Below are 72,089 nucleotides of genomic sequence, written 5' to 3' on the forward strand. Positions count from 1 at the left end.
GACTATGTAGAACAAGACCTACTGTCTGTTAATAATGTCATATGGCTATGTAGAACAAGGCCTACTGTCTGTTAATAATGACATATGACTATGTAGAACAAGGTCTACTGTCTGTTAATAATGACATATGACTATGTAGAACAAGACCTACTGTTAATAATGACATATGGCTATGTAGAACAAGACCTACTGTTAATAATGACATATGGCTATGTAGAACAAGACCTACTGTCTGTTAATAATGACTATGTAGAACAAGACCTACTGTCTGTTAATAATGACTATGTAGAACAAGACCTACTGTTAATAATGACATATGACTATGTAGAACAAGACCTACTGTTAATAATGACATATGACTATGTAGAACAAGACCTACTGTTAATAATGACATATGGCTATGTAGAACAAGACCTACTGTCTGTTAATAATGACTATGTAGAACAAGACCTACTGTTAATAATGACATATGGCTATGTAGAACAAGACCTACTGTTAATAATGACATATGGCTATGTAGAACAAGACCTACTGTTAATAATGACATATGGCTATGTAGAACAAGACCTACTGTCTGTTAATAATGACTATGTAGAACAAGACCTACTGTCTGTTAATAATGTCATATGGCTATGTAGAACAAGGTCTACTGTTAATAATGACATATGGCTATGTAGAACAAGACCTACTGTTAATAATGACATATGGCTATGTAGAACAAGACCTACTGTCTGTTAATAATGACATATGACTATGTAGAACAAGGTCTACTGTTAATAATGACAGATGACTATGTAGAACAAGACCTACTGTCTGTTAATAATGACTATGTAGAACAAGGCCTACTGTCTGTTAATAATGACTATGTAGAACAAGGCCTACTGTTAATAATGACAGATGACTATGTAGAACAAGGCCTACTGTCTGTTAATAATGACTATGTAGAACAAGGCCTACTGTCTGTTAATAATGACTATGTAGAACAAGACCTACTGTCTGTTAATAATGTCATATGGCTATGTAGAACAAGACCTACTGTTAATAATGACAGATGACTATGTAGAACAAGACCTACTGTTAATAATGACATATGGCTATGTAGAACAAGGCCTACTGTCTGTTAATAATGACTATGTAGAACAAGACCTACTGTCTGTTAATAATGACTATGTAGAACAAGACCTACTGTCTGTTAATAATGACATATGGCTATGTAGAACAAGGCCTACTGTCTGTTAATAATGACATATGGCTATGTAGAACAAGGCCTACTGTCTGTTAATAATGACATATGGCTATGTAGAACAAGGTCTACTGTCTGTTAATAATGGCTATGTAGAACAAGACCTACTGTCTGTTAATAATGACTATGTAGAACAAGGCCTACTGTCTGTTAATAATGTCATATGGCTATGTAGAACAAGGCCTACTGTCTGTTAATAATGTCAGATGGCTATGTAGAACAAGGCCTACTGTCTGTTAATAATGACATATGGCTATGTAGAACAAGGCCTACTGTCTGTTAATAATGTCATATGGCTATGTAGAACAAGGCCTACTGTCTGTTAATAATGACATATGGCTATGTAGAACAAGGCCTACTGTCTGTTAATAATGACATATGGCTATGTAGAACAAGACCTACTGTCTGTTAATAATGACATATGGCTATGTAGAACAAGACCTACTGTCTGTTAATAATGACATATGGCTATGTAGAACAAGGCCTACTGTTAATAATGACATATGACTATGTAGAACAAGGTCTACTGTCTGTTAATAATGACATATGGCTATGTAGAACAAGACCTACTGTCTGTTAATAATGACTATGTAGAACAAGGTCTACTGTCTGTTAATAATGACATATGGCTATGTAGAACAAGGCCTACTGTCTGTTAATAATGTCAGATGGCTATGTAGAACAAGGTCTACTGTCTGTTAATAATGACATATGGCTATGTAGAACAAGACCTACTGTTAATAATGACAGATGACTATGTAGAACAAGACCTACTGTTAATAATGACATATGGCTATGTAGAACAAGGCCTACTGTCTGTTAATAATGACATATGGCTATGTAGAACAAGGCCTACTGTCTGTTAATAATGACATATGGCTATGTAGAACAAGGTCTACTGTCTGTTAATAATGGCTATGTAGAACAAGACCTACTGTCTGTTAATAATGACTATGTAGAACAAGGCCTACTGTCTGTTAATAATGTCATATGGCTATGTAGAACAAGGCCTACTGTCTGTTAATAATGTCAGATGGCTATGTAGAACAAGGTCTACTGTCTGTTAATAATGACATATGGCTATGTAGAACAAGACCTACTGTTAATAATGACAGATGACTATGTAGAACAAGACCTACTGTTAATAATGACATATGACTATGTAGAACAAGGTCTACTGTCTGTTAATAATGACATATGGCTATGTAGAACAAGACCTACTGTCTGTTAATAATGACTATGTAGAACAAGGTCTACTGTCTGTTAATAATGACATATGGCTATGTAGAACAAGGCCTACTGTCTGTTAATAATGTCAGATGGCTATGTAGAACAAGGTCTACTGTCTGTTAATAATGACATATGGCTATGTAGAATAAGACCTACTGTTAATAATGACAGATGACTATGTAGAACAAGACCTACTGTTAATAATGACATATGGCTATGTAGAACAAGGCCTACTGTCTGTTAATAATGACATATGGCTATGTAGAACAAGGCCTACTGTCTGTTAATAATGACATATGGCTATGTAGAACAAGGTCTACTGTCTGTTAATAATGGCTATGTAGAACAAGACCTACTGTCTGTTAATAATGACTATGTAGAACAAGGCCTACTGTCTGTTAATAATGTCATATGGCTATGTAGAACAAGGCCTACTGTCTGTTAATAATGTCAGATGGCTATGTAGAACAAGGCCTACTGTCTGTTAATAATGACATATGGCTATGTAGAACAAGGCCTACTGTCTGTTAATAATGTCATATGGCTATGTAGAACAAGGCCTACTGTCTGTTAATAATGACATATGGCTATGTAGAACAAGGCCTACTGTCTGTTAATAATGACATATGGCTATGTAGAACAAGGCCTACTGTTAATAATGACATATGACTATGTAGAACAAGACCTACTGTTAATAATGACATATGACTATGTAGAACAAGACCTACTGTCTGTTAATAATGTCATATGGCTATGTAGAACAAGGCCTACTGTCTGTTAATAATGACATATGACTATGTAGAACAAGGTCTACTGTCTGTTAATAATGACATATGGCTATGTAGAACAAGGCCTACTGTCTGTTAATAATGACTATGTAGAACAAGACCTACTGTCTGTTAATAATGTCATATGGCTATGTAGAACAAGGTCTACTGTTAATAATGACATATGGCTATGTAGAACAAGACCTACTGTCTGTTAATAATGTCATATGGCTATGTAGAACAAGGTCTACTGTTAATAATGACATATGGCTATGTAGAACAAGACCTACTGTTAATAATGACATATGGCTATGTAGAACAAGACCTACTGTCTGTTAATAATGACATATGACTATGCAGAACAAGGTCTACTGTTAATAATGACAGATGACTATGTAGAACAAGACCTACTGTCTGTTAATAATGACTATGTAGAACAAGGCCTACTGTCTGTTAATAATGACTATGTAGAACAAGGCCTACTGTTAATAATGACAGATGACTATGTAGAACAAGACCTACTGTCTGTTAATAATGACTATGTAGAACAAGGCCTACTGTCTGTTAATAATGACTATGTAGAACAAGACCTACTGTCTGTTAATAATGTCATATGGCTATGTAGAACAAGACCTACTGTTAATAATGACAGATGACTATGTAGAACAAGACCTACTGTTAATAATGACATATGGCTATGTAGAACAAGACCTACTGTCTGTTAATAATGACTATGTAGAACAAGACCTACTGTCTGTTAATAATGACATATGGCTATGTAGAACAAGGCCTACTGTCTGTTAATAATGACATATGGCTATGTAGAACAAGGTCTACTGTCTGTTAATAATGGCTATGTAGAACAAGACCTACTGTCTGTTAATAATGATGTGTATATGACTATGTAGAACAAGGCCTACTGTCTGTTAATAATGTCATATGGCTATGTAGAACAAGGCCTACTGTCTGTTAATAATGTCAGATGGCTATGTAGAACAAGGCCTACTGTCTGTTAATAATGACATATGGCTATGTAGAACAAGGCCTACTGTCTGTTAATAATGTCATATGGCTATGTAGAACAAGGCCTACTGTCTGTTAATAATGACATATGGCTATGTAGAACAAGGCCTACTGTCTGTTAATAATGACATATGGCTATGTAGAACAAGACCTACTGTCTGTTAATAATGACATATGGCTATGTAGAACAAGACCTACTGTCTGTTAATAATGACATATGGCTATGTAGAACAAGGCCTACTGTTAATAATGACATATGACTATGTAGAACAAGGCCTACTGTCTGTTAATAATGACTATGTAGAACAAGGTCTACTGTCTGTTAATAATGACATATGGCTATGTAGAACAAGACCTACTGTCTGTTAATAATGACTATGTAGAACAAGGTCTACTGTCTGTTAATGACATATGGCTATGTAGAACAAGGCCTACTGTCTGTTAATAATGTCAGATGGCTATGTAGAACAAGGCCTACTGTCTGTTAATAATGACATATGGCTATGTAGAACAAGGCCTACTGTCTGTTAATAATGTCATATGGCTATGTAGAACAAGGCCTACTGTCTGTTAATAATGACATATGGCTATGTAGAACAAGGCCTACTGTCTGTTAATAATGACATATGGCTATGTAGAACAAGACCTACTGTCTGTTAATAATGACATATGGCTGTGTAGAACAAGGCCTACTGTTAATAATGACATATGACTATGTAGAACAAGGCCTACTGTCTGTTAATAATGACTATGTAGAACAAGGTCTACTGTCTGTTAATAATGACATATGGCTATGTAGAACAAGACCTACTGTCTGTTAATAATGACTATGTAGAACAAGGTCTACTGTCTGTTAATAATGACATATGGTTATGTAGAACAAGACCTACTGTCTGTTAATAATGACTATGTAGAACAAGGTCTACTGTCTGTTAATAATGACTATGTAGAACAAGGCCTACTGTCTGTTAATAATGACATATGGCTATGTAGAACAAGACCTACTGTCTGTTAATAATGACATATGGCTATGTAGAACAAGGCCTACTGTTAATAATGTCATATGGCTATGTAGAACAAGACCTACTGTCTGTTAATAATGACATATGGCTATGTAGAACAAGGCCTACTGTTAATAATGTCATATGGCTATGTAGAACAAGACCTACTGTCTGTTAATAATGACATATGGCTATGTAGAACAAGACCTACTGTCTGTTAATAATGACTATGTAGAACAAGACCTACTGTCTGTTAATAATGACATATGGCTATGTAGAACAAGGCCTACTGTCTGTTAATAATGACATATGGCTATGTAGAACAAGGTCTACTGTCTGTTAATAATGACATATGACTATGTAGAACAAGGTCTACTGTCTGTTAATAATGACTATGTAGAACAAGGCCTACTGTCTGTTAATAATGACATATGGCTATGTAGAACAAGGCCTACTGTCTGTTAATAATGACTATGTAGAACAAGACCTACTGTCTGTTAATAATGACTATGTAGAACAAGGCCTACTGTCTGTTAATAATGACTATGTAGAACAAGGCCTACTGTCTGTTAATAATGACTATGTAGAACAAGGCCTACTGTCTGTTAATAATGACATATGGCTATGTAGAACAAGGCCTACTGTTAATAATGACATATGGCTATGTAGAACAAGGCCTACTGTCTGTTAATAATGTCATATGGCTATGTAGAACAAGGCCTACTGTTAATAATGACATATGGCTATGTAGAACAAGGCCTACTGTTAATAATGACATATGGCTATGTAGAACAAGGCCTACTGTTAATAATGACATATGGCTATGTAGAACAAGACCTACTGTTAATAATGACATATGGCTATGTAGAACAAGACCTACTGTTAATAATGACATATGGCTATGTAGAACAAGGCCTACTGTTAATAATGACATATGGCTATGTAGAACAAGGCCTTAGTTTTATTTTTCTCCCAACACCACATTTATTTGATTGATTGAACATTCAGGCTGTCTTCTAGTAGGCCGTTCTGTCCTCAACCTGTCTTCTAGTAGGCCGTTCTGTCCTCAACCTGTCTTCTAGTAGGCCGTTCTGTACTCAACCTGTCTTCTAGTAGGCCGTTCTGTACTCAACCTGTCTTCTAGTTGGCCGTTCTGTACTCAACCTGTCTTCTAGTAGGCCGTTCTGTACTCAACCTGTCTTCTAGTAGGCCGTTCTGTACTCAACCTGTCTTCTAGTAGGCCGTTCTGTCCTCAACCTGTCTGTGTGTTCTCCCTACAGATCTATGAGGCCTTCAGCCAGGAGAGCTCTCCCATGGAACAGGAAGTGATGCACATATACTCCTCCTCCCCCCCTCCGCTGGACGACGAATCAGGGGGAGAGGAGGACGATGACGAGTTTGGGGATTTCTCTGGGGGTGTGGAAATGTCATCCAACCAGCCAGCCTGCCTCTCCACAACAGACCCCGCCTCCCGACCCTATCAACGGTGCACTTTAGTGTTAGTAACTCCTCCTCTTTCTCCGGAACTACCCATAGCAACGGAATCTCGAAACAGTTCCGAGCAGCTGACGACCTGAAGAAGCCATGGGCGCCGGTGGTGGACCAATCACAGTCCGCTAATACTGGGACCTCAGAGGTCGGCAGGGTTCGGCCGGGGTTGGAGGTCAAAGGGCAGCCCTGTCATTGCGACCTCCCTGACCTCCCTCTCACCAATGGGTTTGTCAAGCGGAATCACCAGGGGACCATGTCTGCAGGTAACAACTTTAGTCCTGAGGGCTGTCATGGAGTTGTTTGTGAGGTTGTTTTTGTTTTATTGTGTTTTTAATCCTCAATAATTTTGAATATGTACTGTTGTACTCAAATGGCTGAGGCATCTCTATATGTATTTGAAATACGTTCCAGTAAAATGTATGAATTAATTCACCACAGGTCTTGTACCAGCTGGCCTGGGCTCCCCAGCCAGGAGCAGGGGTTTGCAGACTTCTCTGCGTTCGCCGAGCCAGAGATGGAGCTGGAACCCTGGTGCTGCGGCTTCACTCACACTCACAGTACGGAGCACAGGAAGGACGGCAGGATGGAGGAGACAAACCTAACCAACGGTTTCTGCAATGCACACTCGGTCCAGAAGGACATGGAGCAGCGGGCCAGAATAGAGCCTGGCGGGCCTGACTCTCAATGTTTAGCACAGCAAGAGGACAGGGACTGCACTGGAGTCCAGCAACACTGTGAGCTAAGGGGCCACCCTCAGGACTCTGGCCTCTTAGCCCCCATAGAGGTGCTCTGTGCTAGGGGTGAGGGGCTGGGGGAGCCTGGAGAGAGGGCACCCAGCATCAACAGGGATAGCATGCTTACACAGGACCCAGAACTGGGAGGGAGGAGGGTGGAGGAGGAGGAAGATAAGGAGAGCGAAACAGAGGACAGTGTCTCTCCTCTCCCCACCACAGTCAGTGGGTCAGTGAGTGAGGAGTTTGCCTCCTCTGGTGAGGCTGTGTCGTCAGACGCTTTGGAGGAGTTTGGGAACTTTGGCGAGACGGTCTTCACTCCCTCGTCAATAGGGGAGGAGGAGAAGGAGAAAGAGGAGGCGCAGCGGAGTGACCTCAGGGAGGAGACCGAGACAAAGATGGTGGAGGAGGAAGATGAAGAAGAGGACTTTGGAATCTTCAGGGATGCTGGATCCTTCCCTAGCCAGGAGGACTTTGCTGACTTCAACCAATCGGAGTCCAGGACACCGGAGGGCTTTGGTGACTTTGAACAGGACTATTCTGAGGACCCAGGTCCGACCCAGGCATGTGGGGAGGAGGTTGGACATGGAGACCTTCCCCTCAGCGACAGCTTTGCAGACTTCCACTCTGCTCCCCTGGAGGGGCAGGGTGAGAGGGAGGAGGGCTGGGGGGCGTATGGGGACCAGAGAGGTCTGTCGGAGGGGGAGACCTGGGCAGAGTTTGGAGAGGAGGATAGAGCCAGGCGGACAGAAGAGGCAGAGGAGAAGAAGTGGGGAGAGAGATGTCAGGGAGGTGCTGCTGTACGAAGGGACAGTCTGCAGGTGAGTGGTCTGAGTTATTAGAGTGGATTTATATTGTGTAACGCCGGAGAGGCAGTCCCAGCTCCAACACCCCACATTTTCCCAACACGGCCGACACACAATTTATACCGGTGAGATGAATGGTCAGCCGCCGCATGCTCTAATGTAAAGTGATAGAGAGTTGGGACTCCAAACAGGATTCTCCAGGAGTCTGGATAACGAGGCATCCAACAGTACTTAGTTGTCCCACGTCTGGTAGAAATCCACTCTGACATTTGTAGTATGTTTGTCATAACCTTTGACTCAAGAATAAGAATAATTCTGCCCAGATGGTTTTTATTATTGTATCAATAGATTGTCACTGCAGTTCGCCTAAAGGTAGTTCCTAGAGGTAGCTCCTAGAGGTAGCTCCTAGAGGTAGTTCCTAGAGGTAGTTCCTAGAGGTAGCTCCTAGAGGTAGCCCCTAGAGGTAGCCCCTAGAGGTAGCCCCTAGAGGTAGCCCCTAGAGGTAGCCCCTAGAGGTAGCCCCTAGAGGTAGCTCACACCTAAATGAGTTTGGCAGGAAATGTCTTATTCCAGCAGACTTCAGTTTGCTTCAAAATCAGGTAGATGGACATAGTTAGTTTAAAAATCTTTCCAATTAATTGTGTTTGATTACAATGTAGTAGACTGCACTGTACTAGATCTCAAACAAGCCATGTCTCTCCCATTCAGGACTCCCTGTCTATCCGGCTACAGAGAGTCCTACAGACCAGCTTCCCTGCAGTGGCAGTCCCAGAACTGGATCAGGAGAGGGAGGAGACTGCCGTGGAGGGGGAGGAGACTGCCGTGGAGGAGGAGGAGACTGCCGTGGAGGAGGAGGAGACTGCCGTGGAGGAGGAGGAGACGGGGGTGGAGGAGGAGGTGGAGGACAGTGGGGATGAGGTGTTGAATGTGCTCAGCCTCAGGGCTCTGCTAGAGACTCTAGACACACAGCCTGAGAAAGAGGAGACGAAGGGGCTCAACCACACTACACACTGGTGAGAGAACCTCTAGTGATGATGATGATGATTATAACAATGATGGTTCAGTGGAATAACAGCAGATAGCATTGGAGGCTGGCCAAAGCACTACTCTGCTGTATGTGACCGCCTCCTTGTTTGCTTTACCCAGGGTTCCTAGGGGCGCGTGGCGGCAGCCTCAGGACCTCCACGATGCCGTGGGCCTGGGATTCCAGTGGGGCGGTTCCCATAGCAACAGGGCCCTGCTCCGCTGTCTGGGGATGGACACCAGAAACATGGTAACTGTCTCTTTTTCAGTTTAAAGCCACACTCTGTAGTTATGTGAATGGTTCCATCAATGATGTAGTAAGTAATGTGTCTGTCTGTCTGTCTGTCTGTCTGTCTGTCTGTCTGTCTGTCTGTCTGTCTGTCTGTCTGTCTGTCTGTCTGTCTGTCTGTCTGTCTGTCTGTCTGTCTGTCTGTCTGTCTGTCTGTCTGTCTGTCTGTCTGTCTGTCTGTCTGTCTGTCTGTCTGTCTGTCTGTCTGTCTGTCTGTCTGTCCGTAAGCCCCTCCCTCTCTCCTCCCTCCCCATAATTCCATATTGTACATCATCTACTGTAAATATGTCTGTATATCCCCTTTACTATGTAGAAGTGTTCTGTTTTTGCTGTATCTATAGTGTACTTACTGTATGTGGATTATGTGTCAATTCTTCATCTATAATATAATGTTATTCTGTCTGTATATTCTGTTTATTGGTGTAAAAGCAGCACCGTTTCACCAGCTTGAATTCCTGCTACATGTAAAGTTACTTGGTGATTTCTGATTCTGTCTCTCCTCCACAGTTGTTCACTGGTCAGAGAAAGCAGCCTGTCATAGTTCCTGTGTTTGCAGCCAGCCTGGTGAGTGGACTGATGCAGATACTGTACTGTGTCCCAAATGGCTCCCTGTTCCCTATACAGTGCACTACTTTAGACCAGGGCCCATATGGACACAGTCCATGGTAGACCTAGTTCCATTTCTGTCCCTAGATCCTCCCCCTAAGCATGTGTACCAGTCAGTTTGTTCCATTATGCCACTCCTTGTCATGCCAAACATGACCAGGAGTTGACATGATAGCACCAACAGATCTGGGACCAGGCTACCTTCCCTTAGACTTGTATGCTGATAGCCCCTTAATGTTCACAGATCTAAAACTACTGGGTAGGTGTAAAGCAATGAGATGATGACTTGGCAGTCGGCCATTTTGCTTTCTCCCGTTATCCCCCCCTCTCTCCTCTCTCTCTTTCTCCCGTTATCTCTCCTCTCTCTCTTTCTCCCATTATCTCCTCTCTCCTCTCTCTCTTTCCCCCGTTATCTCTCCTCTCTCTCTTTCACCCTCTCCCCTCTTTCTCTCTCAGGGAATGTTAGAGCCCACCAAAGAGCCACTGAGACCAGCTTCAACTGCGGAGAAGACTGCTGCCACAGCACAAGCACTTCCTGGGTCACAGGAAACCACCACCACCTCGTCAATACAGGTACAGAAACAGGTGTAGGGAGAAGTTGTCCTAGATGCTGATATGTGGTCAGTTTAGCATTTTCCCTCCAAATGGTTACAGTTAGAATTGCGGGAGGTGAAGCAGATCCTAGATCTGTACTTAGGGGAAACTTCACTCCAGAGCAACAGGCACACCACGGCTGTGTGTGAACATGTTACCAGCTGTTAAACACTCCTCCGTCTTTGTTTCCTCAATCCTGAACCCCTTTCTCAAAGCTCATTGAGGACAGTCTGTGGCAAGGATGTGACAGTTGGTAACGTTTCCAGACAGCCTGTGGCTAGGATGTGACAGTTGGTAACGTTTCCAGACAGCCTGTGGCTAGGATGTGACAGTTGGTAATGTTTACAGACACTCTGACTAGGATGTGACAGTTGGTAATGTTTCCAGACAGCCTGTGGCTAGGATGTGACAGTTGGTAATGTTTACAGACACTCTGACTAGGATGTGACAGTTGGTAATGTTTACAGACAGTCTGACTAGGATGTAACAGTTGGTCATGTTTCCAGACAGTCTGTGGCTAGGATGTGACAGTTGGTAACGTTTCCAGACAGTCTGTGGCTAGGATGTGACAGTTGGTAATGTTTCCAGACAGTCTGTTGCTAGGATGTGACAGTTGGTAATGTCTCCAGACAGTCTGTGGCTAGGATGTGACAGTTGGTAACGTTTCCAAACAGCCTGTGGCTAGGATGTGACAGTGGGTAACGTTTCCAGACAGTCTGTGGCAAGGATGTGACAGTTGGTAATGTTTCTAGACAGTCTGTGGCTAGGATGTGACAGTTGGTAATGTTTCCAGACAGTCTGGCTAGGATGTGACAGTTGGTAACGTTTCCAGACAGCCTGTGGCTAGGATGTGACAGTTGGTAATGTTTCCAGACAGCCTGTGGCTAGGATGTGACAGTTGGTAATGTTTCCAGACAGTCTGTGGCTAGGATGTGACAGTTGGTAATGTTTCCAGACAGTCTGTGGCTAGGATGTGACAGTTGGTAACGTTTCCAGACAGTCTGACTAGGATGTGACAGTTGGTAACGTTTCCAGACAGCCTGTGGCTAGGATGTGACAGTTGGTAATGTTTCCAGACAGCCTGTGGCTAGGATGTGACAGTTGGTAATGTTTCCAGACAGTCTGTGGCTAGGATGTGACAGTTGGTAATGTTTCCAGACAGTCTGTGGCTAGGATGTGACAGTTGGTAACGTTTCCAGACAGTCTGTGGCTAGGATGTGACAGTTGGTAACGTTTCCAGACAGTCTGACTAGGATGTGACAGTTGGTAACGTTTCCAGACAGCCTGTGGCTAGGATGTGACAGTTGGTAACATTTCCAGACAGTCTGACTAGGATGTGACAGTTGGTAACGTTTCCAGACAGTCTGTGGCTAGGATGTGACAGTTGGTAATGTTTCCAGACAGTCTGTTGCTAGGATGTGACAGTTGGTAACGTCTCCAGACAGTCTGTGGCTAGACTGTGACAGTTGGTAACGTTTCCAGACAGTCTGTGGCGAGGATGTCACAGTTGGTAATGTTTCCAGACACTCTGACTAGGATGTGACAGTTGGTATTGTTTCCAGACAGTCTGTGGCTAGGATGTGACAGTTGGCAATGTTTCCAGACAGTCTGTGGCTAGGATGTGACAGTTGGTCATGTTTCCAGACAGTCTGTGGCTAGGATGTGACAGTTGGTCATGTTTCCAGACAGTCTGTGGCTAGGATGTGACAGTTGGTGACGTTTACAGACAGTGACTAGGATGTGACAGTTGGTCATGTTTACAGACAGTCTGTGGCAAGGATGTGACAGTTGGTCATGTTTCCAAACAGTCTGTGGCTAGGATGTGACAGTTGGTCATGTTTCCAGACAGTCTGTGGCTAGGATGTGACAGTTGGTAACGTTTCCAGACACTCTGACTAGGATGTGACAGTTGGTAATGTTTCCAGACTGTCTGTGGCTAGGATGTGACAGTTGGTAACGTTTCCAGACACTCTGACTAGGATGTGACAGTTGGTAATGTTTCCAGACACTCTGACTAGGATGTGACAGTTGGTAATGTTTCCAGACACTCTGACTAGGATGTGACAGTTGGTCATGTTTCCAGACAGTCTGTGGCAAGGATGTGACAGTTGGTCATGTTTCCAAACAGTCTGTGGCTAGGATGTGACAGTTGGTCATGTTTCCAGACAGTCTGTGGCTAGGATGTGACAGTTGGTAACGTTTCCAGACACTCTGACTAGGATGTGACAGTTGGTAATGTTTCCAGACTGTCTGTGGCTAGGATGTGACAGTTGGTAACGTTTCCAGACACTCTGACTAGGATGTGACAGTTGGTAATGTTTCCAGACTGTCTGTGGCTAGGATGTGACAGTTGGTAACGTTTCCAGACACTCTGACTAGGATGTGACAGTTGGTAATGTTTCCAGACACTCTGACTAGGATGTGACAGTTGGTAATGTTTCCAAACAGTCTGTGGCTAGGATGTGACAGTTGGTAATGTTTCCAGACAGTCTGTGGCTAGGATGTGACAGTTGGTAACGTTTCCAGACACTCTGACTAGGATGTGACAGTTGGTAATGTTTCCAGACAGCCTGTGGCTAGGATGTGACAGTTGGTAATGTTTCCAGACTGTCTGTGGCTAGGATGTGACAGTTGGTAACGTTTCCAGACACTCTGACTAGGATGTGACAGTTGGTAATGTTTCCAGACACTCTGACTAGGATGTGACAGTTGGTAATGTTTCCAAACAGTCTGTGGCTAGGATGTGACAGTTGGTAATGTTTCCAGACATCCTGTGTCTGACACAGTAGTATACCCAACACAAACAGGGCAACATTGGGCACTGTATTTTACACTCCCTTGATAATGAAGTTAACCCAAAACTCTGACCTATGATCAGATATCCTTACTGCGGATCCTAACCTTAGCATTAGGAGGATAATGACAATATCTGACCCTAGACTAACTAGCTCCCAATTCCTCTGTGCTGTCCTCTATCCATCACGAAGACCTGGCCATATTCACAAAGTGTCTTGGAGTAGGAGTGCTGATCTAGGATCAGTCTTTTAACTCATAATCAATAAGATAACAAGAACCAGGGGGACCTGATTCTAGATCAGCACTCATTTGTCTGATGTGTTTTTGTGAGTATGGGCCTTCAAGAGAATGTGTTGAATAGAGGGCACATTGCTGAGCCTCACTACAGTTTGTTCCTTCCGCCAGCAGGGGGCCCCCCAGCCTTGGTCCCAGTTTGACTGGAGCAGCAGTGGCCTTGGCATCAACCGCCAGGATGGTACGTCCTCCCACTGAGCCCCCTACCGACAGGGCCAGAGATGAGGCTGCTGAACACACTCTCCCCTCCGACTCTGCTGCTACCTGACTCCTGTTATTCTCTTTGGTTCCAATGTCCACACCAGCATACTAGACTACCATTTATAATGAAGCAATGTGTTGGACATGCATTCTAACTAAGTGGTATGCAAGTGTGGACTTTGGAACATAGGGACTATCACTCCCCCCCCCCCCCCCCTCTCCATCTCTCCTCTGCTCCTCTCTTCACATTGATGTCTCCCTCTAGATGGTACTACTCATTTTCATGACCTACTGTCCCTTTAATTGTATCTTGTACTGTGGAATCCCAAGACTCTCTCTCTCTATACGTCTAACTTAACCGGCTACCTCGTCTGCCCTGTATAGAGTGATGGTGATGAGGTTTCTCACATGTTGTTACCCTTCATCATTGATCCAAACACTGTTTCTTATTGCACTTGGCGAGAGATCTTTCAGTATTAGTGGAGGGAATGGGGCAAAGACAAGTCAAGCCATATAGATGAATGTGTGGCCATAGCCTAAAGGGAATCCCCCCCAGTAGCTGCATTTTGGTTGTAGTAGAAATAAGCTCATGTGAAAAAGCCTGAAATCCAGACCTGTTCTGTACTGACATTCCACTCCTTGTACTTTGTCATATGCCAAAAATTATGTTTGGCATGACATGAAGTGGCATGTTAGCACAAACAGACTGGTATCCAGACTAGAGAAAGCCAGGATCCTCTTAATAGTACCCAGGATAGAGAAAGCCAAGATCCTCTTACGAGTACCCAGACTAGAGAAAGCCAGGATCCTCTTACTAGTACCCAGGATAGAGGAAGCCAGGATCCTCTTACTAGTATCCAGGCTAGAGAAAGCCAGGATCCTCTTACTGGTACCCAGGATAGAGGAAGCCAGGATCCTCTTACTAGTACCCAGGCTAGAGAAAGCCAGGATCCTCTTACTAGTACCCAGGCTAGAGAAAGCCAGGATCCTCTTACTAGTACCCAGGATAGAGGAAGCCAGGATCCTCTTACTAGTACCCAGGATAGAGAAAGCCAGGATCCTCTTACTAGTACCCAGGATAGAGAAAGCCAGGATAGAGAAAGCCAGGATCCTCTTACTTGTACCCAGGATAGAGAAAGCCAGGATAGAGGAAGCCAGGATCCTCTTACTAGTACCCAGGCTAGAGAAAGCCAGGATCCTCTTACTAGTACCCAGGCTAGAGAAAGCCAGGATCCTCTTACTAGTACCCAGGATAGAGGAAGCCAGGATCCTCTTACTAGTACCCAGGATAGAGAAAGCCAGGATCCTCTTACTAGTACCCAGGCTAGAGAAAGCCAGGATCCTCTTACTAGTACCCAGGATAGAGGAAGCCAGGATCCTCTTACTAGTACCCAGGATAGAGAAAGCCAGGATCCTCTTACTAGTACCCAGGATAGAGAAAGCCAGGATAGAGAAAGCCAGGATCCTCTTACTTGTACCCAGGATAGAGAAAGCCAGGATAGAGAAAGCCAGGATCCTCTTACTGGTAGCCAGGATAGATAAAGCCAGGATAGAGAAAGCCAGGATAGAGAAAGCCTCTTACTAGTACCCAGGTAAGTACCCAGGATAGAGAAAGCCAGGATCATCTTACTAGTACCCAGGCTAGAGAAAGCCAGGATCCTCTTACTAGTACCCAGGCTAGAGAAAGCCAGGATCCTCTTACTAGTACCCAGGATAGAGGAAGCCAGGATCCTCTTACTAGTACCCAGGATAGAGAAAGCCAGGATCCTCTTACTAGTACCCAGGATAGAGAAAGCCAGGATAGAGAAAGCCAGGATCCTCTTACTTGTACCCAGGATAGAGAAAGCCAGGATAGAGGAAGCCAGGATCCTCTTACTAGTACCCAGGCTAGAGAAAGCCAGGATCCTCTTACTAGTACCCAGGCTAGAGAAAGCCAGGATCCTCTTACTAGTACCCAGGATAGAGGAAGCCAGGATCCTCTTACTAGTACCCAGGATAGAGAAAGCCAGGATCCTCTTACTAGTACCCAGGATAGAGAAAGCCAGGATAGAGAAAGCCAGGATCCTCTTACTTGTACCCAGGATAGAGAAAGCCAGGATAGAGGAAGCCAGGATCCTCTTACTAGTACCCAGGCTAGAGAAAGCCAGGATCCTCTTACTAGTACCCAGGCTAGAGAAAGCCAGGATCCTCTTACTAGTACCCAGGATAGAGGAAGCCAGGATCCTCTTACTAGTACCCAGGATAGAGAAAGCCAGGATCCTCTTACTAGTACCCAGGATAGAGAAAGCCAGGATAGAGAAAGCCAGGATCCTCTTACTTGTACCCAGGATAGAGAAAGCCAGGATAGAGAAAGCCAGGATCCTCTTACTGGTAGCCAGGATAGATAAAGCCAGGATAGAGAAAGCCAGGATAGAGAAAGCCAGGATCCTCTTACTAGTACCCAGGTAGTAGCCAGGATAGAGAAAGCCAGGATCATCTTACTAGTACCCAGGATAGAGAAAGCCAGGATAGAGAAAGCCAGGATCCTCTTACTGGTACCCAGGATAGAGAAAGCCAGGATCCTCTTACTAGTACCCAGGATAGAGAAAGCCAGGATAGAGAAAGCCAGGATCCTCTTACTGGTAGCCAGGATAGATAAAGCCAGGATAGAGAAAGCCAGGATCCTCTTACTAGTACCCAGGTAGTACCCAGGATAGAGAAAGCCAGGATCATCTTACTAGTACCCAGGATAGAGAAAGCCAGGATAGAGAAAGCCAGGATCCTCTTACTGGTACCCAGGATAGAGAAAGCCAGGATCCTCTTACTAGTACCCAGGATAGAGAAATACAGGATCCTCTTACTAGTACCCAGACTAGAGAAAGCCAGGATCCTCTTACTAGTACACCGGATTAGAGAAAGCCAGGATCCTCTTACTAGTACCCAGGCTAGAGAAAGCCAGGATCATCTTACTAGTACCCAGGCTAGAGAAAGCCAGGATCCTCTTACTAGTACCCAGGCTAGAGAAAACCAGGATCCTCTTACTAGTACCCAGGCTAGAGAAAGCCAGGATCCTCTTACTAGTACCCAGGCTAGAGAAAGCCAGGATCCTCTTACTAGTACCCAGACTAGAGAAAGACAGGATAGAGAAAGCCAGGATAGAGAAAGCCAGGATTCTCTTACTGTTTTCTGTTTAAGCTGCTATTCTGTGTTTTCTTATATTCTTCTGTATCTTTACTTTTCATTTTCTTTGTAAAATAAAGAGGACATATATATTCAGTAAACTGAAACTGATCTTTACAATCACTGTGATTATATTAACACAATTTCTGCAAAAGAAAATACAATTTGATTTAGCTTGAATATGTTTTTATATTTCTTTTTAGATTCCCCCCAACCAATGAGATGTTTTTAATGTTCTTTCAGTGTGGTTGCAATAAACACTGTTGTAAATACGTGAATAAACCTCTTTCTAATATATTACACCTATCTGAGCTGTCCTGCCTCTTGGTTTTCTCTGGCTGTTCTATCACTGCACTGACGACTTTCCTCCATAGACATGGATAGATGTAACACATCCTGGTTTAACATCGGCAGTGCCATTGAGACCGTTCACCATAAGGAAGCAGTCAACTGGGTGGGAATTTCTATAGGATAAGTAAGGATCACAGAATTCCATTCAGGTCAGCAGGAAGGATCTGCCAATGAATTATACTCCTGAGCAAACGTCCCATACCTGGATGTGGCTGTAAATCACCCACCTTGGCCTTAATGCCTGTTCAGACAATACACTCCAGGAGGCAGTATGCAAACCCTTTCAGTTTGTTAACCGACTGTCAATTAACTCATTTAAGTCAAATGGAGAGAGCCCTTAATATTGCTGCCCATGCTGTCACGGAATCCAGAATGGCAAAGATGTAAGGAAGAGCCCTCTATCCAACTCTATGCTGCTTTCCTCTGTTCTGGAGATTCTTATTCCAGCTCCATACTGCCACCCACTGTGTTGAAAGACCAAATTCTTGATGGTTTCTTCACCACTTGCTAGTAGTTTGTACACCTTTTATTTGGACCAAGGACAGAAGTGCCATGGTGGTCTTTTTGTTTTGAACTCTAAACACAGGTGCAGTGTGTGTGTGTGTGTGTGTGTGTGTGTGTGTGTGTGTGTGTGTGTGTGTGTGTGTGTGTGTGTGTGTGTGTGTGTGTGTGTGTGTGTGTGTGTGTGTGTGTGTGTGTGTGTGTGTGTGTGATGTGGTGGATCCAGAGCTAGACAGTGACACAAGCAGCCGTCCAGCTGACACCCTGAACCATCTCATGTCTACTATGGAGAACACCACCACCTCCGCCAGGTCAGACTGACACACACACACACACACGTAGAGATCAATAATTGCTAATCAAGCATAATCGATTGGTTTTATATCGTGCTCTGCCAGGTCTGAAAGAGCTTTGCATGGAAAGAGGGGAAACTCACCTGCAATCAAATGTCACCTCTGTGTTTTCCATCTTAATGTGTTGTGTGTGTTTGTGTCAGGAAACCCCATAGGGATGAGGAGGACCAGCTGAGTGAGAAGGCAGCCAGGGTGATCTGTGGGCTGGCTGACCTGTCCTTCATGAAGGCTAAGGTCCTAATGTTCCCCATCACCCTCACACCAGCCCCTGGCTCTGGTACACTGCTAGAGTGATGCACACATACACATGGACATACACATACCCAGTTCCTAGTTGGCCTACTTCTTCATTGCACAAAGGAATAACCTCAACCAAATTCCAAAGACTGGTGACATCCAGTGGAAGCGGTAGGACCTGAAAACCAGTTCCTGAGAAATATTGTTTGCCAACGAGAACTCACTGAACAGAGACCTAAAAAAAAAAAATCTGAACGGTTAGTCCTCTGGGTTTTGCCTGCTACAGAAGTTCTGTTATACTCACATTCATGATTCAAACAGTTTTAGAAACTTCAGAGTTTTTCTATCAAAATCTACGAATAATATGCAAATCTTATATTCTTGGCATGAGTAGATGGAAGTTGAAATGGGGCATGCTATTTATCCAAAAGTGAAAATTCTGCCCCCTAGCCCCAAGAGGATTAAGAGTGTGCTTCTAATCTCAGTTTGTTACCTGTATAAATGACACCTGGGAGCCAGAAATCTTTCTGATTTAGAGGGTGTCAAATACTTATTTCCCTCATTAAAATGCAAATCAATTTATAACATTTTTGACATGCATTTTGTTATTACTGTCTCTCACTGTTCAAAGAAACCTACCATTAAAATTATAGACTGATAATTTCTTTGTCAGTGGGCGAACGTACAAAATTAGCAGGGATCAAATACTTGTTTCCCTCACTGTAGTTAGTCTTTTGTTCTGAATGTATTGATGTATTTATGTTGTGACACAGTGGTTGAGGTCTAAGACTGATCCACATTTACCTCCAGTCATCTGCCTCGTTCCCCCAGTGGAATTAGATCAATTTCCTGTTTCTCTTTTCAAGATGGACATTTTATCTTCATGTATTTATTCTTAATGTGTGTATAGTTATTCATGTGAATTCGTCATAAATCCATAGGAAATATATTGTATTTAATATTTTCATAACAGTTTGGAAATAACAATATTTATATGATATATGTTTGTTGTTGATCCAGAGTGTGATTTCCTCTTAAATGGCACCCCATTCCCTATATGGGACCTAGTGGTCCTTCTGTAGCTCAGTTGGTAGAGCATGGCGCTTGTAACGCCAGGATAGTGGGTTCGATTCCCGGGACCACCCATACGTAGAATGTATGCACACATGACTGTAAGTCGCTTTGGATAAAAGCGTCTGCTAAATGGCATATTATTATTATTATTATTATTATATAGTGCACTATTATTGTCCAGAGCCATATGGGCCGTTGTGAAAAGTAGTGCACTACATAGGGGATAGAGTGCCATTTGGGACAAAGCCTATCATCATGGGGTTAACTACTGTTAAATAATATAATAGCACAAGTCTTAATGAATAGAACCATACTATTTCTGATTAGTGTCTCGGGGGAAACACAGTCCTGTGTGTTCAGATGATCTGCCATTAAAGGGACAATCCACTATTGGTACATCCATTTTTTTAACCTTTAAATGAATGATATGTAGCCATTGATTGGTAGAGAATTTAACATGAGTTTAGTTTGAATGTCTTTCCCAATCAGAACCCAAATGATCAGCTTGTTTCACGACATTTCTTGTAAATAATGTAATTGGTAACTAACGCTGTAAAGCTTCAGAATGTGGTTAAACTATCATGTTGATCTCATGGATGGTCAGTCCTTGCATCCATCCTTGCTTCATCTTTGAATTTGAGTGGTTTAATTTCTCCATCCCAACTGTTTACCCAAAGAAAGTGGTGGGGGGGCATTTAGTTGTTTGAATCCCAGATTGCCCCTTTAAGGATCATATGGTGATGCTCACAGGAGCAATATGAATTTATTTGATTTCTTATTTCCATTTTGTGTGTTTGATATTTGGGTTTGTGACCGTTTCTCACACTTGTTCCGCTGCCTGTCTACATCTTCAAGGAGGCCTTTGTACATTCTAAAGATATGAAATGAATGTGACCTGTAGTTCACTGGTGCTGAATAATAAGATCACATTCTAAAGATATGAAATGAATGTGACCTGTAGTTCACTGGTGCTGAATAATAAGATCACATTCTAAAGATATGAAATGAATGTGACCTGTAGTTCACTGGTGCTGAATAATAAGATCACATTCTAAAGATATGAAATGAATGTGACCTGTAGTTCACTGGTGCTGAATAATAAGATCACATTCTAAAGATATGAAATGAATGTGACCTGTAGTTCACTGGTGCTGAATAATAAGATCACATTCTAAAGATATGAAATGAATGTGACCTGTAGTTCACTGGTGCTGAATAATAAGATCACATTCTAAAGATATGAAATGAATGTGACCTGTAGTTCACTGGTGCTGAATAATAAGATCACATTCTAAAGATATGAAATGAATGTGACCTGTAGTTCACTGGTGCTGAATAATAAGATCACATTCTAAAGATATGAAATTAATGTGACCTGTAGTTCACTGGTGCTGAATAATAAGATCACATTCTAAAGATATGAAATGAATGTGACCTGTAGTTCACTGGTGCTGAATAATAAGATCACATTCTAAAGATATGAAATGAATGTGACCTGTAGTTCACTGGTGCTGAATAATAAGATCACATTCTAAAGATATGAAATGAATGTGACCTGTAGTTCACTGGTGCTGAATAATAAGATCACATTCTAAAGATATGAAATGAATGTGACCTGTAGTTCACTGGTGCTGAATAATAAGATCACATTCTAAAGATATGAAATGAATGTGACCTGTAGTTCACTGGTGCTGAATAATAAGATCACATTCTAAAGATATGAAATGAATGTGACCTGTAGTTCACTGGTGCTGAATAATAAGATGACATTCTAAAGATATGAAATGAATGTGACCTGTAGTTCACTGGTGCTGAATAATAAGATCACATTCTAAAGATATGAAATGAATGTGACCTGTAGTTCACTGGTGCTGAATAATAAGATCACATTCTAAAGATATGAAATGAATGTGACCTGTAGTTCACTGGTGCTGAATAATAAGATCACATTCTAAAGATATGAAATGAATGTGACCTGTAGTTCACTGGTGCTGAATAATAAGATCACATTCTAAAGATATGAAATGAATGTGACCTGTAGTTCACTGGTGCTGAATAATAAGATCACATTCTAAAGATATGAAATGAATGTGACCTGTAGTTCACTGGTGCTGAATAATAAGATCACATTCTAAAGATATGAAATGAATGTGACCTGTAGTTCACTGGTGCTGAATAATAAGATCACATTCTAAAGATATGAAATGAATGTGACCTGTAGTTCACTGGTGCTGAATAATAAGATCACATTCTAAAGATATGAAATGAATGTGACCTGTAGTTCACTGGTGCTGAATAATAAGATCACATTCTAAAGATATGAAATGAATGTGACCTGTAATTCACTGGTGCTGAATAATAAGATCACATTCTAAAGATATGAAATGAATGTGACCTGTAGTTCACTGGTGCTGAATAATAAGATCACATTCTAAAGATATGAAATGAATGTGATCTGTAGTTCACTTGTGCTGAATAATAAGATCACATTCTAAAGATATGAAATGAATGTGACCTGTAGTTCACTGGTGCTGAATAATAAGATCACATTCTATAGATATGAAATGAATGTGACCTGTAGTTCACTGGTGCTGAATAATAAGATCACATTCTAAAGATATGAAATGAATGTGACCTGTAGTTCACTGGTGCTGAATAATAAGATCACATTCTAAAGATATGAAATGAATGTGACCTGTAGTTCACTTGTGCTGAATAATAAGATCACATTCTAAAGATATGAAATGAATGTGACCTGTAGTTCACTGGTGCTGAATAATAAGATCACATTCTATAGATATGAAATGAATGTGACCTGTAGTTCACTGGTGCTGAATAATAAGATCACATTCTAAAGATATTAAATGAATGTGACCTGTAGTTCACTGGTGCTGAATAATAAGATCACATTCTAAAGATATTAAATGAATGTGACCTGTAGTTCACTGGTGCTGAATAATAAGATCACATTCTAAAGATATGAAATGAATGTGACCTGTAGTTCACTGGTGCTGAATAATAAGATCACATTCTAAAGATATGAAATGAATGTGACCTGTAGTTCACTGGTGCTGAATAATAAGATCACATTCTAAAGATATGAAATGAATGTGACCTGTAGTTCACTGGTGCTGAATAATAAGATCACATTCTAAAGATATGAAATGAATGTGACCTGTAGTTCACTGGTGCTGAATAATAAGATCACATTCTAAAGATATGAAATGAATGTGACCTGTAGTTCACTGGTGCTGAATAATAAGATCACATTCTAAAGATATGAAATGAATGTGACCTGTAGTTCACTGGTGCTGAATAATAAGATCACATTCTAAAGATATGAAATGAATGTGACCTGTAGTTCACTGGTGCTGAATAATAAGATCACATTCTAAAGATATGAAATGAATGTGACCTGTAGTTCACTTGTGCTGAATAATAAGATCACATTCTAAAGATATGAAATGAATGTGACCTGTAGTTCACTGGTGCTGAATAATAAGATCACATTCTATAGATATGAAATGAATGTGACCTGTAGTTCACTGGTGCTGAATAATAAGATCACATTCTAAAGATATTAAATGAATGTGACCTGTAGTTCACTGGTGCTGAATAATAAGATCACATTCTAAAGATATGAAATGAATGTGACCTGTAGTTCACTGGTGCTGAATAATAAGATCACATTCTAAAGATATGAAATGAATGTGACCTGTAGTTCACTGGTGCTGAATAATAAGATCACATTCTAAAGATATGAAATGAATGTGACCTGTAGTTCACTGGTGCTGAATAATAAGATCACATTCTAAAGATATGAAATGAATGTGACCTGTAATTCACTGGTGCTGAATAATAAGATCACATTCTAAAGATATGAAATGAATGTGACCTGTAGTTCACTGGTGCTGAATAATAAGATCACATTCTAAAGATATTAAATGAATGTGACCTGTAGTTCACTGGTGCTGAATAATAAGATCACATTCTAAAGATATGAAATGAATGTGACCTGTAGTTTCACCATTTTGAATAATAAGATCACATTCTAAAGATATGAAATGAATGTGACCTGTAGTTCACTGGTGCTGAATAATAAGATCACATTCTAAAGATATGAAATTAATGTGACCTGTAGTTCACTGGTGCTGAATAATAAGATCACATTCTAAAGATATGAAATGAATGTGACCTGTAGTTCACAGGTGCTGAATAATAAGATCTGTGGAGGAAAACTATGGACTGTAAAATGTCAGGGACTTCCTGTGGAAAAACACAAGACATTAAAGAGCCTCTAGAAAGGTTTGAAAGCCTTGCTCTCCTTGGCTGTTCCTGTTAATGTACATTCACATGGAAATGATTTAGAAGAGGTACATGAGTGTGAACGTGTGTTTGTCTGTGCTGAGATTCAAACACGTTACCACTAGATCATTACACTAGATGTTTACGTTATACTTCCACCTCGACCAACCACCTCCTTTCAGTTATGCCTTAAATAACCATCTGTCTTATGTGACCATATCAAACGTAACTTATACTAATTTAAGTGTTCTGGATTTACGTTTACTAAGTTACATCTAGTCTAGTCATGTAACCTAACATAAACATATCATACTGTATAAATGGAGTGGCACAGATTTAAGTAAACTATAATGTGTTTTGCTTGGGTTATAGACCTCTCTATGTCATGTGGTCTGCACATCAGCCAGGCTTGGAATCCACAACCAAAACTTACCACCACAGTTCACACCCATGTTATCTGATTCTGAGCTCTATGCAACAGTTGTGTGCAGCGATGCAGTTGAACAGGTTCTTGTTCCAAGGAATAGAAAGAAGAAGGTAGTTTGATCACATCACAACAGTTTGATCACAGAACACTAGTACATTTATCAGACTGCAGTGCCTCAATAGGACCGATTCAACCAGGTAAATGGATCAGCTAGTTTGCTATTGAAATGTGTTATACTATATTATCCATTGTTATTGTATAATAAATGCTACAGCATTGCTTTCCAGGTTTCAAGTTGTGTTAGTCTTTCTATTTATGATGAATCTAATTGTCTTCAGGAATGAAGATGACTCAACTAGACTGTCTGTGTGTGATTCTTCTACATCTCCTACACACAGCAGGCTCTGGTACAGTAGAATACACATTTAATATCTCACTGCCTTTAATACCTCTGTGTGTGATTAATATGATCTCATTGTGTCTTTAGTCACTATTGTGGTCTTAAGGGTTCTACACAGTCTAATCAAACAGAGCTGAATGAGGTCCTTTTGCTCCTCTGTCTACATAGTTTTACTACTATTGTCCATCAGCTCCATGGTGTAAACTGTGGAGATCCCTTTAGGGTGCCTGGCCTAAGGAGATTTCCTCTCCTAGTCTCCTTTCCTTCATCTGCACTGGTGTGTGTGTGATTAATATTATCTCATTGTGTCTTTAGTTGCTTGTATAGTGTTAAGGTGCATAACCTAAGGTGGATTCCTCTCCTAGACTTAAAATGCTTCAAATTATTCTAGCAAAGTGATGATCTTAAGACACTACTTACCTAGCTCCATAGTGAGGTCATCTGTAAACATGTAGAGTATGAGCTCAATGACCTCAAAGTAACCTTAAAATGTTTTTGTACTTGAAGTCGGTAAATTAAAGAAAATGTTCCTTTTGTGGTTCTAATAATGTTATCAAAGTGATGATCTGAAGACAGTACTTACAGAAGCTCTCCTTGAAATTGTCTGTAAATTGTCTACGTGGAGTAGATGGAAGACAGTGAGAACATCATTAACATGAACATTAGAAGATGTTGTCTCTCTCTCTGGGACTCCTTGGTCAGGATTCAATCCAATGTGCAGTATATCGCAGGGCACTTCACAGCTGACAATGCACTTTTTAAAGGCATTTTCCACCAGCAATCACAGATATCACATTCATGGTAAACACTGCACATGTCGATTCATGTGTAAAATACCTTTAAAAGTCTATTATAGTGTGTGGTGTTATAATGCGCCTTGAGTTGAATCCCGGCCCTTGTCTCATACCACTGTTCCAACATCAGATGGAACATCTTAAAATGTGCTCAGCTACAAAAAATACTTTAACTGCTTCAAATAATTATTGCAAAGTGATGATCTGAAGACACTACTTACCACTTTCCTTCTTGAGGACATCTGTAAACATGTAGAGTAGATGCAAGACAGTGAGAACATCATTAACATGAACACTAGAAGATGTAGTCTCTCTCTGAGACTCCTTGTCTCATATCACTTCTCCAACGGCACAAATCCTATTTGAGTTCCACCACCTAAATGAGTCCCGTGTTCCTCTGTGAGACAACTTCTCCAATGAAGATATTCTACCCTCCCACCACTTCTTAATTTAATGAATGAAATGTGACTGGCCCATCAGTGATAGAGGTGTATCAGAGTTCATTTGACCTTTATTTAACCAGGTAGGCTAGTTGAGAACAAGTTCTCATTTGCAACTGCGACCTGGCCAAGATAAAGCATAGCAGCGTGAACAGACAACACAGAGTTACACATGGAGTAAACAATTAACAAGTCAATAACACAGTAGAAAAAAAGAGAGTCTATATACATTGTGTGCAAAAGGCATGAGGAGGTAGGCGAATAATTAAAATTTTGCAGATTAACACTGGAGTGATAAATGATCAGATGGTCGTGTACAGGTAGAGATATTGGTGTGCAAAAGAGCAGAAAAGTAAGTAAATATAAACAGTATGGGGAAGAGGTAGGTAAAATTGGGTGGGCTATTTACCGATAGACTATGTACAGCTGCAGCGATCGGTTAGCTGCTCAGATAGCAGATGTTTGAAGTTGGTGAGGGAGTTAAAAGTCTCCAACTTCAGCGATTTTGCAATTCGTTCCAGTTACAGGCAGCAGAGAACTGGAACGAAAGGCAGCCAAATGAGGTGTTGGCTTTAGGGATGATCAGTGGGATACACCTGCTGGAGCGCGTGCTTCGGGTGGGTGTTGCCATCGTGACCAGTGAACTGAGATAACCTATGAGTTCTGTTATACTCACAGACATAATTCAAACAGTTTTAGAAACTTCAGAGTGTTTTCTATCCAATAGTTATAATAATATGCATATATTAGCATATGGGACAGAGTAGGAGGCAGTTCACTATGGGCACGCAATTCATCCAAAGTGAAAATAATGCCCCCTATCCTCAACAAGTTTTCACTGACTTGCCTAGTTTAAATAAAGGTGTTCTCAACTAGCCTACCTGGTTAAAGAAAGGTGTTCTCAACTAGCCTACCTGGTTAAATAAAGGTGTTCTCAACTAGCCTACCTGGTTAAATAAAGGTGAAATAAAAAAAATACAAAACAGGGCAGGCAATCTTCCAAACAAGAAGTGAAATTCTGAAAGTTGACTCCAACATGGCGGTTACGTCTGAGCGCCGTCTCAGATTATTGCAATGTTAGGCTTTTTCCTTAACGTTTAAAACAAATCTGACACATCGGTTGCGTGTGTGTGTGTGTGTGTGTGTGTGTGTGTGTGTGTGTGTGTGTGTGTGTGTGTGTGTGTGTGTGTGTGTGTGTGTGTGTGTGTGTGTGTGTGTGTGTGTGTGTGTGTGTGTGTGTGTGTGTGTGATTGTGTGTGTGTGTATGTGTATGTGTGTGTGTGTGATTGTGTGTGTGTGTATGTGTATGTGTGTGTGTGTGTGTATGTGTATGTGTATGTGTGTGTGTGTGTGTGATATTTAGTTGCTTGTGTAGTGTTAAGGTGCATAACCTAAGGTGGATTCCTCTCCTCGTCTCCTTTCCTTCCTCTGCACTGATGTAAAAACTAAACTAATGGTGAATCCAACTCTTCTGTAGGCCTCCACCCTATTGTACTGCTATATATCCTGCAGTGTATAGTACTACTATATATACTACAGTGTCTAGAACTACTATATATACTACAGTGTATAGTACTACTATATATACTACAGTGTATAGTACTACTATATATCCTACAGTGTCTACTACTACTATATATACTACAGTGTCTAGTACTACTATATATACTACAGTGTATAGTACTACTATATATACTACAGTGTATAGTACTACTATATATACTACAGTGTCTAGTACTACTATATATCCTACAGTGTATAGTACTACTATATATACTACAGTGTCTAGAACTACTATATATAATACAGTGTCTAGTACTACTATATATACTACAGTGTCTAGTACTACTATATATACTACAGTGTATAGTACTACTATATATACTACAGTGTCTAGAACTACTATATATACTACAGTGTCTAGTACTACTATATATAATACAGTGTCTAGTACTACTATATATACTACAGTGTATAGTACTACTATATATAATACAGTGTCTAGTACTACTATATATACTACAGTGTATAGTACTACTATATATAATACAGTGTCTAGTACTACTATATATACTACAGTGTCTAGTACTACTATATATAATACAGTGTCTAGTACTACTATATATACTACAGTGTCTAGTACTACTATATATACTACAGTGTCTAGTACTACTATATATACTACAGTGTATTTCAGATCAGTGCAGATGAGAGAGGAATCCACTGTAAACTATTGAAACTGTTAATATGTCTGTTCTCTTCAGAGAGGTTTGAGGTTCTTGGTCCAACTGATTCCATTGTTGCCGTAGCTGGTGATGACATCATTCTGCCCTGTTACCTCAAACCCAACATCAGTGCTGAGGACATGACAGTGGACTGGCTGAACCTGGACTTCTTAGACGGTCGTGTCTTTCGTTACCAAAACCACAGAATCATACGAGATGATCAGATTCCCTACTATAGAGGAAGAACTTCACTGTTTGAAGAGGAACTCTGGAGGGGAAACACCTCTTTAAAACTGACCAGGGTACAAGGCACTGATGAGGGACATTACAAATGTTTAATTCAGTCAAAGAGCTGGTATGATGATTCCACTGTTCAAGTCCTCGTTAAAGGTGAGGTTTATTTTCATGTTTATGTAATAATCTAACTACAGTACAATGACATCACCTCTTTCCTTCATATTACTGGACACAGTATGTGTCTATGTTCACAGCCTGTCACCAGTTAACATCAGTCTGTCTGTGTGTCTGTAGCTGTAGGATCCAAGCCAGTGGTGTCCATTATGGGACACAGAGAGGGAGGGATGGGTCTGCTGTGTGAAACAGAAGGCTGGCACCCTGAGCCTGAGCTGGTGTGGCTGGACAGTAAAGGAGTCCATCTCTCTGCTGGTCCTCCTGAGACACACAGAGACTTAGATGGATTCTACACAGTCAAACGACATGTCATTGTCCAGGAGACTGACACCAACCACTTTACCTGCAGAGTCCAACAGAGCCGGATCAATGAGAAGATGGAGACAGAGATTCACCTTCCTAGTGAGTAACAACATATTATTATTTAGACATGAAACACTGGAGATATTGATGTGTTATTGTAAAGTATATGTTTTAACCAAAGGCTTTGAGACGACAATACAAAATATTAGTGTTTATTATGAGACAATCCACTGCTGTGTGGTAGCATTAGTACCCAACCCTGTTGTTGATGTGTGGTAGTATTAATACCCAACCCTGTTGTTGATGTGTGGTAGTATTAGTACCCAACCCTGTTGTTGATGTGTGGTAGTATTAGTACCCAACCCTGTTGTTGATGTGTGGTAGTATTAATACCCAACCCTGTTGTTGATGTGTGGTAGTATTAGTACCCAACCCTGTTGTTGATGTGTGGTAGTATTAGTACCCAACCCTGTCGTTGATGTGTGTGTTTTAGGTGAGTTGTTTTATTCAACCCCATGGAGAATGACCTTCATTTTGTTATGCTGTCTGGGAGCCATCACTGTGATTGGGTTATCTCTGGCTGTCTACTGCATATGTAATAAGAAAGGTAATGGACAGATTATATGAATGTTTAATTGTTAGAAAAAAATGTCTGCAATGTATTTTTTCAACCTCAACACATTCACAGTGGTTGTATTCTATGGATACAGGATAATATACTACACCTGCAGGTGATTAACATGTTAACACTGAGGACTGATTTTAACCATCAGGTGATTAACATGTTAACACTGATGACTGATTTTAACCTGCAGGTGATTAACATGTTGACACTGAGGACTGATTTTAACCATCAGGTGATTAACATGTTAACACTGAGGACTGATTTTAACCATCAGGTGATTAACATGTTAACACTGATGACTGATTTTAACCATCAGGTGATTAACATGTTAACACTGATGACTGATTTTAACCATCAGGTGATTAACATGTTAACACTGATGACTGATTTTAACCATCAGGTGATTAACATGTTAACACTGATGACTGATTTTAACCATCAGGTGATTAACATGTTAACACTGAGGACTGATTTTAACCATCAGGTGATTAACATGTTAACACTGATGACTGATTTTAACCATCAGGTGATTAACATGTTAACACTGAGGACTGATTTTAACCTGCAGGTGATTAACATGTTAACACTGATGACTGATTTTAACCATCAGGTGATTAACATGTTAACACTGAGGACTGATTTTAACCTGCAGGTGATTAACATGTTAACACTGATGACTGATTTTAACCATCAGGTGATTAACATGTTAACACTGAGGACTGATTTTAATCTGCAGGTGATTAACATGTTAACACTGACTGATTTTAATCTGCAGGTGATTAACATGTTAACACTGACTGATTTTAACCTGCAGGTGAATAACATGTTAACACTGAGGACTGATTTTAACCTGCAGGTGATTCTGTCAGAGTTCAGAGAGGTAGTCTCTGATACACCTGGATCACTGGTGGACCAGTCACATTAATGTTGATGTTCTAGAACAGGATGTGTTGAGACTGTGGAGGACCACTAAACTAGAGAGAGGTAGTCTCTGATACACCTGGATCACTGATGGACCTGTCACATTAATGTTGATGTTCTAGAACAGGATGTGTTGAGACTGTGGAGGACCACTAGACTAGAGAGAGGTCGTCTCTGATACACCTGGATCACTGATTGACCAGTCACATTAATGTTGATGTTCTAGAACAGGATGTGTTGAGACTGTAGAGGACCACTAGACTAGAGAGGGGTCGTCTCTGATACACCTGGATCACTGATTGACCAGTCACATTTAATGAATGAAATTAAGAAGTGGTGGTAGGGTAGAATATATTTGTCTCACAGAGGTAGTTGTCTCACAGAGGTAGTTGTCTCACAGAGGTAGTTGTCTCACAGAGGTAGTTGTCTCACAGAGGTATGCTGGTTGTCTCACAGAGGTATGCTGGTTGTCTCACAGAGGTACGCTGGTTGTCTCACAGGGGTAGTTGTCTTTCAGAGGTACGCTGGTTGTCTCACAGAGGTACGCTGGTTGTCTCTCAGAGGTACGCTGGTTGTCTCTCAGAGGTACGCTGGTTGTCTCTCAGAGGTACGCTGGTTGTCTCTCAGAGGTACGCTGGTTGTCTCTCAGAGGTACGCTGGTTGTCTCTCAGAGGTACGCTGGTTGTCTCTCAGAGGTACGCTGGTTGTCTCTCAGAGGTACGCTGGTTGTCTCTCAGAGGTACGCTGGTTGTCTCTCAGAGGTACGCTGGTTGTCTCTCAGAGTTACGCTGGTTGTCTCTCAGAGGTACGCTGGTTGTCTCTCAGAGGTACGCTGGTTGTCTCTCAGAGGTACGCTGGTTGTCTCTCAGAGGTACGCTGGTTGTCTCTCAGAGGTACGCTGGTTGTCTCACAGAGGTACGCTGGTTGTCTCACAGAGGTAGTTGACTCACAGAGGTTGTCTCACAGAGGTAGTTGTCTCACAGAGGTACGCTGGTTGTCTCACAGAGGTACACTGGTTGTCTCTCAGAGGTAGTTGTCTCACAGAGGTAATTGACTCACAGAGGTACGCTGGTTGTCTCACAGAGGTAGTTGTCTCACAGAGGTACGCTGGTTGTCTCACAGAGGTACGCTGGTTGTCTCACAGAGGTACGCTGGTTGTCTCACAGAGGTAGTTGTCTCACAGAGGTACGCTGGTTGTCTCACAGAGGTACGCTGGACTCATTTAGGTGGTGGAACTCAATTAGGATTTGTGACGTTAGAGAAGTGATATGAGACAAGGAGTCCCAGAGAGAGAGACTACATCTTCTAGTGTTCATGTCAATGATGTTCTCACTGTCTTCCATCTACTCTACATATTTACAGTTGACATCAAGAAGGAGAGGAGTAAGTAGTATTTTTAAATAATACTTTAAATACTAAGATGTAACTTCTAGTGAAGTAGAACACTTCATGTTGTACATATTAATGTTCCCTGAGTTTTATCTGATGTTAGATCATTGATATGAGACAAGGAGTCCCAGAGAGAGAGACAACATCTTCTAGTGTTCATGTTAATAATGTTCTCACTGTCTTCCATCTACTCTACATGTTTACAGATGACCTCAGGAAGGAGAAGGGTAAGTAGTGTCTTCAGATCATCTCTTTGCTAAATTTAATTAAACACTGTTTTTTTTAGCACAAAGGCATAATCGGTAGTTGCTACATCCATTTTTTGATTTATAAATTAATTATATGTACCCACTGATTCTTGAAGAATATAATTTATAAATGATTAAAGAGCTTAGTTTAATTGTTGTACCCCATCAGAACCCAAAATATAACCTTGTTTTATCTCAATGTTTGTAAACAAAGTAAATGCAAGCAGACACTATATAGCCTCAAAACATATTTAAAACTATAATGTATATACAGTATAATGGATGGTCAGTCCTTACATCCATAGTTCTATGAATTTGAGAGTGATATTATTTCTCCAACCCGTCCCTCAGCTTTTTACCAAAACAACAGTGGATCATGTTTTGTTATCGTTTCAACTTCTGATTGACCCCAGATGTTCCTTCTGATGTTAGAACAGTGGTATGAGACAAAGGCCGGGATTCAACTCAAGACGCATTATAACACCACACACTATAACAGACTTTTAAAGGTATTTTACACTTGAGTCGACATGTGCAGTGTTTACCATGAATGTGATCTCTGTGAAGGCCGGTGGAAAATGCCTTTAAAAAGTGCACTGTTAGATGTGAAGTGCCCTGCCGTTTATCACACATTGGATTGAATCCCGACCAAGGAGTCCCAGAGAGAGAGACTACATCTTCTAGTGTTCATGTTAATGATATTCTCACTGTCTTCCATCTGCTCTACATGTTTACAGGTGACCTCTGTAACCAGAATTGTAAGTAGTGTCTTCAGATCATCACTTCGATAACATTATTTGAACCACAAAAGTTACATTTTCTTTAATTTACCGACTTCAAGTACGAAAACGTTTTAAGAAGGTTATTTTGAGCTCATTGAAGATGTTAGTTCTGATGTTGGAACATTGGTATGAGACAAGGAGTCCCAGAGAGAGAGACTACATCTTCTAGTGTTCATGTTAATAATGTTCTCACTGTCTTCCATCTACTCTACATATTTACAGATGAACTCTGGGAGCAGAAATGTAAGTAGTGTCTTCAGATCTTCACTTTACTACAATTATGTGAAGCATGTTAAGTCTTTTTTTGTGGCTGAGCACATTGAAGATGTTCCTTCTGATGTTGGAACAGTGGTATGAGACAAGGGCCGGGATTCATTTCAAGACGCATTATGACACAGCACACTATAACAGACTTTTAAAGGTATTTTACACTTGAGTCGACATGTGCAGTGTTGACCATGAATGTGAAATGAAGGCCAGTGGAAAATGCCTTTAAAAACCTGCATTGTCAGCTGTGAAGTGCCCTGCTGTATAGTGCACATTGGATTGAATCCTGACCAAGGAGTCCCAGAGACAGACTACATCTTCTAATGTTCATGTTAATGATGTTAATGATGTCTTCCATCTACTCTATATGTTTACAGATTACCTCACTGAGAATCGAGGTAAGTACTGTCTTCAAATCATCACTTTGATAATGTTATTAGAACCACAAAAGTAACATTTTCTTTAATTTACCGACTTCAAGTACGAAAACGTTTTAAGAAGGTTATTTTGAGCTCATTGAAGATGTTAGTTCTGATGTTGGAACATTGATATGAGACAAGGAGTCCCAGAGAGAGAGACTACATCTTCTAGTGTTCATGTTAATAATGTTCTCACTGTCTTTCATCTACTCTACATGTTTACAGATGACCTCAGGAAGGAGAAGGGTAAGTAGTGTCCTCAGATCATCTCTTTGCAAGAATTATGTGAACCATTTTATAAAGGCTATTCGTAATCCAATTCAAAACTTACCTTGAGGCCACAGGTACGTGATGAACAGACAGTTTGAAACCTTTAACCCCATCAACACTTTGTACAGAGATAAGAGTCATATTGCTGAGAACCATGTCCCCAGAGACACATTTTCGTCTCGTGTTAATTTTTGTTACTCCTGCAACTCAGGAAGATACTCTTTGGTCCACCTCTTCCAGAACAAGTCTGACATACGCTGAGAGTACAAACCATTAGGAACACCTTCCTAATATTGTGTTGCAACCCCTTTTGCCCCAATTTGTTAGGGGATGGACTTTACAAGGTGTTGAAAGCATTCCCAAGGGATACCAGTCCATGTTGACTCCAACACTTGACTCATCTGACATCAATCTATAGACCTGTACCCCTTTCTTTTCTTTCCAAAATAATTGAGCGTGCTATCTCTGATTAACTCTCTCGTTATTGCTCTCAGAACAATCTTCTTGACCCTAACCAGTCAGGCTTCAGGCCGGGTCACTCAACCGAGACTGTTCTTCTTTGTGCCACGGAGGCTCTCCGTACTGACAAAGCAGACTCTCTCTCATCTATTCTCATCCTCCCAGATCTATCCACTGCCTTCGACACTGGGAACCATCAGTAGAGAGCATCTGGGTCTGCACCATGTTCTCTCACTACTGGTGTCACCCAGGGTTCTGTTCTAGTTTCTCTCCTCTTCTCTCTATACACCAAGTCACTTGGCTCATTCATATCATCACACCTCTCCATCACAATTGACAACTCCACAGTGTCGCACACCCAGAGTGCAAAGAACCTTGGCGTGAACCTAGACAACAACCTGTCGTTCTCTGAAAACATCAAAGCAGCGTCTCGCTACCGCAGGTTCATGCTCTACAACATCCATATGACCATACCTCACACAGGAAGCAGCACAGGTCCTAATCCAGGCACTTGTCATCTCCATTCTTGACTAATAGAAATCTCTGTTGGCTGGGCTCTCTGCTTGTGCCATGAAACCCCTGCAATTTATCCAGAATGCTACAGCCCGCCTGGTTTTCAACCTTCCCAAGTTCTCTCATGTCAACCCCTCCTTTGCACAATCCACTGGCTTCCAGTCAAATCTTGCGTCCACTACAAGATCATGGTGCTTGCCTACGTAGCAGCAAGAAGAACTGCCCCTCCCTTCTTTCAGGCTATGAGCAAACCCTACACCCCGTTCTCCCACCTCTGGTCTCTTGGCCCTTCCACCCCTGGGAGGGCAGCTCTCGCTCAGTCCAGTCCAAGCTCTCTCTGTCCTGGCACCCTAATGGTGGAACCATGAGTTTTATACACCAATGAGCGGAATGTTTCTTTAGAGACAGATTTTTGGTGTTATTTTTGTAGTAATAGGATTTCATTCATTCATTCAATTCAGCAGTGCAGGACAGTTTCTTTCATTGAAACTTAATTTGTTCTTTGATAAGTTGACAAAATTCTGCTTTTTTTAAAAGAGTTGGGTTTAAGCTCCATCTATATGTCCCTTGAACTCCATCTGGCATCCAAACAGAACGTGTGAGGGGAGAATGATCTGAGCTAGTTCTGGATAAATACTCAATTTACACAACTCTATGGGTTACCTGTGCTAATAGGAGAAAGATCATCAATCCAGGTATTAGAGTGCAGGTAGGAGTAGAATGAGTAATCCCCGTCTTGGGGGTGGAGCTATCTCCATGTGTCTTTCAAATGTAAGTCTTTCATAAATGATAGAGTGCATTTGGCTGACTTAGTCAATGAGGTTGCTTTAGTGGAGGATGTATTCAGAATCTGATCCAGACAAAAAATCAAGTTGCCCCAAACTAAGAGTGTTCCCTGAAATTCCGTTACCTTGGGTTATATTTCTTGAATAAAAATATGATAATCATAATTGGGTGCATATACATTAAGCAAGGTCCAAGATTCAGAATACATTCTGCCATGGACCACTATATAACGTCCCAGTAGATCAATATTTATTTTCGTTACACAGAAGGGTAAATTCTGATTAATCAACACAGCTACTCCCTGTGTCTTTGTGTTATATGAAGACCTGTCCTGCCAATCAAATCACATTTATTTATATAGCCCTTCGTACATCAGCTGATATCTCAAAGTGCTGTACAGAAACCCAGCCTAAAACCCCAAACAGCAAGCAATGCAGGTGTAGAAGCACAGTGGCTAGGAAAAACTCCCTAGAAAGGCCAAAACCTAGGAAGAAACCAGGCTATGTGGGGTGACCAGTCCTCTTCTGGCTGTGCCGGGTGGAGATTATAACAGAACATGGCCAAGATGTTCAAATGTTCATAAATGACCAGCATGGTCAAATAATAATAATCACAGGCAGAACAGTTGAAACTGGAGCAGCAGCACGGCCAGGTGGACTGGGGACAGCAAGGAGTCATCATGTCAGGTAGTCCTAGAGCTCAGGTCCTCCGAGAGAGAGAAAGAAAGAGAGAAAAAGAGAGATTAGAGAGAGCATACTTAAATTCACACAGGACACCGGATAGGACAGGAGAATTACTCCAGATATATCAGACTGACCCTAGCCCCCCGACACATAAACTACTGCAGCATAAATACTGGAGGCTGAGATAGGAGGGGTCAGGAGACACTGTGGCCCCATCCGATGTCACCCCCGGACAGGGCCAAACAGGAAGGATATAACTCCACCCACTTTGCCAAAGCACAGCCCCCACACCACTAGAGGGATATCTTCAACCACCAACTTACCATCTTGAGACGAGGCCGAGTATAGCCCACAAAGATTTCCGCCACAGCACAACCCAAGGGGGGGCGCCAACCCAGACAGGAAGATCACATCAGTGACTCAACCCACTCAAGTGGCGCACCCCTCCTAGGGACAGTATGAAAGAGCCCTAGTAAGCCAGTGACTCATCCCCTGTAATAGGGTTAGAGGCAGAGAATCCCAGTGGAAAGAGGGGAACCGGCCAGGCAGAGACAGCAAGGGCGGTTCGTTGCTCCAGAGCCTTTCCGTTCACCTTCACGCTCCTGGGCCAGACTACAGTCAATCATATGACCCACTGAAGAGTTGAGTCTTCAGTAAAGACTTAAAGGTTGAGACCGAGTTTGCGTCTCTCACATGGGTAGGCAGACCATTCCATAAAAATGGAGCTCTAGGTATGTATGGCAGGACCAAATCAGGACCAAATCAGAGAGATAGGTAGGAGCAAACCCATGTAATGCTTTGTAGGTTAGCAGTAAAACCTTGAAATCAGCCCTTGCCTTGACAGGAAGCCAGTGTAGGGAGGCTAGCACTGGAGTAATATGATCACATTTTTTGGTTCTAGTCAGGATTCTAGCAGCCGTATTTAGCACTAACTGAAGTTTATTTAGTGCTTTATCCGGGTAGCGGGAAAGTAGAGCATTGCAGTAGTCTAACCTAGAAGTGACAAAAGCATGGATTCATTTTTCTGCTTTTGGCCTCTGCATACCCTCTGTCAGCCTCCATATGTTGGTAAATGTGGACTAGATCTCTGGCTAATCTGACCATAACTATCCTCCTTAATCCTGTTTACAAGTAAAAACTCAACCAGGAAGTACCAGTGAAACGCTCAATTCGGAAGTGGTGAGGAGTTTACCACATCAGTCACCTGCTTCATTAAAGTGCATCGATGACATCGTTCCCACAGTGGCTGTACATACATGTCCCAACCAGAAGCCATGGATTACAGGCAGCATCCGCACTGAGCAGAAGGCTGCCGCTTTCAAGGAGCAGGACACAAACCCAGACGCTTAGAATAAATCATGTTATTCCCTCCGATGAATCATCAAACAGGCAAAGCATCAATACAGGAGTAAGATCAAATCCTACTGCACAAGCTCTGACACTTGTCGGATGTAGCAGGTCTCGCAAACTATCACAGATTAGAAAGGGAAACGCAGCCACAAGCTGCCCAGTGACACGAGCCTAGCAGATGAGCTAAATGCCGTCTACGCTCCGGTCGAGGGAAGAAACACTAAACCATGAGTTCCGGGCGGCTGTGTGACCACGCTCTCGGTAGCCAATGTGTGTGAGACCTTTAAACAGGTTCTTCACTCACAAAGCCGCAGGGTCAGACGGATTTGCAGGACTCGTACTCAGAGCATGCACTGACCAGCTGGCAAGTGTCTTTACTGACATTTTCAACCTTTCCCTGACCCAGTCTGTAATACCAACATATTTCAAGCAGACCACCATAGTCCCTGTGTCCAACAACACCTAGGTAACCTGTCTAAATGACTATTGCCGCTTAGCACTCACATCAATATCCTTGAAATGCTTTGAAAGGCTGATCATGGCTCACATCAACACCATCATTCAAGACACCCTGGACCCACCCCAATTCACATACCACCCCAACAGATCCACAGATTACACAATCTCTATTGCACTCTACACTACCCTTTCCCGCCTGGACAAAAGGAACACCTACGTGAGAATGCTGTTCATTGACTACAGCTCAGCATTCAACACCATTGTGCCCTCCAAGTTCATCACTAAGCTAAGGACCCTGGGACTGAACACCTCTCTCCGCAACTGTATCCTGGACTTGCTGATGGGTCGACCCAAGGTGGTGAGGGTAGACAACAATACATCCGCCATGCTGACCCTCAACATGGGGGCCCCTCAGGGGTGCGTACTTAGTCCTCTCGGGTACTCCCTGTTCACCCATGACTGCATGGCCACTTAGAACTCCAACACCATCATTAAGTTTGCAGACGGTGGTAGGCCTGATCACTGAAAACAATGAGACAGCCTTGGGGAGGAGGTCAGATACCTGGCAGTGTGATGACAGGACAACAACCTCTCCCTCAACGTCAGTAAGACAAAGGAGCTGAGCCAAGATTTGATTTGAGTTGCCCCATGGTGAATTTCTCCAAAAGGTACAGCCTGTCTTTGCTGTTCTCGCCCGGTCTTCGATAGCATGTTCAAAGCCATGCACACAGAACCTGTAGTCTAGTGGTTCACCCTTAAACACGGGTACAAATATATGTAGTCTAGTGGGTCACCCAGTGGTACACTAAGAGGTGGTAATTAGGACAAAATTTTGTTACCTTACCAGAATTTCAGTGATAGCATTTTGGTGTAGCAGAATGTTGACAATACTGCCCATGTTGTCAGCTCCACTCTGGTCTGGGTTGAAAGGCCTTCCTCCCCTCGTTGGAAGTTACAGCTGCCTCTTTTGGTCTTACAACAGGCTCTACTGTGTGTGAGTTGACCTATGATGAACAGTGCTGTATGTGGTGGTAGTCCTTAGTTATAACACAGTATATTGACCCTGGCCCTGTGCAGTATGAACAGACATGGTGAACAATGGGGATCCCAGGTCAGCCATGATGTGTGACTGTGTGGTATGTGACAACCTGAGTGGTGGTGGGCACCATTTTGCTTTGAGTAACCTTCCCCATGGTATCTTCAGACCTTCCCATTGCATTCAGGCATCGTTAATTAAATCATCTGATTGTTTCCCCCCATTCCTTGAGTGGCTTCCTACACTTGGAATACATTCATCTTAGCACTGTTAGCCAATATTTCAGCTTCAAGCTCCAAACATTTCTTTTGTGCCTTGAGTTGAGCCTCCTGTTTCTCCAGTGCTTGTTTACTATTCAATGCTTCAGCTTTAACCAGTAAGGCTTCCCTTTCAGCCTTCAAATAGAGCCTGGTAGAAGATGTGATGGATTGTCATGAGTGCCTGCTGTGTTGTGATCTATTTACATGTTCTGATGAGACATTGGAGAAACTTGGCTGGACCTCCTCATCAGTTTTTTTTAGCCATTGTTTATTACTGTGCTTCTTCCATCCATGTGTCCAAAATGGTTGCAAAACGATCCAGTGTTGCTGCGTTTGGGCCATAATGTTCAACATTACACTTGCCTTCTCAGCAGATAACAAAGCCTTTATGGACTCATTGAGATCAGGCACCAACTTAACCAACTTTGAGTAATCTTTGTGTCAGCAAAGATTTCAACATTTCCATCATCTCCCATAAGTTGTGTGATCTCATTTATCTTTTAGTAAGTGCACCCAACTTAGCACTTCTCGATCATTTTAAAAGTTTTGCAATGTTTCCATTGGATCCATTGGAAAGGCAGGTAAGAGCACTGAACATCAAATCCCATTCAATTCCATTGATTTGCAACCATCAGCACGGTATGAACACATTTTAGCACGGCATAGGTTAATGAATGAGCCAAAAATGAAGTCATCACAACTCAGACACAGCAGCCAATAAGCAAAGCGTCCTCTTTTTGCCGCTCCACAATGTGTTCTTGTCTCAGCGCGCAAATCCAACAACAAAAGACACACACGATTCCAAGCTACATGAGCGATCGATTCCAAGCTTACAAGTTCCACAAATTCATTCAACACACAGAACAGAACCAAAACGGAAGAACAAGCACACTTTTCTCCCCTTTATTCACAGTGAATAGCTCAAATCAAACAGTCACAGAGCTTCAATAGCATCAGTCACTTCTAACACAGTCACTGGTAAGTATTAAGGCTTTGTTACCTACTGTATATGATGGCTTATAAATGTTAGCTTTGTCAATGGAGTTGAGTGGTGATGAGTGGCTGTGGACTGTACCTCCGACTATCAGTCGATACTTGTAAAAATGTCCATTCTTAAACTCTTACCGTGAACCTGTTTGTCCTGTGTAATTGTGTGCCTTTCTTTGTTTGCTGAAATCTGTAGTTTATTAAAGTAGCATTTTAGGTGACCTCTGCCAAAGGAATTGTTGTGTGAAGGAGCATCATCACCCATCATTGTACAGCTGATTTAAAAAAAATTGGGGCAGTGAACGCCTAGAATTAAATGTTTAATGAAAAACTATGGATTTCCAGTCCAACTGACAACGCTATAACAATCATGACAAGGATAAGACCAGCTACACAGTATGTAATACATACAGTTAAATAATGGATATGTATAAGACCAGCTACACAGTATGTAATACATACAGTTAAATAATGGATATGTATAAGACCAGCTACACAGTATGTAATACATACAGTTAAATAATGGATATGTATAAGACCAGCTACACAGTATGTAATACATACAGTTAAATAATGGATATGTATAAGACCAGCTACACAGTATGTAATACATACAGTTAAATAATGGATATGTATAAGACCAGCTACACAGTACGTAATACATACAGTTAAATAATAGATATGTATAAGACCAGCTACACAGTACGTAATACATACAGTTAAATAATGGATATGTATAAGACCAGCTACACAGTACGTAATACATACAGTTAAATAATGGATATGTATAAGACCAGCTACACAGTATGTAATACATACAGTTAAATAATGGATATGTATAAGACCAGCTACACAGTACGTAATACATACAGTTAAATAATAGATATGTATAAGACCAGCTACACAGTACGTAATACATACAGTTAAATAATGGATATGTATAAGACCAGCTACACAGTACGTAATACATACAGTTAAATAATGGATATGTATAAGACCAGCTACACAGTACGTAATACATACAGTTAAATAATGGATATGTATAAGACCAGCTACACAGTATGTAATACATACAGTTAAATAATGGATATGTATAAGACCAGCTACACAGTATGTAATACATACAGTTAAATAATGATATATATAAGACCAGCTACACAGTACGTAATACATACAGTTAAATAATGGATATGTATAAGACCAGCTACACAGTATGTAATACATACAGTTAAATAATGGATATGTATAAGACCAGCTACACAGTATGTAATACATACAGTTAAATAATGGATATGTATAAGACCAGCTACACAGTATGTAATACATACAGTTAAATAATGGATATGTATAAGACCAGCTACACAGTATGTAATACATACAGTTAAATAATGGATATGTATAAGACCAGCTACACAGTACGTAATACATACAGTTAAATAATGGATATGTATAAGACCAGCTACACAGTACGTAATACATACAGTTAAATAATGGATATGTATAAGACCAGCTACACAGTATGTAATACATACAGTTAAATAATGGATATGTATAAGACCAGCTACACAGTATGTAATACATACAGTTAAATAATGGATATGTATAAGACCAGCTACACAGTACGTAATACATACAGTTAAATAATGGATATGTATAAGACCAGCTACACAGTACGTAATACATACAGTTAAATAATGGATATGTAATTATGTAATGGATATGTATAAGAGCATTAAGTTGTCGTGCCTGATTGAAGTCGTAATTTTTTACTCCATTGCGTTATAACCGTTTTTATCCAAAACTACGTATTTCAGCAAACAAAAAGGCACACAGTTACACAGGACACACATAGGTACAAAGAAAGCATTAAAGAATGGGGATTTACAAGTATGGACAAGTATGAACTAGTGAGTGACTGGATGTAGTGACGGTACACTCTTCTGGGTGCATCGCTCTAGAAGTCATTATGGAAGATATCCTTATTACAGGGTTCTAAACTATAGCTTCAGTATATGCTGGCTTCCAGTACATCAATAATACATTGACAATGTCTAAACATTTGTGTACAGTGAAGAAAAACCTGTATATCTTAATGATTAATATTGGTTAAAAATAATGTCTCCACAGATTTTGTGAACACAAACTGGAGTCCAGGTAAAGGAAGAACTGATTTCTAATATTTTGAATGTACTTTTTCTTGGAATATTGTTTGCAGTTATAGTATGATAGATAATTAATGTAGTACATGTTTTATTACATTGTGTCTGTGTGTTTGGCACTAAATTTGACAGAAGTTTCCATCAATCTCACCACTGGCATAACACAGATTCTCTGGACCCCGCAAGGTCGGAGTCCCCCCCCTAAAATAAAAATTAGTACAGACTACCGATCACTGACCATGGTGCTGAAATCGCGACATGTCTATGCGGCTCCATGCCTATCGAATCGATGCTTTCTGTGGTGCCAAGGTTTAGCTTTGGCTAATGGATAAATGTTCATTGGTAGTTTAATAAACCTAGTTTAATAAAGGTAAAATAAAACAAATGTTTTTCCAAGGACTGCCCCTTTGACTTAACGTTGCAGTGAAGTAAAATAAGTAAATAAAATAAAATAAATGTAGTGATACTTTCGACCACCATTGGGAGGAAAATACACATTAATTCGACAGAGGACGTTGACATGTTCCTCGTAAGGTCTGGATGGTCTTCTGACTTATAAAACCGTGGGAAATCAAACAAATAAGTCATGAAAACAAACATATTTTAAAGTAATTCTAGTGCCTGATTTCGGGGACTGTCAGCTTGTGGGCCCCCGAGTGGTGTAGCGGTCGAAGCACGGCATCTCAGTGCTAGAGGCGTCACTACTTGGTTTGATCCCGGGCTGTATCACAACCGGCTGTGATGGGGAGTCCCATAGGGCGGCGCACAATTGGCCCAGCGTTGTCCGGGTTTGGGGAGGTTTTGGCCGGGGTAGGTCCTCATTGTAAAATAAGAATTTGTTCTTAACTGACTTGCCTAGTAAAATAAAGGTAAAATAAAAAATAAATAAAAATTGTAAAGTAAGAATTTGTTTCTTAACTGAATTGCATAGTTTAAATAAAGGTTAAATAAAATACATTATTAATTAATTATAGATATTACTGAACTGCTGTATTTGAAGTACAACTCCCTTCTGCCCAGTTTCACTGATGTTGCTACGGCAACTCAAGCTGTTTTTACCATCCCTATAACTGTTGCTTCTGCAGAGAGATCATTTTCTAAACTAAAACTCATAAAGAACTATCTAAGAAGCATTAGTCTCTCGGTCTGATATGAGTTTTTGAACACCTCAGTAAGCTCCACTCATTACACCTGAGCTGTTGTAGCCTTGACAACAGCATTTGTTCACTGACTATCCCCTCATACTATCAATCAGTTTGTTTTTTACTTTTTCACTTTTTCAGTCACATTCCGGAAGCCCAAGAAAACAAACATTTAGCTTCCTATCACATATGGAAAAGAAAAAGGTTTATGAATGAATTTATGGAGGGTTACTGTCAAAATAATTTATTATATATACATATATAAAAAATAGGCTCTTGGTCTCCACACCTTCCTGGGACTGCTGGGGTGTCAGATATGCCAGTGTTTCTCCCCATATGTTCACTAAGATTAAAGTCATTATAGGTCTGCATAGTTTGAGGTCTAGGTTGAACAACACAAATGTCCTTTAACAGTAGTTTGAGATATCCATCAGTATGTTGCTCATTTTCATAACCAACAGTCTCTCACTCTATATTTCAGACTTTGAAACCATCAGAAGACATGCAGGTGTGTTTTATACTCTGTGACATCCACAAATTATTACATACCATATGAAACGTAACATATTATACCAAATAGTGTCTCGGATTTACTTACAGAATAATAGCAAATGCTTGCGACCACTTTGGTGGATTTGACAGCTCTTAACACAGTTCCACGTCCGACACTGTCAAAACAACCACTATGTGTAAAGCAGATCTGATTGAATCAAACCCTAAATCACGTATTAACATTAGTTAACCAGGTTCTTACCCATGACGTAATGAAAACTGGACCACTAATCGTGGAAGACGGACTTCCGGCGCCGACTGAGATGGCCGCCTCGCTTCGCGTTCCTAGGAAACTATGCAGTTTTTTGTTTTTTTACGTGTTATTTCTTACATTAGTACCCCAGGTCATCTTAGGTTTCATTACATACAGTCGAGAAGAACTACTGAATATAAGATCAGCGTCAACTCACCATCAGTACGACCAAGAATATGTTTTTCCGCGACGCGGATCCTGTGTTCTGCCTTACAAACAGGACAACGGAATGGATCGCATGCAGCGACCCAAGGAAACGACTCCGAAAAAGAGGGAAACGCGGCGGTGTTCTGGTCAGACTCCGAAAAAGGGCACATCGCGCACCACTTCCCAGTATTCTTCTTGCCAATGTCCAGTCTCTCGACAACAAGGTTGATGAAATCCGAGCAAGGGTGGCATTCCAGAGGGACATCCGAGACTGCAACGTTCTTTGCTTTACGGAGACATGGCTTACTGGGAAAACGCTATCCAGGGCGGTGCAGCCAACGGGTTTCTCCACGCATCGCGCCGACAGAAACAAACATCTCTCTGGTAAGAAGAGTGGCGGGGGCGTATGCCTCATGACTAACGGGACATGGTGTGATGAAGGAAACATACAGGAACTCAGATCCTTCTGTTCACCTGATTTAGAATTCCTCACAATCAAATGTAGACCGCATTATCTTCCAAGAGAATTCTCTTCGATTATAATCACAGCCGTATATATCCCCCCCCAAGCAGACACATCGATGGCTCTGAACGAACTTTATTTAACTCTTTGCAAACTGGAAAACATTTATCCGGAGGCTGCATTCATTGTAGCTGGGGATTTTAACAAAGCCAATCTGAAAACAAGACTCCCTAAATTTTATCAGCATATCGATTGCGCAACCAGGGGTGGTAAAACCTTGGATCATTGTTACTCCAACTTCCACGACGCATATAAGGCCCTGCCCCGCCCCCCTTTCGGGAAAGCTGACCACGACTCCATTTTGCTGATCCCTGCCTACAGACAGAAATTAAAACAAGAGGCTCCCACGCTGAGGTCTGTCCAACGCTGGTCAGACCAAGCTGACTCTACACTCCAAGACTGCTTCCATCACGTGGACTGGGACATGTTTCGTATTGCGTCAGATGGGAATATTGACGAATACGCTGATTCGGTGTGCGAGTTCATTAGAACGTGCGTCGAAGATGTCGTTCCCATAGCAACGATAAAAACATTCCCTAACCAGAAACCGTGGATTGATGGCAGCATTCGCGTGAAACTGAAAGCGCGAACCACTGCTTTTAATCAGGGCAAGGTGTCTGGCAACATGACTGAATACAAACAGTGCAGCTATTCCCTCCGTAAGGCTATTAAACAAGCTAAGCGTCAGTACAGAGACAAAGTGGAATCTCAATTCAATGGCTCAGACACAAGAGGCATGTGGCAGGGTCTACAGTCAATCACGGACTACAAGATGAAATCCAGCCCAGTCACGGACCAGGATGTCTTGCTCCCAGGCAGACTAAATAACTTTTTTGCCCGCTTTGAGGACAATACAGTGCCACTGACACGGCCTGCAACGGAAACATGCGGTCTCTCCTTCACTGCAGCCGAGGTGAGTAAGACATTTAAACGTGTTAACCCTCGCAAGGCTGCAGGCCCAGACGGCATCCCCAGCCGCGCCCTCAGAGCATGCGCAGACCAGCTGGCCGGTGTGTTTACGGACATATTCAATCAATCCCTATACCAGTCTGCTGTTCCCACATGCTTCAAGAGGGCCACCATTGTTCCTGTTCCCAAGAAAGCTAAGGTAACTGAGCTAAACGACTACCGCCCCGTAGCACTCACTTCCGTCATCATGAAGTGCTTTGAGAGACTAGTCAAGGACCATATCACCTCCACCCTACCTGACACCCTAGACCCACTCCAATTTGCTTACCGCCCAAATAGGTCCACAGACGCATTCAACACCATGCAATCTCAACCACACTGCACACTGCCCTAACCCACCTGGACAAGAGGAATACCTATGTGAGAATGCTGTTCATCGACTACAGCTCGGCATTCAACACCATACTGTCATTGACACTGACCCAACTCCAGCCATTTTAATAATGGAAATTATGTAAATATATCACTAGCCACTTTAAGCAATGCTACATATATAATGTACCCTCCAAGCTCGTCATCAAGCTCGAGACCCTGGGTCTCGACCCCGCCCTGTGCAACTGGGTACTGGACTTCAGGACGGGCCGCCCCCAGGTGGTGAGGGTAGGCAACAACATCTCCTCCCCGCTGATCCTCAACACGGGGGCCCCACAAGTGGGGTGCGTTCTGAGCCCTCTCCTGTACTCCCTGTTCACCCACGACTGCGTGGCCACGCACGCCTCCAACTCAATCATCAAGTTTGTCAGGACGACACAACAGTGGTAGGCTTGATTACCAACAACGACGAGACGGCCTACAGGGAGGAGGTGAGGGCCCTCGGAGTGTGGTGTCAGGAAAATAACCTCACACTCAACGTCAACAAAACTAAGGAGATGATTGTGGACTTCAGGAAACAGCAGAGGGAACACCCCTATCCACATCGATGGAACAGTAGTGGAGAGGGTAGCTAGTTTTAAGTTCCTCGGCATCCACACATCACAGACAAACTGAATTGGTCCACTCACACTGACAGCGCGTCGTGAAGAAGGCGCAGCAGCGCCTATTCAACCTCAGGAGGCTGAAGAAGTTCGGCTTGTCACCAAAAGCACTCACAAACTTCTACAGATGCACAATCGAGAGCATCCTGGCGGGCTGTATCACCGCCTGGTACGGCAACTGCTCCTCCCTCAACCGTAAGGGCTCTCCAGAGGGTAGTGAGGACTGCACAACGCATCACAAGCTTCTGGGGCAAACTACCTGCCCTCCAGATGACACCATTTTGAAAAGAACACCACCCGTTGTTCACAGGAAGGCCATAAAGATCATCAAGGACATCAACCACCCGCTCATCAAATCCCACTGCCTGTTCACCCCGATCCCTCCTATTCATCCAGAAGGCGAGGCTAGTCTCAGTAGTCAGGTGCATCAAAGCTGGGACCTGAGACTACCCTCTCATTCCTCTGACTGATTCGGCTGCCTTCGAAAACAGCTTCTATCTCAAGGCCATCAGACTGTTAAACAGCCACCACTAACACTGAGTGGCTGGCTGCCAACACACTGTCATTGACACTGACCCAACTCCCCAGCCATTTTAATAATGGGAATGGTGCTTGCCTACGGAGCTGTGAGGGGAACGGCATCCTTATCATTTATCGCCCTTGATGGGAAATTATGTAAATATATCACTAGCCACTTTAAACAATGCTACCTTATATAATGTTACTTACCCTACATTATTAATCTCATATGCATATGTATATACTGTACTAGCTACATCATCGACTGCATCCTTATGTCACACCATGCCTCCCTAACCTTCACTAGCCACTTTAACTATGCCACTTTGTTTACTTTGTCTACACACCATCTCATTTATGTATATACTGTGGCCTCCCAATGGTGGAACATCTACTGACGCTGCAATCACCACCTTCTGTACACACCTCATCTTTCTCACCTGTTCACCTCTTTCATAATACCTAGGGATGTACATGTTCCCTTCAACCCCTAAGTTTTACACTGTTGTACTGTCCCACTGGATGTCAGACACCAATTAGTTTTGGAATTGACTTAGTTAGATACTCTACATCATTGTTGGTTATCACTGCCATTAACTATGCCACTTTGGAACTAGAAGCACATCTACTGTATTTCGCTGTACCACTCACTCATTCAATATCCATCATGCTTCCTTAACCCCTTACACTGTGTATGGTGACAAACAAAATTTAACATCTGCTAACCATTTGACAAATTTGATTTGATTGGATTTGATGTGTCAGTGATCAATACAGTAACATGTTGTACCCACTGATGATGATGTCATGATGTCATTGTGTTTACCATAGTGTATTATACCACTGATGTTGATGTAATGATGTCATTGTGTTTACCATAGTGTATTATACCACTGATGATGATGTCATTGTGTTTACCATAGTGTATTATACCACTGATGTTGATGTCATGATGTCATTGTGTTTACCATAGTGTATTATACCACTGATGTTGATGTCATGATGTCAGTGTGTTTACCATAGTGTATTATACCACTGATGTTGATGTCATGATGTCATTGTGTTTACCATAGTGTATTATACCACTGATGTCATGATGTCATTGTGTTTACCATAGTGTATTATACCACTGATGTTGATGTCATTGTGTTTACCATAGTGTATTATACCACTGATGTTGATGTCATGATGTCATTGTGTTTACCATAGTGTATTATACCACTGATGTTGATGTCATTGTGTTTACCATAGTGTATTATACCACTGATGATGATGTCATGATGTCATTGTGTTTACCATAGTGTATTATACCACTGATGTTGATGTCATGATGTCATTGTGTTTACTATAGTGTATTATACCACTGATGTTGATGTCATTGTGTTTACCATAGTGTATTATACCACTGATGTTGATGTCATGATGTCATTGTGTTTACCATAGTGTATTATACCACTGATGTTGATGTCATTGTGTTTACCATAGTGTATTATACCACTGATGATGATGTCATGATGTCATTGTGTTTACCATAGTGTATTATACCACTGATGTTGATGTCATGATGTCATTGTGTTTACTATAGTGTATTATACCACTGATGTTGATGTCATTGTGTTTACCATAGTGCATTATACCACTGATGTTGATGTCATTGTGTTTATCATAGTGTATTATACCACTGATGTTGATGTCATTGTGTTTACCATAGTGTATTATACCACTGATGATGATGTCATGATGTCATTGTGTTTACCATAGTGTATTATACCACTGATGTTGATGTCATGATGTCATTGTGTTTACTATAGTGTATTATACCACTGATGTTGATGTCATTGTGTTTACCATAGTGTATTATACCACTGATGTTGATGTCATGATGTCATTGTGTTTACCATAGTGTATTATACCACTGATGTTGATGTCATTGTGTTTACCATAGTGTATTATACCACTGATGATGATGTCATGATGTCATTGTGTTTACCATAGTGTATTATACCACTGATGTTGATGTCATGATGTCATTGTGTTTACTATAGTGTATTATACCACTGATGTTGATGTCATTGTGTTTACCATAGTGCATTATACCACTGATGTTGATGTCATTGTGTTTATCATAGTGTATTATACCACTGATGTTGATGTCATTGTGTTTACCATAGTGTATTATACCACTGATGTTGATGTCATGATGTCATTGTGTTTACTATAGTGTATTATACCACTGATGTTGATGTCATGATGTCATTGTGTTTACCATAGTGTATTATACCACTGATGTTGATGTCATTGTGTTTACCATAGTGTATTATACCACTGATGTTGATGTCATTGTGTTTACCATAGTGTATTATACCACTGATGTTGATGTCATGATGTCATTGTGTTTACTATAGTGTATTATACCACTGATGTTGATGTCATTGTGTTTACCATAGTGTATTATACCACTGATGATGATGTAATGATGTCATTGTGTTTACCATAGTGTATTATACCACTGATGTTGATGTCATGATGTCAGTGTGTTTACCATAGTGTATTATACCACTGATGTTGATGTCATGATGTCATTGTGTTTACCATAGTGTATTATACCACTGATGTTGATGTCATGATGTCATTGTGTTTACCATAGTGTATTATACCACTGATGTTGATGTCAGTGTGTTTACCATAGTGTATTATACCACTGATGATGATGTCATTGTGTTTACCATAGTGCATTATACCACTGATGTTGATGTCATGATGTCATTGTGTTTACCATAGTGTATTATACCACTGATGTTGATGTCATTGTGTTTACCATAGTGTATTATACCACTGATGTTGATGTCATGATGTCATTGTGTTTACCATAGTGTATTATACCACTGATGTTGATGTCATTGTGTTTACCATAGTGTATTATACCACTGATGTTGATGTCATGATGTCAGTGTGTTTACCATAGTGTATTATACCACTGATGTTGATGTAATGATGTCATTGTGTTTACCATAGTGTATTATACCACTGATGTTGATGTAATGATGTCATTGTGTTTACCATAGTGTATTATACCACTGATGTTGATGTCATGATGTCAGTGTGTTTACCATAGTGTATTATACCACTGATGTTGATGTAATGATGTCATTGTGTTTACCATAGTGTATTATACCACTGATGTTGATGTCATGATGTCATTGTGTTTACCATAGTGTATTATACCACTGATGTTGATGTCATTGTGTTTACCATAGTGTATTATACCACTGATGTTGATGTCATGATGTCATTGTGTTTACCATAGTGTATTATACCACTGATGTTGATGTCATTGTGTTTACCATAGTGTATTATACCACTGATGATGATGTCATGATGTCATTGTGTTTACCATAGTGTATTATACCACTGATGTTGATGTCATGATGTCATTGTGTTTACTATAGTGTATTATACCACTGATGTTGATGTCATTGTGTTTACCATAGTGCATTATACCACTGATGATGATGTCATTGTGTTTACCATAGTGCATTATACCACTGATGATGATGTCATTGTGTTTACCATAGTGTATTATACCACTGATGTTGATGTCATTGTGTTTACCATAGTGTATTATACCACTGATGTTGATGTCATGATGTCATTGTGTTTACCATAGTGTATTATACCACTGATGTTGATGTCATGATGTCATTGTGTTTACCATAGTGTATTATACCACTGATGTTGATGTCATTGTGTTTACCATAGTGTATTATACCACTGATGTTGATGTCATGATGTCATTGTGTTTACTATAGTGTATTATACCACTGATGTTGATGTCATGATGTCATTGTGTTTACCATAGTGTATTATACCACTGATGTTGATGTCATTGTGTTTACCATAGTGTATTATACCACTGATGTTGATGTCATTGTGTTTACCATAGTGTATTATACCACTGATGTTGATGTCATGATGTCATTGTGTTTACTATAGTGTATTATACCACTGATGTTGATGTCATTGTGTTTACCATAGTGTATTATACCACTGATGATGATGTAATGATGTCATTGTGTTTACCATAGTGTATTATACCACTGATGTTGATGTCATGATGTCAGTGTGTTTACCATAGTGTATTATACCACTGATGTTGATGTCATGATGTCATTGTGTTTACCATAGTGTATTATACCACTGATGTTGATGTCATGATGTCATTGTGTTTACCATAGTGTATTATACCACTGATGTTGATGTCATGATGTCATTGTGTTTACCATAGTGTATTATACCACTGATGTTGATGTCAGTGTGTTTACCATAGTGTATTATACCACTGATGTTGATGTCAGTGTGTTTACCATAGTGTATTATACCACTGATGTTGATGTCAGTGTGTTTACCATAGTGTATTATACCACTGATGTTGATGTCAGTGTGTTTACCATAGTGTATTATACCACTGATGATGATGTCATTGTGTTTACCATAGTGCATTATACCACTGATGTTGATGTCATGATGTCATTGTGTTTACCATAGTGTATTATACCACTGATGTTGATGTCATTGTGTTTACCATAGTGTATTATACCACTGATGTTGATGTCATTGTGTTTACCATAGTGTATTATACCACTGATGTTGATGTCATTGTGTTTACCATAGTGTATTATACCACTGATGTTGATGTCATGATGTCATTGTGTTTACCATAGTGTATTATACCACTGATGTTGATGTCATTGTGTTTACCATAGTGTATTATACCACTGATGTTGATGTCATGATGTCAGTGTGTTTACCATAGTGTATTATACCACTGATGTTGATGTAATGATGTCATTGTGTTTACCATAGTGTATTATACCACTGATGTTGATGTCATGATGTCAGTGTGTTTACCATAGTGTATTATACCACTGATGTTGATGTAATGATGTCATTGTGTTTACCATAGTGTATTATACCACTGATGTTGATGTCAGTGTGTTTACCATAGTGTATTATACCACTGATGTTGATGTCAGTGTGTTTACCATAGTGTATTATACCACTGATGTTGATGTCATGATGTCATTGTGTTTACCATAGTGTATTATACCACTGATGTTGATGTCATTGTGTTTACCATAGTGTATTATACCACTGATGTTGATGTCATTGTGTTTACCATAGTGTATTATACCACTGATGTTGATGTCATTGTGTTTACCATAGTGTATTATACCACTGATGTTGATGTCATTGTGTTTACCATAGTGTATTATACCACTGATGTTGATGTCATTGTGTTTACCATAGTGTATTATACCACTGATGTTGATGTCATGATGTCAGTGTGTTTACCATAGTGTATTATACCACTGATGTTGATGTAATGATGTCATTGTGTTTACCATAGTGTATTATACCACTGATGTTGATGTAATGATGTCATTGTGTTTACCATAGTGTATTATACCACTGATGTTGATGTCATGATGTCAGTGTGTTTACCATAGTGTATTATACCACTGATGTTGATGTAATGATGTCATTGTGTTTACCATAGTGTATTATACCACTGATGTTGATGTCATGATGTCATTGTGTTTACCATAGTGTATTATACCACTGATGTTGATGTCATTGTGTTTACCATAGTGTATTATACCACTGATGTTGATGTCATGATGTCATTGTGTTTACCATAGTGTATTATACCACTGATGTTGATGTCATGATGTCAGTGTGTTTACCATAGTGTATTATACCACTGATGTTGATGTAATGATGTCATTGTGTTTACCATAGTGTATTATACCACTGATGTTGATGTCATGATGTCATTGTGTTTACCATAGTGTATTATACCACTGATGTTGATGTCATGATGTCAGTGTGTTTACCATAGTGTATTATACCACTGATGTTGATGTAATGATGTCATTGTGTTTACCATAGTGTATTATACCACTGATGTTGATGTCATGATGTCATTGTGTTTACTATAGTGTATTATACCACTGATGTTGATGTCAGTGTGTTTACCATAGTGTATTATACCACTGATGTTGATGTCATTGTGTTTACCATAGTGTATTATACCACTGATGTTGATGTCATTGTGTTTACCATAGTGTATTATACCACTGATGTTGATGTCATGATGTCATTGTGTTTACCATAGTGTATTATACCACTGATGTTGATGTCATTGTGTTTACCATAGTGTATTATACCACTGATGATGATGTCATGATGTCATTCTGTTTACTATAGTGTATTATACCACTGATGTTGATGTCATTGTGTTTACCATAGTGTATTATACCACTGATGTTGATGTCATTGTGTTTACCATAGTGTATTATACCACTGATGTTGATGTCATGATGTCATTGTGTTTACCATAGTGTATTATACCACTGATGTTGATGTCATGATGTCATTGTGTTTACTATAGTGTATTATACCACTGATGTTGATGTCATTGTGTTTACCATAGTGTATTATACCACTGATGTTGATGTCATGATGTCAGTGTGTTTACCATAGTGTATTATACCACTGATGTTGATGTCATGATGTCATTGTGTTTACCATAGTGTATTATACCACTGATGTTGATGTCATGATGTCATTGTGTTTACCATAGTGTATTATACCACTGATGTTGATGTCATGATGTCATTGTGTTTACCATAGTGTATTATACCACTGATGTTGATGTCAGTGTGTTTACCATAGTGTATTATACCACTGATGTTGATGTCAGTGTGTTTACCATCGTGTATTATACCACTGATGTTGATGTCAGTGTGTTTACCATAGTGTATTATACCACTGATGTTGATGTCAGTGTGTTTACCATAGTGTATTATACCACTGATGATGATGTCATTGTGTTTACCATAGTGCATTATACCACTGATGTTGATGTCATGATGTCATTGTGTTTACCATAGTGTATTATACCACTGATGTTGATGTCATTGTGTTTACCATAGTGTATTATACCACTGATGTTGATGTCATTGTGTTTACCATAGTGTATTATACCACTGATGTTGATGTCATTGTGTTTACCATAGTGTATTATACCACTGATGTTGATGTCATGATGTCATTGTGTTTACCATAGTGTATTATACCACTGATGTTGATGTCATTGTGTTTACCATAGTGTATTATACCACTGATGTTGATGTCATGATGTCAGTGTGTTTACCATAGTGTATTATACCACTGATGTTGATGTAATGATGTCATTGTGTTTACCATAGTGTATTATACCACTGATGTTGATGTCATGATGTCATTGTGTTTACCATAGTGTATTATACCACTGATGTTGATGTCATGATGTCAGTGTGTTTACCATAGTGTATTATACCACTGATGTTGATGTAATGATGTCATTGTGTTTACCATAGTGTATTATACCACTGATGTTGATGTCATGATGTCATTGTGTTTACCATAGTGTATTATACCACTGATGTTGATGTCATTGTGTTTACCATAGTGTATTATACCACTGATGTTGATGTCATGATGTCATTGTGTTTACCATAGTGTATTATACCACTGATGTTGATGTTATTGTGTTTACCATAGTGTATTATACCACTGATGATGATGTCATGATGTCATTGTGTTTACCATAGTGTATTATACCACTGATGTTGATGTCATGATGTCATTGTGTTTACTATAGTGTATTATACCACTGATGTTGATGTCATTGTGTTTACCATAGTGCATTATACCACTGATGATGATGTCATTGTGTTTACCATAGTGCATTATACCACTGATGATGATGTCATTGTGTTTACCATAGTGTATTATACCACTGATGTTGATGTCATTGTGTTTACCATAGTGTATTATACCACTGATGTTGATGTCATGATGTCATTGTGTTTACCATAGTGTATTATACCACTGATGTTGATGTCATGATGTCATTGTGTTTACCATAGTGTATTATACCACTGATGTTGATGTCATTGTGTTTACCATAGTGTATTATACCACTGATGTTGATGTCATGATGTCATTGTGTTTACCATAGTGTATTATACCACTGATGTTGATGTCATTGTGTTTACCATAGTGTATTATACCACTGATGTTGATGTCATGATGTCATTGTGTTTACCATAGTGTATTATACCACTGATGTTGATGTCATTGTGTTTACCATAGTGTATTATACCACTGATGTTGATGTCATTGTGTTTACCATAGTGTATTATACCACTGATGTTGATGTCATGATGTCATTGTGTTTACCATAGTGTATTATACCACTGATGTTGATGTCAGTGTGTTTACCATAGTGTATTATACCACTGATGTTGATGTCATGATGTCATTGTGTTTACCATAGTGTATTATACCACTGATGTTGATGTCATGATGTCATTGTGTTTACCATAGTGTATTATACCACTGATGTTGATGTCATGATGTCATTGTGTTTACCATAGTGTATTATACCACTGATGTTGATGTCAGTGTGTTTACCATAGTGTATTATACCACTGATGTTGATGTCAGTGTGTTTACCATAGTGTATTATACCACTGATGTTGATGTCAGTGTGTTTACCATAGTGTATTATACCACTGATGTTGATGTCAGTGTGTTTACCATAGTGTATTATACCACTGATGTTGATGTCATTGTGTTTACCATAGTGTATTATACCACTGATGTTGATGTCATGATGTCATTGTGTTTACCATAGTGTATTATACCACTGATGTTGATGTCATTGTGTTTACCATAGTGTATTATACCACTGATGTTGATGTCATTGTGTTTACCATAGTGTATTATACCACTGATGTTGATGTCATCGTGTTTACCATAGTGTATTATACCACTGATGTTGATGTCATGATGTCATTGTGTTTACCATAGTGTATTATACCACTGATGTTGATGTCATGATGTCATTGTGTTTACCATAGTGTATTATACCACTGATGTTGATGTCATTGTGTTTACCATAGTGTATTATACCACTGATGTTGATGTCATGATGTCAGTGTGTTTACCATAGTGTATTATACCACTGATGTTGATGTAATGATGTCATTGTGTTTACCATAGTGTATTATACCACTGATGTTGATGTCATGATGTCATTGTGTTTACTATAGTGTATTATACCACTGATGTTGATGTCAGTGTGTTTACCATAGTGTATTATACCACTGATGTTGATGTCATTGTGTTTACCATAGTGTATTATACCACTGATGTTGATGTCATTGTGTTTACCATAGTGTATTATACCACTGATGTTGATGTCATGATGTCATTGTGTTTACCATAGTGTATTATACCACTGATGTTGATGTCATTGTGTTTACCATAGTGTATTATACCACTGATGATGATGTCATGATGTCATTCTGTTTACCATAGTGTATTATACCACTGATGTTGATGTCATTGTGTTTACCATAGTGTATTATACCACTGATGTTGATGTCATTGTGTTTACCATAGTGTATTATACCACTGATGTTGATGTCATGATGTCATTGTGTTTACCATAGTGTATTATACCACTGATGTTGATGTCATGATGTCATTGTGTTTACTATAGTGTATTATACCACTGATGTTGATGTCATTGTGTTTACCATAGTGTATTATACCACTGATGTTGATGTCATGATGTCAGTGTGTTTACCATAGTGTATTATACCACTGATGTTGATGTAATGATGTCATTGTGTTTACCATAGTGTATTATACCACTGATGTTGATGTCATGATGTCATTGTGTTTACTATAGTGTATTATACCACTGATGTTGATGTCATTGTGTTTACTATAGTGTATTATACCACTGATGTCATGATGTCATTGTGTTTACCATAGTGTATTATACCACTGATGTTGATGTCATTGTGTTTACCATAGTGCATTATACCACTGATGTTGATGTCATGATGTCATTGTGTTTACCATAGTGTATTATACCACTGATGTTGATGTAATGATGTCATTGTGTTTACCATAGTGTATTATACCACTGATGTTGATGTAATGATGTCATTGTGTTTACCACAGTGTATGTTTCTCTCCACAGTGGATGTGACTCTAGACCCTGATACTGCACATCGTAAACTCATCCTGTCTGATGACGGGAAACAAGTGAGACATGGAGAACTAGATCAGGTTCTCTCTGACAACGGGAAGAGGTTTACAAATTGGTCCTGTGTCCTGGGAAATGAGGGCTTCTCAGGGAAGTTCTACTATGAGGTGAAGGTGGAGGGGAAGACTGAGTGGACTTTGGGGGTGGTCATACAGTCCATCAATAGGAATGAGAGTTTTATACCAATCCCTCATAATGGATACTGGACTGTGGAGCTGAAGGATGGAGAGTACACAGCTCACGCTGATTCCCCTGTCACCTTCACCCCGAGAGAGGAGCCCCAGAAGGTGGGGGTGTTTGTGGATTATGAGAAGAGACAGGTCTCCTTCTACAATGTGGAGGACAGGTCTCATATCTACTCTTTCACTGACTGCTCCTTCACTGAGAAACTCTATCCATTCTTCAACCCTGGTGATTCAGATAGTATTTCACTGGTCGTCTGTCCTGTGGATGCCACTGACTGACTGTTTTAAATCAAACAAGGTGCAATTGTTATTTGTGAAATGCTTGTTACTCTGCTAATGTGCAGTAAATATACTGTATATAATTTTAAAAAGTGCTGAACAAGTAGTTATATTGACAACATCCGTCCGAGCTCATTTATGTCTTAGTGGAAATGACGGATTGTCTCTTATCCGCTCCTCGTTCCACACTCACTCAACAGCCTGCCTCACTGCCTGATAGATAGTCAGCAGCAGCAGATCACATTTAAATATATATATTTTTGAAATGGCATGTTGGCCGCGGTGCAATCTAGAAGTTGAACAACCCACGACCAGTATATTTTCACCTGCGACATCGTTTTCAAAGTAACCCAATTACAGGAATTTGCGAACATTGCAACCCTGAGTTCAAGTGCGAAACCGAAAGTATCCTTGGCTGTAGACCGTTGGTTGTAATGTAGCCCAGGCGTATGACTCTAATGCAGCCTTCTGTTACTCTTTAAGGTCCAATGATCTTTATATACTGAACAAAAATATAAACGCAATATGCAACAATTTCAAAGGTTTTACTGAGTTACAGTTCATGTAAGGTAATCAGTCAATTAAAATAAATAAATTTGGCCCTAATCTATGGATTTCACATAACTGGGCAGGGGCATAACCATGGGTGGGCCTGGGAGGGCATAGGCCCACCCACGTGGGAGCCAGGCCCAATGACTAGGAGCCAGGCCCAGCCAATTGGAATGAGATTTTCCACAAAAAAGGGCTTTATTAGAGACAGAAATAGTTTCATCAGCTGTCCGGGTGGCTGGTCTCAGATGATCCCGCAGGTGAAGAAGCCGGATATGGAGGTCCTGGACTGGCGTAGTTACACGTGGTCTGCAGTTGTGAGGTCGGTTGGAGTCCTGCCAAATTGTCTAAAATGACGTTGGAGGCGGCCCATGGTAGAGATATTAACATTCAATTATCTGGCAACAGCTCTGGTGGACATTCCAGCAGTCAGCATGTCAAATGCACGCTCCCTCAAAACTTGAGACATCTGTAACATTGTGTTGTGTGACAAAACTGCACATTTAAGAGTGTCCCCTGCACAAGGTGCATCTGTGTTATGATCATGCTGTTTCATCAGCTTTTTGATGTGTCACACCTTTCAGGTGGATGGATTATTTTAGCAAAGGAGAAATGCTCACTAACAGGGATGTAAACAAAATTGTGCACTAAATTAGAAATAAATACTGTACATGTTTTGTGCATTATGGAACATTTCAGGGATGTTTTATTTCAGCTCATGAAACATGGGACCAACACATTACATTTTGTATTTATATTTTTGTTATTATCAGTGGTGTACTTACTTTGGCAGCCTAAACAGCTAAAAGTGAATTGATTCTTAATTGCAATATGGTTCTAGAATCATAAAGCCCTTGACTTTCATGTCACATAAAAATCATTTCACAAATGCAAAATATACCCTTACTGTATGTAACAGTGTAATTTTAAACCGTCCCCTCGCGCGAACCAGGGACCTTCTGCACACATCAACAACAGTCACCCACGAAGCGTCGTTACCCATCGCTCCACAAAAGCCCGCGGCCCTTGCAGAGCAAGGGGAACTACTACTTCAAGGTCTCAGAGCTAGTGACGTAACCGATTGAAACGCTGTTTAGCGCGCACCGCTAACTAAGCTAGCCGTTTCACATCCGTTACATGTACAATGTTTTAACTGGCTTTATAACAGCTGCTGTGGACAGTATTTTTCAGTGACAGCATGTTTCTGGCAGCCTTCTTCCATTACACACAGGTGTTTGAAGCATGCTAGACAGCTAATTAGCACAGCCTCTGTCTTCCATCTGTTATCCATAAACATGTGTTGTAACATGGAGATATGGCTGAGTGGGAACACTAACCCTCATCCTATCAAGGTGTGTACCAATTTAACCCTTTGTTTTTTTGACAATTATTTCTCACTGATATGAAAGATAATCCTTATGCTTTTAAAACCGTAACCCAAGTGATGCATGTTAAACCGAGCATCATGGAACGTCTTTAGGATACGCCCCTTTTTTTCAATTTTTGCCTAAAATGACATGACAAATCTAACTGCCTGTAGCTCAGGACCTGAAGGAAGGATATGCATTTTCTTGATACCATTTGAAAGGAAACAATTTGAAGTTTGTTGAAATGTGAAACAAATGTAGGAGAATTTAACACATTAGATCTGATAAAAGATAATACAAAAAAAAAAACTAGTTAAAAAAGCATTCCTAGCCCAGGCGCAATTTAGACTTTTGCCACTAGATGGCAGCATTGTACGTGTAAAGTTTTAGAGTGAAGTAATGAACTATTGCATATCTATTAAAAATGTTGTATCAAGACTGCCCAAATGTGCCTAATTGGTTTATTCATACATTTGTGCACTCTCCTCAAACAATAGCATGGTATTATTTCACTGTAATAGCTACTGTAAATTGGACAGTGCAGTTAGATTAACAAGAATTGAAGCTTTCTGCCCATATCAGATATGTCTATGTACTGGATTTATTTTTGTTTCTTACAACCTCATGCTAATCACATTAGCCTACATTAGCGCAACCGTCCCGAGGACGGGACACTGGCCTGAAGAAGCTGTAGTACTCCCACCTACAGAAGAGGCCTTCTTCCAATGACTCTTATGTGTAATGTAATGGACCTGAGACTCTTATGACTCTTGTGTGTAATGTAATGGAACTGAGAGTCATGACCTGAGAGTCATGACCAAGACCTAGATGTAATGTAGTCTCAAAGACTGTACAGTATGGTAGCCTGTAGATTTGGTTCAGTGCACAAGTTCAAACTGTAGATTCCAACATCCATCCCTACTAGTCTACAAAGGTGATTTAGTTTTAGCTCGTCGGTGGCCTAGATGTGGGCAGAGATTTCACAATGGAATATAAACCATTTACAGTTTTATGAATATTCAATCTAAAGTGTATATGGAAATAACAAAATCAGTATTACATCAAAAATCAACATCAGACAGGGACAGCTGATCAGCTGATCAAGATCATCTATATATAAATCTGGAACCTGATTAACAGACAACATGACCGTCTCATATGAAATATATTGCATATACCAATCAAAATGACCTATTAAGTTTGTTCATTAATGTAAGTAATTTAGGCCTACCACCCTAGTCATTTAGCTAACTGACAGATTTTGTAACAAAATTACTTCTCCTTTTATAAGTGACAGTAAATTAGGCCTTCTTATTAGAAAGCTGCAGCATGTTTTAAAAAATGTTCAAACTGTCAGTAGGCCTATTGGGAGGAGGACAGGAATCTCTGAGTGGGAGATAACCTTTATTATGGTGTCATCCACCAGGGTAGCCTAGTGGTTAGAGTGTAGAGACGGCAGGGTAGCCTAGTGGTTAGAGTGTAGAGACGGCAGGGTAGCCTAGTGGTTAGAGTGTAGAGACGGCAGGGTAGCCTAGTGGTTAGAGTGTAGAGACGGCAGGGTAGCCTAGTGGTTAGAGTGTAGAGACGGCAGGGTAGCCTAGTGGTTAGAGTGTAGAGACGGCAGGGTAGCCTAGTGGTTAGAGTGTAGAGACGGCAGGGTAGCCTAGTGGTTAGAGTGTAGAGATGGCAGGGTAGCCTAGTGGTTAGAGCGTTGGACTAGTAACTGGAAGGTTGAAAGTTCAAATCCCCGAGCTGACAAGGTACAAAACTGTCGTTCTGCCCCTGAACAAGGCAGTTAACCAACTGTTCCTAGGCTGTCATTGAAAATATGTTCTTAATTGACTTACCTAGTTAAATAAAGGTAACATTTAAAAAAAAAATCAAGTTGGATTCTAGGAGTGATGACAGTCTGCCTCGGTGTCACTCAAAGTAGGCAGAAGTCCAGATTTAAAAATCTCTGAATAATCAATCATTCACACAAAGCCTATAGGAAATTAAGTTACTGCAGGCTATTTGGCATAGCCAATATCTGTTACCATGCATTAGGCCTAACATTGCACTGTGTGCCATATTCACATATTATAATGATGTTGCGAGCCTATAGGCTACACCATAATATACTTGATTTGTAGCCTCCACTTTATTCATGTATAGCCTATAAAATAACATTGCTGCAATTTTCAATCTTATAGGAGAACTGACATTACATAATATCTGAAGATGTAGGACGGCTGAGATCTACGCAGACTACTCGCCCCCTAAAAGGCCTGTCGGCTCGCGTACAATGTTGAATGGATTATTAGCAGGGCCGGGGGAACTGGGAAGCGGGTGTGAGGTAAACCCGCCCCTCGTCTTCTTTAGCAACTGCCTGTGTTATTTTGGGATCGGGAACAAAGTATTTCGGTCTCAATGACAACATGAAGCACATATGAGTTATGAGAGAATGGTCTGACAGTACGCATCGATGCACGGATTTTAAGAGCACCTAATTGTATCCAAGATAGGCTATATGATTAATAACTGTATATAAGGGTTTTCTTCTGGTGAAAGAGAGGCGGACCAAAATGCAGCGTGGTGGTTATTCATGTTTTTAATAAAGACGACTATACATGAACAGACTATACAAAACAAGAAAAGTGAAAACCTAAACAGTCCTATCTGGTGCAAACACAGAGACAGGAACAATCACCCACAAAACCAAACACAAAACAGGCTACCTAAATATGGTTCCCAATCAGAGACAATGACTGCCTCTGATTGAGAACCATATCAGAGGCCAAACATAGAAATAGACAAACCAGACACACAACATAGAATGCCCACCCAGCTCACGTCCTGACCAACACTAAAACAAGGAAAACACATACGAACGATGGTCAGAATGTGACACTGTAGCCTAGCCTATAGCCAATAGGACTAGCGCCTAGCATATACAGAGCCTTCGGAAAGTATTCAATCCACTTGACTTATTCCACATGTTGTGTTATAGCCTGAATTCAACATGGATTATAATGTATTTATTTTCTCACCCATCTACACACACTACCCCATAATAACAAATGGGAAACAGGTTTTTCGCCATTTTTGCAAATGTATTGAAACTGAAATACAGAAATATTTCATTTTCCATATATATTGACACCGCTAAGTCAATACATGTTATAATTATGTGTGGCAGTGATTACAGCTGTGGGTCTTTCTGGGTAAGTCTCTAAGAGCTTTGCACACCTGGATTATACAATACTTGCACATTATTATTTTCTTCTAGCTCTGTCAAGTTGGTTGTTGATAATTGCTAGACAGACATTCTCAAGTCTTGCCGTAGATGTTCAATCCCATTGAACATTAAATGTCACCTTGGTAAGCAACTCCACTGTAGATTTGGCCCTGTGTTTTAGGTTATTGTCCTGCTGAAAGGTACATTTGTCTCCCAGTGTCTGTTGGAAAGCAGACTGAATCAAGTTTTCCTCTAGGATTTTGCATGTGCTTAGCTATATTCCATTTTTTTAAAACTCCCTAGTCCTTGCCAATGACAAGCATACTCATAACATGATGCAGCCACCACCATGCTTGAAAATATGAAGAGTGGTACTCAGTGATGTGTTGGATTTGCCCCAAACGTAACGCTTTGAATTCAGGACATAAAAGGTCATTTCTTTGCCACATTTTGTGCAGTTTTACTTCAGTGTCTTATTGCAAACAGGATGCATGTTTTGGAATATTTTTGTTCTGTACAGGCTTCCTTGTTTTTACTCTGTCATTTAGGTTACTATTGTGGAGTAACTACAATGTTGTTGATCCATTATTTGACTTGTTAAGCACATGTTTACCCCTGAATTTATTTAGGCTTCCCATAACAAAGGGATCGAAAACTTATTGACTCACATTACAGCTTTTCTTTTGAATGAATGTGGGTATTGTATTGTGTGTAGGAGGCCAGTGACATAACATCTCAATTGAATCCAGGCTGTAAAACTGCAGAATGTGTAAACAAGTAAAAGGTTAGGCTCTGTAGTCTCCATCCCAACAGCGTGCACATTACCAGTGCCCCATAGGCATGGTTCACACCCCCATTCAGACCCACCATCACCAAACAGTACTGCATCAAGTAAATGTCATTCGTGGAGAGTTTGTCTCACTCACATGTTTTATTAATTATTATAAACAGGGTGGTTCGAGCCATGAATGCTGATTGGCTTACAGCAGTGGTATATCAGACCGTACACCATGGGAATGATAAAACATTTATTTTGAATTACTTTAGTAACCAGTTTATAATATCAATATGGCGCCTCAGGGGTTTGTGGTATATGGCCAATATACCACGGCTAAGTGCTGTATCCAGGCACTCTGCATTGCGTTGTGCATAAGAAGAGCCCTTAGCCGTGGTATATTGGCCATATACCACACATCCTTGGACCTTATTGCTTAAATAACCTATAGGCATGATGTCATTCATGGAGAGTTTGTCTCACTCATATGTTTCATTAATTAATAACCTATAGGCATGATGTCATTCATGGAGAGTTTGTCTCACTCAGAATGTTTAATAAAGTAATTCGCTATACAGGCTTAATTATTTCATATGCAGATAATGACTAGTGTAAAAATAATGACACAACTAGAGGTACACTAAATCCAATATTATCTTTGAAATGTTTAAATTTTTCTCTAATTTCCAGTCACAACATGTATCAATATAAATGTACAGTTGCAGACCCAGGCAATTTCTCCCACTCTTGCATCAGATGGTTTTAATATCGAGCAAAAGGAGGAAGTGCGCATGTTCTCTTTTTTAGTGTGTAGCCCCTCTCTCACCATTGGTGGAGAAACACGTTGCCTTTGACAGGACTAATTACGCTTGCATCAGTCTACTCGCAAATGCTACTCGTCTGAGAGTGTGTTCTCCCACGCTGCTCCAGGAACATTCCATTTTCTCACGAATTTACCGTTATTCAGTGTTCTGCCCCACAATTTCCATCAAAATGGAGAAGAAAAACGGACACACAATGACCGATTTGGTCTCCACCGACGACATCTTGGAGAAGAATGGAAAGAAGAAAAGCTGTAAAGACAAGTTGATGAGATTTTTGAATAGGAATATGTTAGTGATAATGACGGTGTCTGGAGTTCTAGTAGGCGTCGGCCTCGGAATGATGGTTCGGAATATGAACCTAACCCGGGCGCAGATGACTTATTTTGCTTTCCCGGGTGAGATGCTTCTGAGGATGCTGAAGATGATTATCCTTCCTCTGGTCGTGTGCAGCCTGATCTCCGGCGCCGCCAGCCTGGACACGCGCTCCCTGGGGAAACTAGGAGGCATCGCGGTCTCCTACTTCCTGGTGACCACACTCATCGCATCGGGAATTGGTGTTTCCCTCGCCTTTATTATCAAACCGGGAGTCGGTGCCGGGGCTCTGAACACAAATAATCTAGGTCTCGAGAGCGTCAATACCAACAAGGAGACCACGGATTCGTTTTTAGATCTTGCAAGGTAACGGTTGCGGGGATGAGGTTATTGTTTCAATAACATGTATTATGTTAAAGAGTGTTTCTTGAAAGGAAATAAACTAGCATGGTAGAGGGGGTGAGATGACTGGGGGCGGGTAGTTGTAGAGTAAATGCGTGCTCCTCTAATTCCCCGGCAGCAATACTGTAGCCTATATAGGTTACACACATGAGAGCCAAGGCGCATGCTTGTTCCAGTACCTTACATGGAATTACATGGCACTCAGAAATCAAGAGACCTAGGCCTGGATATAGATGGTCATTGGTCAATATTTTGAGGGGAATTAGTTAACATATGTTTTTCATTTACGTGATTTGTTTATGCATAATGGTACGATATTTTATTTTTACCTTTATTTAACCAGGCAAGTCATTTAAGAACAAATCCTTATTTTCAATGACGGCCTGGGAACAGTGGGTTAACTGCCTGTTCAGGGGCAGAACGACAGATTTGTACCTTGTCAGCTCAGGGTTTGAACTCGCAACCTTCTGGTTAGTAGTCCAACGCTCTAACCACTAGACTACCCTGCTGCCCCGATATAAAGAAAAAGAAAAACAAAACAGACCCTGACAGGAAGAATCACAGCAAACAAACAAAATAAAATAACTATAGCATTCCCATGAGACAAAGGTTCTCACACAGTGTGTCATTGGGTGTCTGCCTGTCTGCCCATCTGTGTGTCTGCCTACCTATAACTCCCTCTCTACCTGAATGACTGTCTGTGTGTCTGCCTACCTATAACTCCCTCTCTACCTGTGTCTGTGTGTCTGTCTACCTATAACTCCCTCTCTACCTGTGTCTGTGTGTCTGTCTACCTATAACTCCCTCTCTACCTGTGTCTGTGTGTCTGTCTACCTATAACTCCCTCTCTACCTGTGTCTGTGTGTCTGCCTACCTATAACTCCCTCTCTACCTGTGTCTGTGTGTCTGTCTGTCGGTCTGTGTCCAACTATCTGCAAGTCAAACGCTCGGCCTGCCTTCCTATCTGTCTGGTTTCCTGTCTGTGGTCCTTCTGTAGCTCAGTTGGTAGAGCATGGCGCTTGTAACGCCAGGGTAGTGGGTTCGATCCCCGGGACCACCCATACATAGAATGTATGCACACATGACTGTAAGTCGCTTTGGATAAAAGCGTCTGCTAAATGGCATATATTATTATTATTATTATTACCTGCCTGTCCATCTGTCTGTCTGCATCTGAGGGAAAGCTGACAGCTGTTAAACCCAGGATTCTGTTCTGCACAAAGAAAAGTCATCTGTAGGAAGCCCAAGCTACGCCACAGCTGGTGTATGTCAACTACACAGGCATGCTCACAACCATATAGCACAACCATATAGCACAGCCATATAGCACAGCCATATATCACAACCATATAACACAACCATATAGCACAACCATATAGCACAACCATATAACACAGCCATATATCACAACCATATAGCACAACCATATAGCACAACCATATAGCACAACCATATAGCACAACCATATAGCACAACCATATAGCACAGCCATATAACACAGCCATATATCACAACCATATATCACAGCCATATAGCACAGCCATATAGCACAGCCATATATCACAACCATATAGCACAACCATATATCCCAGCCATATATCCCAGCCATATAGCACAACCATATATCCCAGCCATATATCCCAGCCATATAGCACAGCCATATAGCACAGCCATATATCACAGCCATATAGCACAGCCATATATCACAACCATATAGCACAACCATATATCCCAGCCATATATCCCAGCCATATAGCACAACCATATATCCCAGCCATATATCCCAGCCATATAGCACAGCCATATAGCACAGCCATATATCACAACCATATAGCACAACCATATATCACAACCATATATCACAACCATATATCCCAGCCATATATCCCAGCCATATAGCACAGCCATATAGCACAGCCATATATCACAGCCATATATCACAACCATATATCACAACCATATATCCCAGCCATATATCCCAGCCATATAGCACAACCATATATCACAGCCATATAGCACAACCATATAGCACAAACCATCCATTACAAACTGTCTGGGACAAGAATCCACCTGTCCTGAAGTATTAGTGGTCTATTACAAACTGTCTGGGACAAGACATTACCTGTCCTGAAGTATTAGTGGTCTATTACAAACTGTCTGGGACAAGAATTCACCTGTCCTTAAGTATTAGTGGTCTATTACAAACACTTAAGGACAGCAGTGTTGCACCCCAGCATTATGTGGTTTAACTATGTGGGTAGTGAACCACCCCAGCATTATGTAGTTTAACTATGTGGGTAGTGATGCACCCCAGCATTATGTGGTTTAACTATGTGGGTAGTGAACCACCCCAGCATTATGTAGTTTAACTATATGGGTAGTGAACCACCCCAGCATTATGTAGTTTAACTATATGGGTAGTGAACCACCCCAGCTTTATGTGGTTTAACTATGTGGGTAGTGAACCACCCCAGCTTTATGTGGTTTAACTATGTGGGTAGTGAACCACCCCAGCATTATGTAGTTTAACTATGTGGTTTAACTATGTGTGTAACGGCGTTCGTCTGTTGAAAGAGAGTCGGACCAAAATGCAGCGTGGTGGTTACTCATGTTCTTTAATAAAGAATAGACGATACATGAAATAACTATATATATACAAAACAACAAACGGAACGTGAAAACCTATACAGCCTGTCTGGTGAACAACTACACAGAGACAGGAACAACCACCCACGAAAACACTCACAGAATATGGCTGCCTAAATATGGTTCCCAATCAGAGACAACGATAAATCACCTGACTCTGATTGAGAACCACCTCAGGCAGCCATAGACTAATTAGTCACCCCACAAAACCCCAGGACAAAAAACACACCACAATAACCCATGTCACACCCTGGCCTGACCAAATAAAGAAAGAAAACACAAAATACTAAGACCAAGGCGTGACAATGTGGTTTAACTATGTGGGTAGTGATGCACCCCAGCATTATGTAGTTTAACTATGTGGGTAGTGTGGCAACCCAGCATTATGTAGTTTAACTATGTGGGTAGTGTGGCAACCCAGCATTATGTAGTTTAACTATGTGGTTTAACTATGTGGGTAGTGACGCACCCCAGCATTATGTAGTTTAACTATGTGGTTTAACTATGTGGGTAGTGAACCACCCCAGCATTATGTAGTTTAACTATGTGGTTTAACTATGTGGGTAGTGCTGCACCCCGGCATTATGTAGTTTAACTATGTGGGTAGTGAACCACCCCAGCATTATGTGGTTTAACTATGTGGGTAGTGCTGCACCCCAGCATTATGTAGTTTAACTATGTGGGTAGTGAACCACCCCAGCATTATGTGGTTTAACTATGTGGGTAGTGCTGCACCCCAGCATTATGTAGTTTAACTATGTGGGTAGTGAACCACCCCAGCATTATGTAGTTTAACTATGTGGGTAGTGAGGCACCCCAGCATTATGTAGTTTAACTATGTGGTTTAACTATGTGGGTAGTGATGCACCCCAGCATTATGTAGTTTAACTATGTGGGTAGTGCTGCACCCCAGCATTATGTAGTTTAACTATGTGGGTAGTGAACCACCCCAGCATTATGTAGTTTAACTATGTGGGTAGTGCTGCACCCCAGCATTATGTAGTTTAACTATGTGGTTTAACTATGTGGGTAACCACCCCAGCATTATGTAGTTTAACTATGTGGTTTAACTATGTGGGTAGTGAACCACCCCGGCATTATAGTAGTTTAACTATGTGGGTAGTGAACCACCCCAGCATTATGTGGTTTAACTATGTGGGTTTATTATGTAGTTTAACTATGTGGGTAGTGAACCACCCCAGCATTATGTGGTTTAACTATGTGGGTAGTGCTGCACCCCAGCATTATGTAGTTTAACTATGTGGGTAGTGAACCACCCCAGCATTATGTGGTTTAACTATGTGGGTAGTGCTGCACCCCAGCATTATGTAGTTTAACTATGTGGGTAGTGAACCACCCCAGCATTATGTAGTTTAACTATGTGGGTAGTGAGGCACCCCAGCATTATGTAGTTTAACTATGTGGTTTAACTATGTGGGTAGTGATGCACCCCAGCATTATGTAGTTTAACTATGTGGGTAGTGCTGCACCCCAGCATTATGTAGTTTAACTATGTGGGTAGTGAACCACCCCAGCATTATGTAGTTTAACTTATGTGGGTAGTGACGCACCCCAGCATTATGTAGTTTAACTATGTGGTTTAACTATGTGGGTAGTGAACCACCCCAGCATTATGTAGTTTAACTATGTGGGTAGTGATGCACCCCAGCATTATGTAGTTTAACTATGTGGGTAGTGCTGCACCCCAGCATTATGTAGTTTAACTATGTGGGTAGTGATGCACCCCAGCATTATGTGGTTTAACTATGTGGGTAGTGCTGCACCCCAGCATTATGTAGTTTAACTATGTGGGTAGTGAACCACCCCAGCATTATGTAGTTTAACTATGTGGGTAGTGAACCACCCCAGCATTATGTGGTTTAACTATGTGGGTAGTGCTGCACCCCAGCATTATGTAGTTTAACTATGTGGGTAGTGATGCACCCCAGCATTATGTAGTTTAACTATGTGGGTAGTGAACCACCCCAGCATTATGTAGTTTAACTATGTGGGTAGTGAACCACCCCAGCATTATGTAGTTTAACTATGTGGGTAGTGAACCACCCCAGCATTATGTAGTTTAACTATGTGGGTAGTGATGCACCCCAGCATTATGTAGTTTAACTATGTGGGTAGTGAACCACCCCAGCATTATGTAGTTTAACTATGTGGGTAGTGAACCACCCCAGCATTATGTGGTTTAACTATGTGGGTAGTGATGCACCCCAGCATTATGTAGTTTAACTATGTGGGTAGTGAACCACCCCAGCATTATGTGTTTAACTAACCACCCCAGCATTATGTAGTTTAACTATGTGGGTAGTGAACCACCCCAGCATTATGTGGTTTAACTATGTGGGTAGTGCTGCACCCCAGCATTATGTAGTTTAACTATGTGGGTAGTGAACCACCCCAGCATTATGTGGTTTAACTATGTGGGTAGTGCTGCACCCCAGCATTATGTAGTTTAACTATGTGGGTAGTGAACCACCCCAGCATTATGTGGTTTAACTCTGTGGGTAAATTACAGGAGAAGTTCACAAAAAATCCAGGAACTGTCAAGTGATTCCATACATTGAAACCTCTGTAGTTCAGTGAAGTTTGTCCTCTCCCCCTCTGTCTCCCCTGGAGTGCAGAACTGAGACAGCTGCAGAAACGGGTCATGCTGGATGCCGGCCTCACTCTGCTCTGTTGGCAGTCCTTCCGTATCTCTGCTGCTATGGCAGTCGGCTACATAAAATATTATATCAAATAATCACATTTATTTTAGGTAGAAAAGTACACCTTTCCTGATTCAAAACCGCTTATACTTTTGACAAAATTAGCTAATGTGTACACTTCCAATAAAAGAATGAATTCATCCACAGTTTGCGTATTTATGCATTCAGTGACAACGGACCAGAGCCAGCAACGTCATGAGTCACGTGACCCGCAGCTGTTTCAGTTCTCCAGTAGGGGGAGAGGGAGAGAGGGGAGAGGGGGAGAGGGGGAGGGGAGAGAGGGGGAGGGGAGGGGGAGGGGAGAGAGGGGGGGGAGAGGGGAGAGGGGGAGGGAGAGGGGGAGAGGGGAGAGGGGGAGAGAGGGGAGAGGGGGAGAGGGAGAGAGGGGGAGGGGGAGAGGGGGAGAGGGAGAGGGAGAGAGGGGAGAGGGCCAACTCCACTGAACTTGCTTCAATCTATGGAATCACTTGGGAGTTCCTGGATTTTGGGTAAACTTCTCCTTTAAGAGATGTTGGTTTATAAGTTCAATAAATGACATTGTGCCATAAATTCCATGGCCTCATTGAACAATTGATTTAAACATTTAATTTGTTTCTTAACCTCTGCTTTCATTAATATTATGTAATCAGAAAAAAGTGATTGAAGTTGTGAATTCACGCAGATTCTGTGGTTATTCATCGTGCAAGGCTTTGTCGTGGTTAAACATTTTTGTTGTTGTGTTACTGATGAACCAGAGAGAGGGGCTTTGTCCCAAGTATGTCTCCTCCCTCAAAGTGTTCACTTGTTCGCTTCTAACCACTAGTGGTTAGAGCGTTGGGCCACTCACTGAAAGGTTGCTGGATCAAATCCCCGAGCTGACAAGGTAAAAATCTGTCGTT

General features: G+C 40.9%; 3 protein-coding genes across 3 annotated transcripts; all 3 read left to right on the forward strand.

Annotated features, from left to right (window-relative positions):
• Positions 1 to 6,763: 6,763 nt before the first annotated feature.
• LOC124017350 (aftiphilin-like) lies at positions 6,764 to 14,207 on the forward strand. Its single transcript, XM_046332602.1, has 9 exons — positions 6,764 to 7,018; positions 7,194 to 8,307; positions 9,001 to 9,093; positions 9,247 to 9,305; positions 9,439 to 9,565; positions 10,112 to 10,168; positions 10,667 to 10,783; positions 14,006 to 14,075; positions 14,200 to 14,207. The coding sequence occupies exons 2-9, from the start codon at positions 7,270 to 7,272 to the stop codon at positions 14,205 to 14,207; spliced, it is 1,569 nt and encodes a 522-aa protein (XP_046188558.1). The 5' UTR covers positions 6,764 to 7,018; positions 7,194 to 7,269.
• Positions 14,208 to 23,905: 9,698 nt separating this feature from the next.
• On the forward strand, positions 23,906 to 34,257 carry LOC124017348 (butyrophilin subfamily 2 member A1-like). Its single transcript, XM_046332601.1, has 12 exons — positions 23,906 to 24,699; positions 24,841 to 24,909; positions 28,401 to 28,751; positions 28,893 to 29,174; positions 29,569 to 29,682; positions 31,984 to 32,004; positions 32,217 to 32,237; positions 32,996 to 33,016; positions 33,263 to 33,283; positions 33,685 to 33,705; positions 33,952 to 33,972; positions 34,208 to 34,257. Exons 2-12 carry the CDS (start codon positions 24,843 to 24,845, stop codon positions 34,255 to 34,257), a joined length of 990 nt encoding a protein of 329 aa, XP_046188557.1. The 5' UTR covers positions 23,906 to 24,699; positions 24,841 to 24,842.
• Positions 34,258 to 44,225: 9,968 nt separating this feature from the next.
• On the forward strand, positions 44,226 to 58,994 carry LOC124017347 (E3 ubiquitin-protein ligase TRIM39-like). Its single transcript, XM_046332600.1, has 2 exons — positions 44,226 to 44,338; positions 57,870 to 58,994. The coding sequence occupies exons 1-2, from the start codon at positions 44,266 to 44,268 to the stop codon at positions 58,397 to 58,399; spliced, it is 603 nt and encodes a 200-aa protein (XP_046188556.1). The 5' UTR covers positions 44,226 to 44,265; the 3' UTR covers positions 58,400 to 58,994.
• The last annotated feature ends 13,095 nt before the right edge of the window (positions 58,995 to 72,089 follow it).

Source organism: Oncorhynchus gorbuscha, unplaced genomic scaffold (assembly GCF_021184085.1).
Source record: "Oncorhynchus gorbuscha isolate QuinsamMale2020 ecotype Even-year unplaced genomic scaffold, OgorEven_v1.0 Un_scaffold_1902, whole genome shotgun sequence".
NCBI classification, from domain to species: Eukaryota; Metazoa; Chordata; class Actinopteri; order Salmoniformes; family Salmonidae; genus Oncorhynchus; species Oncorhynchus gorbuscha.

Excerpts from the sequence above, each read along its gene's own strand:
- LOC124017350 (XM_046332602.1), top strand. The coding sequence starts at position 7,270 with ATGGAGCTGGAACCCTGGTGCTGCGGCTTCACTCACACTCACAGTACG. Across the intron at positions 8,308-9,000 it reads TACGAAGGGACAGTCTGCAG|GACTCCCTGTCTATCCGGCT; the intron begins GTGAGTGGTCTG and ends TCTCCCATTCAG. Across the intron at positions 10,169-10,666 it reads CTGTGTTTGCAGCCAGCCTG|GGAATGTTAGAGCCCACCAA; the intron begins GTGAGTGGACTG and ends TTTCTCTCTCAG.
- LOC124017348 (XM_046332601.1), top strand. The coding sequence starts at position 24,843 with ATGAAGATGACTCAACTAGACTGTCTGTGTGTGATTCTTCTACATCTC. Across the intron at positions 28,752-28,892 it reads TGTTCAAGTCCTCGTTAAAG|CTGTAGGATCCAAGCCAGTG; the intron begins GTGAGGTTTATT and ends GTGTGTCTGTAG. Across the intron at positions 33,017-33,262 it reads TGACCTCTGTAACCAGAATT|ATGAACTCTGGGAGCAGAAA; the intron begins GTAAGTAGTGTC and ends ACATATTTACAG.
- LOC124017347 (XM_046332600.1), top strand. The coding sequence starts at position 44,266 with ATGTTGCTCATTTTCATAACCAACAGTCTCTCACTCTATATTTCAGAC. Across the intron at positions 44,339-57,869 it reads AACCATCAGAAGACATGCAG|TGGATGTGACTCTAGACCCT; the intron begins GTGTGTTTTATA and ends TTCTCTCCACAG.